We start from the raw sequence: 67,019 nt of genomic DNA on the forward strand, positions 1-67,019 counted from the left end.
AAATGAGCATATTTCCTTCAGATGCCCCTCACTTCTCCTAGGATTTCTAAAATCCAGATGATATATATATTTGTTGTATTTGTTTCCGTTTTTGGTCTTTTTTTTCTCATGCTAAACCAAAAAAGCTGCATCTTACAATTTTTGATAACTTGAATCCAGGAAATATATTCCTGTTCCTCCTCCATGTAGATACAAGATTCTGGTACAGTTTGGTGTTCTTTTTATCTCATTTTGCCACTAGATGACAAGCCCATTCTGTTATTCCTGCACCCCCGCCCTGCCCCAATCCCATCAGTGGGAATGACTAATTAAATTTTGTAATAAAATTACAGCTAAAATTTTGAAATGGAAAAATAAGGTAATCTCAAATGTACAGATATCAAAATGCAAAGTTTCAAAAACAAAGACTATCAGAAATTTACACTATAACATTCTGCTGCCATCATTTCTTTAAACCTCTGCTTTACACCATGAGAACATAAGCTCCTTGCAGGCAAGGCCGTGTTATAACTCTTTCTTTGTTCTGGACTTAGAAAGTGCAATCCTGTTGCCAGGCCCAGTGGATTTAAAAATTGAACCTGGAGAAGAGAAAGGTCTTTATGAATTTATTACACACATCAAGCAAGACTAAGATAATTTCTAAGAAAGACTGAGGCCTCAGCTTGAAATAATAGCAAAAGGGACTCCAGTGACACATAAGAAAGAACTTCCTGACACATATACTGTGAACCCTGGGAGTGGATAACCAGGAATGATAAGATATTGGCCCCATTCCCTCCTTTCAGGGGTTGGCAGGTATCTCCCAGTGGGAGGATTGGACTAGTTGACCTCTCTCAAGCTTCTTTTAATTCTCTGTGTGATTGTAAATGTGTTTTCCTCTTTTACTGCAAATTATTGCCATTATTTTCCCCACTGGTGAAAAGCTATTGTACAGTCAGTTTTTTTGTAGAGACTTCAAAGCGTTTTCATTAACCTATCTTCATTAACCTGGGCTGGTGTGGATTTTTGTAGAGGCAGAAAAACCGAGAAGCTCTACTGAGCAAGCTGGGGACCCTCCCCACAGTCCAGGATCTGTTCTCTTGCAAAGATCATATGAGTTTTATAAACCAAATAAACAAAGAAAATTTGTTTCGCTCTGGGGAAAAAAAAAAACCACAAAACAAACAAAACCAAACCAAAACCAACAGCAACTTTGTCTGACCTTTTCTGTCTCCTGTAAGCCTCAGAGATATTGACTGTTCCTTGTAATAAGTGATCTTTTGACTAAAAAAGAATGCTAATCAGCTCGGCTTTGCCAACCTTTATTTGTTACCCAGTTGCTAAGTGATATAGCTAAAGATTAGCCAGTCATAGGCGAATGGAAAATTCTACCCTGTGCTTTCTTTTAGAGATGAAAAATAGTTTAGGGCATTTAAAGAAAAAAAAAAAAAACACACTTCCAAATCTTTGGGTCTTGAATTGTTTTTGAACAGCCTTTCTCTGTCCCAACAAATCCAAAAATTGAAGAGGTAACAAATGGTTTTCTGGTGTTCTGAAGCGCCCCTATCCTTGACTTTTTTTCTTGTTCCCATCATCCTTTCTTTAGCTGGGGTGAACTGTCTGATGACGCAAAATCCTTAAGACAAACCACCGGCTTTATATACTGAATATCTTTTCCAGTTCTTACTCACCCATCAAATGGGGGCAAAATAATAGTACTGATCACTAGGAACTGGTATGAGGACAAAATCAGACAACAGTATGAGAAATGCTCAGCATAGGGCCTGTCAGAGAAGGTACCCCGTGCAGCCTGGATTCTTTATTAGTGGTGTGATGACCGTCACCACTAAGGTACCCCGTGCAGCCTGGATTCTTTATTAGTGGTGTGATGACCGTCACCACTAAGGTACCCCGTACAGCCTGGATTCTTTATTAGTGGTGTGATCGCCGTCACCAGTGTCATGTACCAGGTTCTCTCTGTGCTCCAGAGTATTATTCCAAAGGGAAATGCATATTGAATTTTCTCTCTTAAAGACTGCTTGTAGTACAATACCTTTTGACCTGGGTAAGAATCCTTGAGTAACAGAGGCCATTGTGTCTGAAAGCTTTACCTGTGTACAGGTGTGCTACAGTTGCATGAACTTCACCTTTGGCTTGCTCATCTAAAAAGTGAAGCAATAGACCTTGTAAGTGACATACAAGTTTAGAAAGGTCAGATAGTGTGGTAGGTAGATCCATTCCAGGTTCTCTTGCAATTACCAAAAGGAGTTTGGGAGGATCTCTGTCTTGTAACTGTCAAACGCCTCATTAATCCACATATAGCACTGCACAGAGCTGATTTTTTTGTTGTTGTTGTTGAGATGGAGTCTCACTCTGTCACCCAGGCTGGAGTGTAGTGGTGTGATCTCGGTTCACTGCAACCTCTGCCTCTCAGATTCAAACATATACACACACACACACACACACACACACACACATATATATATATATATATATACACTGATGTGTTCAGTATACTGATGTATACTTATGGCTATAATTTAATTTGAAATTCACCAAGAGAAATAAGATGGATTGATGAATGGACAGAGACATGGATAGATATATAATAAACCAAGAACAGTAAAATGTTAATGGTGAAATCTTGGTGATGGAAATCCAAGTATACACTGAAAATTCTTTCAGTTTGCTATGTGTGTGAAAAGTTTCCCAATAGAATGTTGGGGAAAATGTCTACTGATGTATGGTATGCTATTCAATTAACAACAAATAGTCATGCGCCTGTCGTATAGAAAGCATTATGATATGTACCAAAGATATAAGAATGCAGAAAGAAAGCTTTTGGCTCAGAGGTTTCACAGTTTCATAAAGGAGACCAAAGTACCAAATTGTGAGGGAAACAAACATGTCAACAATTTTCTGGAATAGCCTAATTTCAAGTACTTTGCTTTTATTTATTTTATATTTAGAAGAAATGCATTTTATTATTGTTTAAGTTTCTGTTTTTGTTTTTGTATATTTCAGGGGTACAAGTGCACGATTTTTAAATTTTAATTTTTTTAAAACAGAGTCTCCTATCATCCAGGCTGGAGTATAGTGACACAGTCATGGCTCACAGCAGCCTTGAAATTCCTGGGCTCTAGTGATCTTCCTTCCCACGTCACCCTCCCAAGTAGCTGGGAACACACGTGTACACCACCATAGCCAGCTAATTTCTAATTTTTTTTTTTTTGTAAAGACGAGGTCTCACTATGTTGCTCAGGCTGGCCTAGAACTCCTGGGCTCAAGCAATCATCCTGCCTTGGCCTTCCAAAGTGCTGGGATTACAGGCATGAACCACCAAGCCTGGCCACGGATTTTTTACACATGTAGATTGCATAGCGGTTACATCTAGGCTTTTTAGTGCGCCCATCACCGGAATAGTAAACATTGTACCCAGTAGGAAATTTTCAATCCTTACTTTCTCCTACCTTCCCACCTTTTGGGGTCCCCGGTGTCTATTATTCCACTCTATGCCCAAGTGTACCCACTGTTTAGCTTCCACTTATAAGTGAGAACATACAGTATTCGACTTTCTGTTTTTGAGTTATTTCACGTAGGTTAATGGCCTCCGGATCCATCCATGTGGCTGCAGAAGACGTGATTTCATTCTTTTTTATGGCTGAATAGTATCCCATGGTATATATGGACCACATTTTTTAAATCCAATTCTCTGCTGATGGACACTTAGGTTGATTCTATATTCACATACTTTACTTTTAAACGTAAGAAATTCCTTAAGTAAATTACTCCATATTATTTTGATTGACTATTTTTGAAAGAATTTTTATGTCAACAAACTCACAAGTTATAAAAAAACCTTTCATCAAATGCTGTCTTCTAATTTTGTTTAGGGAAATATTTTCATCATAACCATATCTTGCTTGTCTGTTGCTTCTGTGACCTATTGACATAATATTTAAAATTTACTTTACAGCAAGGAAAAGGGCACTAAAAATGCATGGGAAAGTCAATGAAAGAAGAAAAAAAGGGTAATATTTAAGGTTCACATTGGTTGGAGTTATCTTCAATTTCTCTCCACCCTCTTCCTACAGAATCTCCTCCTTCCAACTGAGGATTCTTTCTAAAATCTGGCTACAAAGTGTCCTGCTCATGATTGTCTGTGACTCTCTACTGCGTAAAGAGTCTGGTCTCACAGCCTTAGCTGCTGTTCCAAGTCCTTCACAGGGTGGCCTGTACCTGCCTCTTCACCCACACCTGCTGCTGCACTTACTGCCCCTAACCCCTTACCCCTAGCCACCCTCACCTGTGTGAGGTGAGCTTTGGATCTAGGTCTTCCCTTTGCTTGTTTACTTGCTCTGGATTAGTTCGTTTTTGCATTACTATAAAGAAATACCTGAGGCTGATAATTTATAAAGAAAAGAGGTTTAATTGGCTCATGGTTCTGCAGGTGAACCAGAGGTGTGGTGCTGGCATCTGCTTCTGGTGAGGGTGTCCGGAAGCTTCCAATTGTTGGCAGAAGGTGAAGGAGGAGCCAGTGTATCACATGATGAGAGAAGGATCAAGAAAGAGGGGAGAGAGGTGCTACACTCTTTTAAACAACCAGATCTCGCGTGAACTGCCTGAGCGAGAACTGACTCATCACCAGGGGGATGGCACAAATCCATTCATGAGGGATCCATTCCCATCAGCCAATACCTCCCACTAAGCTCCACATCCATCACTGGAGGTCACATTTCAACTGAGATTTAGAGGGGACCCATATCCAAACTATATCAACTTCCAATTTTCATCAAAAGCCCACCTCTCTAACAAGAGCTCCTAGACATTCCCTTTCCCCTAAACTTGGAGGAATTGGGAATGACAAAGAAATTAATCAAAAGAAGAACTAATCTCTCCAATCAGCCTTGGCATTTTCTATCTTTGATTTTTTTTTTTCAGAATGTCTTGGTTTTCAGAATAAGCTATTTGTAACTACTTCCTCCACTATATTGTGAGCCTCTGGAGGGCAAGGGCTGGGTCTTACACATCTTTGAACAATTTTAAAGCCGCTAAACGAGGCTCTGCACATAGTGAGAATTCAACATAGGCTTAGTTGAATCTAATTTTTTCAGAAAAAGCCAACATCTATTCTTAAGATAGCCTACACCAGGCTGAGTGTGTTTTCTGTAAATCCATTGGCCAGCGTCATTTCCTCCAAAGTGCAGCATTCTTGATAGAACCAGAGGCTCATAGCTGACCTTCAGAAAGACATTTTGTATTTCACCATCAAAGAGTGGTACAGGTTTTATTAGACTTCTGTAATCCAGGCCTCGTTTCTCAGGCAGCTCTGAAGGATATCACACTTTATCTAAGAGGGTCACAGTTAGTGAAGGGAGGTATTGGCCTTTGCAAGTTTGCCTCGCTGACGAACTTATGAAATTGCTTAATTTTTTTTTCCTTCTGACTTTGATAGATTGACTTTGCCTCTTTTACTGCATGCATAGTGCCATCTTGTGGCCACGAAGCATATAACACTCATAGTTATGCCACAGCCCTTTTGCGGTTCCATTTGATTTCTGTAGTCCAGAGGATCTCCAAATGTAGAAACTTGGGGATTATTACTAGGTGAGCGCACACGCAATTTACTGCTAAGCCAACTCAACCTGGTTCCATCTAGGTGGGGTATATCTAGAAGCATTTAAGATGCTTGTATTTTGTGTATTTTCCAACTTCTTTCATTGAAGTACCCCAACCCAGTGTTTTTCTTTGAAAAAGAACGCATGTAAACTAGGGAAATAATAGATGGGGTCCTTGGAGAGGCTGAGAACGACAAACTCAAGATTACTTTAGAAAGGTACAACTCAAGAGGGGTTTGCAAAACCAAAATTCCCGCTAGAAGAAGGTGAAAGCAGTTGATAAGGGGCAGGGGAACATCTAGGGTACGTCTTAAGGTATAGCCTCGGGTAAAAAGAAAAAAGAATAAAACAAATTTTTAATACAGTGAGTAAAATCTACAACAATCCAAGTAGCCAGAATATATGAACTGAAAGAGATTTTGAACCATCGCAAATGGATCATTTCCTGCACTAAAACCTCTGTAGTTTTCCTCAGAATCCCTCAAGCCCACTGAGAATCCATTGATTCAGACTTAACAATGACAACTCACTTGGACTTGGGATGCAGCAGATTAAATACTGCCCATTAAATGAATCATGCACAGGTTTAGAAAACCAGTCTGAAAATTTTGTTTGGATTTTTGCAATTGTCCTGCCTTAAGGTACCAAAAACCCTTCTTCTCTGAGGCAGGTAAATTCCTCCCACCTCGGTTCCCCATTCTTCCTATGACTGGCCATCTATTCATTCAATCACCAACTATTTCTTTTATTGATTGATACTGGAGTAAGTATGAGATGACAAACATCAAAAAGGCACATTCCTGCCTTCGATGATCTCAATACCTACTGACAGTATGAACTATGGGGGATGCAAATGAATTCCGCAACCGTCTTAGGACGCTAATTTCAGAGATCCGATCTACAGGAACAACGGGAAGGCAAATGGTCAGTACCTGGTGCTACCTGACTTTTAGCAACAAAGAAGTGGGCCAAAGTGTAGCCTGATTAATGCTTAATTACAAATATATTTCTGTCCAGAACTCAGCATGCAATCCTTGTCAACCCTTGGGGATAGTTTCAAGGAGAGAGAGCGGGTCCGGGAACTCAGAGACGGAGCTGCTCTATCAGAGGGATGCATGGCAGAGGGAGGCAGGGGAAGAGATGCCCGGACCTCATTTTTCTCTTTCTCACCAATCTCTAGCCAAGGTCGTCACTGGCCAAGCCCATTTAGAAGCCAGAGGCAGCAAGCAGTGCCCGTTGAAACATCCGCAAAAGGTAAGCTCCTGGGTCTCAGAGCAGGGTAAAGAAGGGCAGAGAGTGAGTATGAAGAGGCAAATGGAAAATATCTGGCCTAGGGCACATCTGGAGTTTTAGCAGAGACACACGTTCCTCATCACATTTTTTCAAACTGGATGGGTGTGTTTTTGTAATCTGTGGAGCAATGTGAGTCCATTCCCATCCAAGGATGGACTTGACGCTGTATGTTTTATATCATGCCAATAATGCATTATAGCAAGTGGGGCGGGGGTATGATGGAAGGTGTGGGGGACAGAGACAGTGCTGATAGCTTCTTGATTAGCAGGTGGGTAGAAAGAAAGTCAGAGACTGAATGGCGTAGCCAGATCCATCAAGTGAAAGCTCAAGGTTCATGTATATCATTTGTGAAGCAGTAGAACATTTGAAGGTTGACTGTGATAAATTAAAGATGCATGTTGTAATTTCCAGAACCATTGTAATCACCCAATGGGGTTTTCCTGCCACTGCACAGACAAAGTCAATTTACTGAGACCATGACATTACAATAAAGAAAGAGTTTAATTGACATGGACCAGTCATACCACATGGGAGATTGTTATCAAATCAATATCCCTGAACATTTGGAGGCTAGAGTTTTTCAAGGATAGTTGGGAATGGGTGCTGCTGATTGGTTGGAGACACGATCATAGGGGTGTGGAAAATGGTCCTAGTGCACCAAGTCTGCTACAGGATTGGGGCCACAGGAGCAGTTGGGCCAAGAGTCATGGGTATCCAGTCATCAAAAATGCAAAAGCCTGAAAGGACATGTCAAAAGGCCAATCTTATGTTTTATAATAATAATGTTATCTGCTGGAGTAATTGGGGAAGTTGCCAATCTTGTGACTTTTGGAATAATGGATGGGAATTGTTTATACCTACACCTTAGCAGACTACAAACCCCTTTCATCCTCCTAACCTGGTGGCCTTTCATTAGGTTTATAAGGTGATTTAGTTTTAGGGAAAGGCTCTTATCATCTAAACTATAACCTAATTTTCTCCCAGAGTTAGCTTAGCCCAAGCCCAGGAATGACCAAAGGCAGTTTGGAGGTCCTCTGCCATGCATCCCTCTGATAGAGCAGCTCCGTCTCTGAGTTCCCGGACCCGCTCTCTCTCCTTGAAACTATCCCCAAGGGTTGACAAGGATTGCATGCTGAGTTCTGGACAGAAATATATTTGTAATTAAGCACTAATCAGGCTACACTTCGGCCCACTTCTTTGTTGCTAAAAGTCAGGTTAAAGGCAAGATAGGGGTTGGTTAGATCAGATCTCTTTCATTCTTGTAATTTTCTCGTTATCATCATTTTCGCAAAGCTGGTTTCACTTTAAAGTCCCCCCTAAATCTTTACACAATGATAGAAATGTTCTAGATTTGTGCTATCCAGTTGGTAGCTGCTTGCCACATAGAGCATAGCCCTAGAGTGTAAGGACAAATCTAAACGGGAAAAAATTCAATTTTCCCTGGTGTAAAAATAGGAAAACTTTCCCTCCCTGTCTCTCATCTCTTTTCTTAGAGCATTTAGTTTAAAAAACTTGTGGTTGCTAATTATTTCTCTTTCTCCTTTGCCAGCTTCGTAAGGAGGGATGTCTTTCTGAAGGACCTGGGGCTGTCTCTTTGAAATGTTGACATCAAAGAAGCTAGCACCCCTATCTTCCCATCTCCATGGGTGCTGGCTCCAAATCCTAACTAGCTACCTGTCAGAGTGCTCTAAGAAGTTTTATTATTTCTTTGAATAAAGGCAATTAGCAAACACAATAGCCACCTCAATTACCAGGTGAATTTAAGACAAGCTATGTATGACAAACGGTGATGTCAAATCCTCTCACTTGAGGACAAGCTATAGTTTATCTTGTGAACAGGTATGTTCTAAATGGCTATATAAAAAGCAAGAACTTTTAGTCTTTGCAATTTCTTTAGGAGCTACCTATGATGTGCCTCGCCTTCCGGGTTTAATGCTTATTCAATAATAAAACTACTTTCTTTCTCTTTTACTTTGTGGATAGGTTTCTTAGGTTGACAGGAAATCTTGTTATATTTCCTCAACAAGAGCAACCAATTAAAAAGTAAACACAAGGTGGTATAGGGGAAAGGTCAGTAGAGGCGCTACAGTGGAATCCTAAAACATGCGGTACACAAAAGAAGTCAGGAAACAACAGTGGAGAAAAACAAAAAACCAACGAAAACCCGGATGGACAAGGAGAAAACAAATATCAAGATGGAAGCTTAAACTTATCCATATAAATAATTGCTGCAAAACCTTCCATTAAAAGTCAGATATGTCAAAATGGGAAAAGGCAAGACCTACTTGTATATTGTTTACAAAATGTACTATAAAGGCACAGACAGGTGGCAAGCCAAAGGATCAAAAAGATATACCACAGAAGCACTAACCATAAGAAGATTGGATTAATGCTAGGTAAAGTGGATTTCAGGACAAAGACTTTATTAAAAGAAAAACTTCAGACAAATTAAATTTTACAAAGTTGGCTGGGTGTGGTGGCTCATACCTGTAATCCCAGGAATTTGGGAGGCTGAGGCAGGTGGATCACTTGAGGCCAGGAGTTTGAGACCAGCCTGGGCAACATGAGGAAACCTTATCTCTACTAAAAAAAAAATAATACAAAAATTAGCCTGGTGTGGTGGCGTGTGCCTGTAATCCCAGCTACTCAGGAGGCTGGGGCAGGAGAATCACTTGAGCCCGGGAGGCAGAGGTTGCAGTGAGCCAAGATCCCACCACTGCACTCCAGCCTGGGTGACAGAGTGAGACTCTATCTTCAAAATAAAAATAAATAAATAGGTAAATAAACAAATATATTTTACAAACTTTAATTGAGCAAAAAGCAATTCACAGATTGGGCAGCCCCTAAACCAGAGTAGATGCAGAACCACGCTGGCGCTGCTGCGTGGCCACAGAGGATTTATGGATGGAGAAAGGAAGTGAGGTACAGAAATAGTGGGACTGGTTACAGCTCAGGTTTTGCCTTATTTGAATGCAATTTGAACAGTTGGCCGCCTGTGAGTGGTTGACGTATTGTGGCTGTGATTGCCTGAGACAAGAGTAGTTTATAATATGTTTACACATCCAGTTAGGTTTACAGTTCACTAAGTATGGAGAAACCTTCAGGTCAAACTTAAAATTCGTAAGGGGGGCTGGGTGTGGTGGCACGTGCCTGTAATTCCAGTGCTTTGGGAGGCTGAGGTGGACGATTACCTGAGGTAGGGAGTTCGAGACCAGTTTGGCCAACATAGAGAAACCCCCATCTCGACTAAAAATACAAAATTAGCTGGGCATAGTGGCACATGTCTGTAATCCCAGCTACTCGGGAGGCTGAGGCAGTTTACTTGCTTGAACCCAGGAGGCAAAAGTTGTGGCGAGCTGAGATTGCACCATTGCACTCCAGCCTGGGCAACAAGAGCAAAATTCCGTCTCAAAAAAAAAAAAAGAATGTAAGCAGGCAGCTTTAGGCTATAAGTAATTAGCAGTTGTAAAGAGATGAAGAGGCATTTCATAATGATAAAAATATCAGTTCTTCAGGAACACAGTAATCTTAAATGTGTTTGTACCTAATAACACAGGCAAAAAGTTTCAAAACACAGGAAGCAAAAACAGAAAAAATTAAAGGGGGAAATAGACAAAGCCACACTTGGGAGACTTCAACACTGTTCTCTTAGCCATTAATAGAAAAAGTAGACAAAGTAATTGGGAACGATATAGAAGATTAAAATGAAACATATAATGAAACTAAGAAATTTTTGTCCGTTAAGAAAGTCAGATTTAATGATCTGAAATGTCTCATTTTTAGGTGATGCTTGGTTAGCAATGTACTATTGTAGACTTTTTGATGTGGTGGTGATTGGAATATGGTCTGTAGAGATCAGCCAGAATCAGCTGATTGGAGCGGGAACTGAAGTCACAGGAATAAAACAGTCTGCATGCTTTAGGACGTCCTGATGCACCAGTGTTGTGAAATCTTCATTCATGAGACATTCCAGTTTACCAGCAGTGTAGACTAGAATATGCTACACCTCCCAAAATATTTTTTTAGTATAAGGATTATTTTGAGAAACAACAGATGAAGGAAAAGCTCTGAAGACAGAAGGTAAGTTTATTGTTTGTTAAGGAATTTACATTTATAAAGGAAATGTCCATTTATAAGGTTGTCTCCCTCTGTACCAGACACAGGGATGATGATAAATGACAAGGACATTGACTTAAATCTGTATAACAAATCTTACCCAAGCTGACCAGACTTTTCCTGGTCACCTTCCATTCATTTGTTTCCACTGCCCAAAAGCCCCCAATCCCTTTTCCTTTGTTTTAGACCAAGTTGGTATATTGTTAAATTAAACTAAATTTTGGCTTGAGGCTGCCTCCATACCTCGAGTCCCCACATGACAAACTGCAACCTAGCCTGGTACATAAATGAACTGACAGCCTAACTTAGGAGTGTACTTTTGTAACACATAGCTGAGTGTCAATCAGTCACAGCAACTGAGTTCAGCCAGTCACTGGCTGCCAACTGTCAGCCCACCTCCGAATAAGGCGAAGGCTCAGCTGTAACCAATCAAGCGGCTTCCCGACCTCACTTCCATTTTCTGTCTATAAATACTGCCTGCCCACCTTGCAGAACGGAGTTCTCTGAACGTTTCTACTTCCAGGGCAGCCCAATTTTGTGAATCATTCTTTGCCTAATTAAACTGTTAGATTTAATTTGTTTAAAGCTCTTCTTTTAACATTTTACACCCAAGTTCTAACCACCCCTTTAAGCTACTCATCCCAGTTACTCCAAAGCATGCATGAGACACATGTTAATAGACTAATGTCTGTTTTTCTCTTATTAATCTGTTTGTTACAGAGCCCCGGCCGGGGACTAGAAGAAAAAGATTTTTTTTCTTCTCTGACAGCAGCAACTCTGATCTTTTCCCTTATAAAATATGACAAGCAATTAAGTCTCTCAAACATCGGTAGATTGATTCCCTTTGGGTTAGATACACTAGCCTCCAGCCAAACCCAACAGATTTCTCCAGTGTTACTCTGGGCAGAATGCAATCTTTAATTCCTTAGGAACAAGGTTGCCAGAGTTGGCAAACAAAAATGCCAAGTACCCAGATAAATTTGAATTTTAGATAATTGATAACTTTTTTTATTTCAAGCAGATATAATTAAATACCAAAGTCCAAGAAATACCTGCCTTTAGGGCACTCTCCCTAACAACTGAGCTTTATTCCTTGTAAAATATAATAGAGAAATAAAAACACATAGGGAAAGGGTCACTCTAAAGGTAGTTTTTTTATTTAAATATTTTATGACACACATACACATATAATCTCTCCCCAAAAAACAAATGTAAAACTAATACAAATCACTTTTTCAGGAACAAAGAAAATCATTTAGAAAATGTGATTATGCTACAAAGGGCAGGTTAGGTTTCTGAGGCTGTTCAAGGAGGAAGCTTAAGACCAACTTTTGTTTGTTTTGAGTACGTGGGTGATATTTACATTTTCACATACTAGTGATATTCCTGTTGCATATCTGGCAAAATCAAACTGTTAGTAAGTCTACAATAATACTAATAAAAGAAACAACAATTACTAGAAAGAGAGTAAACAATTCTAGATCATGGAAGCGTAACTTCCATTTAAGCTATAGACGTAGATCTCTAAAAATATGTGCCCTGATCTATGCACAGTTAGTGGGAGCACACTGTATAAATACTTTGCATAACACCATTCAACAATTTTTTTAAAGTCTGCAAAATTTTAAAGTCACTTCCCTAGCAAAATATCTTCAGTCAAGAAATTAGTCTTTGAAAATTATGAAAATTATTGTGTTGTGGGAAATATTTATATAAATTATTACGGATAATGCACATATATATTGAAATATTATTATTTCTAGGAGCAATAATAACCTATTTAGGAGCGAGGCAGCCCACATAATTTGTAAAAAAATTAACTTGTAGAAAAGAAAGGCAAGGATGTTGTGCAAAATCAAGTCAATTATCTGAGGTTTTTATAATATAATATTGAGTACTTACGTACTAAGTCACACCCGGCCAGTCAACAACTGAGAGATCAAAATAAAATCATAATTTCAAAGACAGAATTACAGAAATATAGGACCTTTTGAGATTTTTGGCAATTGTAAACAAAAAAGAATGGTTTGCACAATTCAGTGTAATTCTACAGTTATTTGGCACCCACGTTAGGCACTGAGGATACACAGCAGTGAATGGTTCCTACCACAACTAGAAAACATGGCTGGTTAATGCAGCTGCACTAAATTGCAGCTGTTTAGAAGATAATCTATCCTGAGGTTGTTTTTTAAAAGTATACGATTACTATAAAAAGTAAAATTATTTTATATTTAAAAATTTTGCTTTGGATTATTCAACTGAATTTGGAGTATTCAACATTTTCATGGCAGTTGAGACAAGAGGTATAATGCTATTTTTAAGACTATACAGTATGTATGTGCACACACACACACAGAGTCATGTACACAGAAACATAACAATGTGTATTCTTATCATCAGTGTTCTAAAATTTAATGAATCACACACAGATGAAAAGGGTTCAAGTCTTAAGGAAAACCAAAACTGGTGCCCAGACTGTGCATATATCTTTGGATCAATGAGGTGTTGAAAATCTGCTACATGCAATAAAGTACAGAATACGGAACATCAATGTTAAATGTTAATATGGTAGGCAAAGAGACCCAATCAGTTTCCTGGGTTGCTTTACTGGACGGAGGATGAACTGTACACTCTGTTAATTTGCTAAGTTCTCAGAAGCCAGATTGACTGTATCTTGCTTTGTCAGGATTCCCTGCATAGCTCACTAAAGGCACCTAAGAAGCAGCATCATCTCTATGTCCTCAGTAAATCATGGAGCATTTCTAAAATACACTCCTGGAAGCAGAGGCAGTGTGGTCTTTTGTATCTCAGCGACTAAGAAAAATCTAAAGCTCAATGTGTATGTGTATCTGTGTCTGTAAGCTCATGAAAAATCAGGTATACTGGAAACATGAAATTAGTCACTGCTAATTAAACTCTGGGTCAGTTTGTGGCTGACTACTGGTTAGGAGTAAGAATGCTGTACAGTGCTATGTTTGGTGACTCTGGTGGAAGATGTGGTTATGGTAGAATTAGAGTGACCAGATTCCTTTAAACCAAAATCTGGCAGGAGGCCAGGGACTCCAGCTCCAGACACCATGGTGTTCCTAACCCTCATAGAGTTTTCAGTGGGAATCAGATAACTGGATTGCAGAGTGGAAGCAGGTGCTAGAACTCTTTCTGTCATTGTCACATTCTGCCCCACTGCTAAATTAGGCATGGCCAGAGTCGGCTGCACACCTGAGCTGGGGGCAAGGAAGCTCTCTCTTTCCCTCACCATGACATAATGTGCATCTTGCAGATGCTGGGTGCCTTCCAGAGGATTCGATCCACCCCCATGAGGCTGTATTACTCTTTCAGTAACCACAACTGTACCTTCATTAGCATAAGGCTGATCTACCAAAGTAGAAGCTGGAGCATATACCCTCTCTGTCACAATAAGGCTCTGTGGCTGTCTAGGACCCAGGATCACAGTGCTTGGTGGCATAGTGGAACCTGTGGCATAGGAAGCTTCTGTTGCCATCATATTACCAGAAGCCACTGGGTCAGGAAGAGGTGTAGCTACCTTTTGAGCCTGCCTAGAAGACACGGATCTTTCAGTGACTATTCCCTGAGTTACTTTCTCTGCATTTGTTTCTTGCAAAGATTTTGGAACCGGGAAGCTACTGCCAGAGGAGGTATTCTCTGAATTAACCATAGTTTGCTCATAGAGTGAACGTGAAGCTGTGTTCATACCTGCTTCTGTGGCAGGTTTTTGCCTCTGCTCAATTTCCATATCTATTTTTTGACCCAGGCAAACTTCAGCTAGCGTCTTGAATTTAAGTCCCAAGTCATCTAAGAAGTGGTCATCTAGCTCTCCTTCAATAAAACTGCAACAGCCAATAGAAGCATTCAGAGATTCAGTTTCTTCCTGAGAATAAACCAGAAGGCAATCTTTGGCTATGTGATTTTCATCTTCCTCAGTGTAAGAGGCCGCTTTCTAAAATGAAAACAAAATGAAACAAACACAAAACAAATATTAGCAATACAAATTCATTTAAAAACAAGATGATATTCCTGTTGAAAAGGCACTAATGTGAAGTGGATTACAAAGATCTATCAGGGAAACACAAATTGAGAGAGATCCTGTGACACAACTAGCCTGTATTCTTAAAAAATATCAATATCAGGGAAAAAACAGAAAGGCAGAGAGGACTGTTTCAGTTTAAAGAAGACTAAAGTGTCAGGACAACTTAATGGAATGCAAGACTCTGAAAAAACAAAATTGCTATAAAAGTGTGATAGTTGGCTACACTGAAATGTGGACTGTGTCAATGGTAAAGTTCTACATTTGTTAACTGTACTACAGTGATGTAAGAGAATGAGTGTGAATGTGTGTCAGTGAGAGAGAGAGAGAGAATGGAAAAGCAAATAGCAAATGTGGCAAAATGTTAATAATTGGGTTCAGAATTTCTACCATTCTTGCAAATTTTCTAATAACTTTGAAATTACTTCTAAATCAAAAGTTAGTACATACATACATAACCAAAAATGACTGGAGCAGGCTTCGAGTGGAGAGGGAAAACCTATCAAAATAAAACAAATAGGACGCTAGAATTGAGCTTAGCAGTGAGACAGGAAAGGCCAAGATGTGGTTTTCCTTGACACCAACCACATCCCCATTAAGCTATACTTGGAGGTGGGTGAAGGATGGTATGAAAGAAGGGAGGGTGGAAAGGAGCAGAAAGTGGGAAAGCACACTAATAATTTGCAAATTTAGAAGACAGGGGACAGAAGCAACTTGCTTTCCTCAGTGGAAGCCCCTCCCCTTACTACTCTCTAGGGCCCTTCAGATGCTGTATATTCCAACTCTGCCCATTCTCATGGGAGCACAAGGCCTTGTTCTCAAGAAAACCACCCAGTCCTGCTTTTTTTAAAAATTATTCTGACTATGTCTGTAGGATCTGTAGTAATGTTTTTTATTTCATTTCTGATATCCATAGTTTGTGTTTATTCTTTTAATATCCTAGTCTGGTAAAAGGTTTATCAATTTTATTGACCTCTTTAAATAATCACTTTGTGGCTTCAATGTTTTTTTTTTTTTTTTTTCTATTACTTTTTGCTAAGTATTTCATTGATTTCTGCTCTAAAATTCATTATTACCTTATTTCTGCTTGTTTTGAGTTTAATTTGCTCTTCCAACTTTTGAGGGTAGAAGCTTAGGTCACTGATATGAGACCATCTTCTAATATAACCATTTTTGCTACAATTTCCCTTCAAGCACCACTTCAGTAGTGCCCCACAAATTTTCATAAAGTGTAATTTAATTTGCAGTCATGTGTATTTATAAATATTTGAGTATATTTTATATATTTACTTTATTACTGATCTCTGGTTTTATTTTTGTCATCGAAGTACATTGTATAACTGCAATTCTTTAAAGTTATTTACAATTATTTTATGTTCTAGAATATAGTCTGTATCAAAAAGCATGTGTATTCTGCTTCTGTTGCATAGAGTGTTCTGTCAATGTCAACGAGATCCATTTGGTTGATAATACTAAGTTTTCTATATGCTTACTGATTCTGTCTACTTGTTCTTTCATTTACTAATAGAACATGTTGAACTCTCCAACTATAATTACGAATTTGTCTGCTTCTCTATCAGTTCTGTTTTTGCTTTAAGTTTTAATAATTTATTATTAGGTTCTGATATATTTAGGAGTTTCAGACCTCCTGATGAATTGGCCCATTTTTCATTATGAACTACCCCTCATTATTCCTGGTAATAATCCTTGTTCTGAAGTATAGTTATCTCTATGTTATTATTATTATTATTATTTTTAGACAGAGTTTCTGTTGCCTAGGCTGGAGTGCAGTGGTATGATCACAGCTCACAGCATCCTTGGCTTCCCAGGCTCAAGTGATCCTCCTGCCTCAGCCTCCTGAGTAGCTGTGACTATAGGTGTGTGCCAGGATGCCCGGCTAATTTTTTGTGTTTTTGGAGAGTGAGGGTTTCACCATATTACCCAAACTGGGCTTGAACTTCTGGGCTCAAGTGATCAGCCTGCCTTGGCCTCCCGTGGTGCTGGAATCATAGGCATGAGCCACTGTGCCTGACCTCTACATCATATTTTTATTTTCAGTCCTGCTTCTAATTCCTAATTCTAGCATGAGCTTCCTTACTGCATCTAATCATCTTCCTGCAACTTTTCTCATCATTTTTTGGTAGACTCTCAGAATAGCAAAGCCAAGTACTCTCATACAGAAGGTAAAATTTAAATGGACTTAATAGATTGTATTTTTTGGGTTATATATTCTCTGTCTCTCCTGCAGGGCTCATCCCTACCAAGTCTGCTACTTCAGGGATAGAACTTTCTGACCCACTGGCATCTGTCTTGGTCATGTAACTTGTTTTGGTCAATGAAATGTGAGTGTAAAAAGCCAGAGGCTTTAAGAGCCATTGCCTGGTTCTGCCTTGCTCTTTTCTCTGGGCCACAAGGACGGCAGCTTCCCAGGTCTGATCTGCTCTCTCAGAGCATCTTGGAATGAAGACATCATGAAGCAGAGCAGAGCTGAGCTGACTGGCAAAAACACAACTGTAAGTGAGAAACATGCCTATGTGAGAACTAAGATTGTGGGCTCACTTGTTACTGCAGCATAATTTAGCTAACACCAACTGATTTAGTGGGTCCCATTTCTCTTTCCTTATTGCCTATAAGTATTCCCTGGAGAAAGAAAAAAACCCCAAAGTCTCATTTGGATCCAAGGCAATGATTACCCTAATAATATTACATTCACATATAAATGTCCCCCCATCCCAATACATAAAACCAATCCTTACATCAGTGAAATAATTTCTTAAGAATTCTTCGTTCAGTGCAACAGCAGCTGTCTGAGCTCCAGCCACGTCTCTGGAAGCCCCTGTGGCTCTTGTGTTCTTCATGGTTTCCTTGCTTATGATAGCCCCTGTGGTCCCTGTAGCCTGGGTAGCTCTAACAGAAAGCAGGCTTCTGTGTTCTTCCCACCTTCCATCCAGCTCAGACATCTCACGCTGCTCTTTGGCAAAGGAACCAGAGCTACTTTCTTTCACGGCAGCTTCCTTGGCCATACCTCCTACTCCATTTCTTCCTGCTAGACCATCCCTTTGATCCACCGGAAGAAATGATGGCACCACCTGTGAGAGGAAACACAGCTGAGAACTGAGTCAGGAAGATGGAGGGGGACTCCTTCATCCTTGGTAGAAGGATCTGAGCCAAGTAGGCATAGGAAGATATAAGCTATTTCCACTGAGGCCAATTAGAAAAAACCTTTTGGGTTGAATAACTTATATAAGTCTTATGAAGATTTTCTTTCTTCTTGTTTTATAGCTGGATATAACCCAAAGAGGAAACAAGGCCCAAACAGTCATATAGTCTCAGCTCCTTTACTCTATGTGCACCAATGGCATTCCAACCTTCCTCTGCAGTTTGATACCTTCTTCTATAGTTATAGAATTTTTAATTTTGTTTTTAACTGGATCCATGGCCACGCAAAATAAAGAGTATTTCCAAGCCTCTGATACCACTAGGTATAGCCACCTGACTAAGCTGTGGTCAATGTGAATTAAGCAGAAATGTACGCGAGTTCTGGGAAGTGTGCTTAAAGAGCATTCTTCACTTTTCTCCCATTTGCTGGTTAGAATGTGGGGACGGCAGCTACGTAGCTAGCACTGACACATGAGGACAGTGTGGGAATGGAACTCAACCATGGAGGAAAAACAAGGAAGAGGGGGCCAGGGACCACACTGTGGAGGAATCATCAATATGTTGACTTTGGACTGCCCATTTTACGTTTAAGCCACTGTTATTCTGAGTTCTCTGCCACTTGATGCTAAATTCTATCCTATTAGAAATGATGCTCATAACAGACGGTGATGAGAGGTACAGGGTGAAGATGCAACAGACAAAGGGATATGGCTATGAAGTCATTAGGAAAGTGGGCTTTGCAACATTTTACAACTGTCATGGGGGTTGTGGGTTACCTCTGCAAACCCTGTGCATTGAGGGGAATGGAAATGAAGCAGTTCCTGGTTGTGAAAACTGCCCATTTAATGCTGGGACAAAAGACTTAGATCCCTACACACACTTGCTCTTCCTGAACCTTGCTCTACATTCTCTACAGCATGGGAAGTGTCACAACAGAGTACAACCATCTCAATTCTGCCCCAGCAACAAACACAAAATATGCTTTCATTTGAACCCTTTGCTTAACAAAGGCATGTGAGTGAAATCCATAGTGATCACTTTACTCACTCTACCAAAAATGTAAGAAACACTTCCCTAGAGCCTTTAAAACCCAAAAAGAAGACCAGTCATATTGACATCTGATCCACTGACCTTGTCTTCAGGTGGTGCTCCTTCATTATTCCAAGGATGCAGCATCTCTATGGTGCCAGGTATGGTGGTAAAGCCTTTGGCACCCTTTCCGCAATGGCACATCAGCAGTAAAAGTGGTACCACTGTACAGACACAAAATGGAACACAGATAAGGTTAATCCTGACAATTTCTAAATCGGAATTTGCATGCCTTTCCTGGAGTTGTCTTCACTTATCTGCAGCCCTATTTTTCTTTTGTTAACCCTGATCCAACCGTACCAAGCTGTTTGGGGTGAGTTACTCCAAAGCTCGAAGGCAGAATGAGGGAGTCGTACAGATTCTAGGCCTTGTTCATCAAAAAGAGGCTGTCTGTGGTTGCTGAGTGGAACACCAAGACTAGGTCAGATGGAATCCAAATCATCCAAACCAGCTTAAAGATTAAATTTTTTAAAACCATGGTCCAATTAAAAAAAAAATCACTGTCCCCAAAATATATGTGCTAATAATAATAGTGATTAGAAATAATAAAGTGAAATGTGTAACAATTTCAGAGCTCTCTCCTTAGATTTTATTTCACCCCTAGGAGAAAGCAAAGACCAAGGTTGACCCCTTGATCAATGCAGCAAAGAATTAAACACATCTGCACGCCCATCTGCCACTCCAGCTTGGCAGCTTCCAATGATGAACTGACTAGTGCCTAGATTTCGTTTTTATGTAAAACAGTCAACAGCACATCAACTATAGCTACTATGATTAAGAAGAAGATTGAAATCAGCCAGTGGCAATTCAACAATTTTAACAAACATTCATCAAGTGTCCATTATGTGCCAAGTGCATTAGGCTCCAGGGAATCTGAGATGAGAAAGCAGTGCAAGGAATCCATGAGCAAAAGATACAGTCCCTGCTTCAGTACCTACCTACACACTTGGTAAGCTGAGACAAGTCATTTACCATTATGTATCTGTATATGTATCTGTAACATGGAGATAATTGCATAAAAGTACATGGCAAACTGTTGAGTGCTGTGCATTCAACTGAACATCTACCAATGGCTCTAACACAGCAGTCCCCAGCCATTTTCGCACCAGGGACTGGTTTCATGAAAGACAGCTTTTCCACAGGGAGGTTGGGGGTATGGTGGGGTGGTTTTGGGATGATTCAAGTGCATTACATTTATTGTACACTTTATTTCTATTATTATTACATTGTAATATATAATGAAATAATTATACAAATCATCATAATGTAGAATTGGTGGGAGCCCTGACCTTATTTTCCTGCAACTAGATGGTCCCATCTCCGGGTAATGGGAGACAGTGACAGAATCAGGCATTAGATTCGCATAAGGAGCACGCAACCTAGATCCCTTGCATGTGTAGTTCCCAGTAGAGTTTGGGTTCCTGTAAGAATTGAATGCCACCACTGATCTGACAGGGAGCAGAGCTCAAGTGGTAACACAAGCAATGGGGAGCGGCTGTAAATACAGATGAAGCTTCACTCACTCATCCACCGCTCACCTCCTGCTGTGTGTCCTGGTTCCTAACAGGACATGATCTGGTGTTGGTCTGTGGCCTGGGGGTTGGGGACTCCTTGTCTAACAGGCCCTTCCTCTGTCACTGCACCAGCGTCAGCTGCCTTGGAGGTGGCCCTCTGCCCATGCTCAGTGGTCAGGTAGAGTGGTATTTCATATGACCCCAGGATGCAGTCCCTTGTTCTTTTATAAAAGGAAACCTGAGGTCTTTGGAGGTTGGGTAGGGCAAGCAGGACTGGCTGAGAACATCTTGGGGTCAGGAATCACAGGATGTGCTCAGAGGGTCTGCCTACTTTTGGTGCTGGTGAAGAAACAAGCCAAGTGGGGGATTTCAGGGAGGTGGAGCTCTGAAATACAAAGCAGGATCGACTGGAATAAGCTGGGTTTGCAAAAAACCTTATATCCATAACTCCAAGTCATGCAACAAATCTTTTCTAATGCTTACTATATGCAAGGCTGTGTTCCAGGCACTGGGAATACAGCAGTGAAGAGAACAGACAGCATGCTGCCCTCACAGAGCTCACTGAAATGGGAATACCTGCGAAGTTTATGCCAAAAAGTAGTTCCTAAGTTACTGAAATCAGAAAATGATATACATTTATAAAACAAAATTCTGAAGAGTCCTATATTATGCTTTGGTGATCTGTCAATCATAAGTTGTTTCCCTGTTCACCCTCAAAGCATTCTAGTGTGGTTGAAGAATAACTGTGAAGAAATCAATGACTACCATAGTAACACATCTCTAGTAGTGCACTCAAATTCCTAAAAGCACTACAGAATGGCTTGTAAAGACTTACACAGCAGAAGCAGAAAGGCCAAAATCATGAGCGCAATTGCTGCAGGTCCCAGGCCCACATAGGAGTCACGGTGCGCTCCCACACAGCCACTGCCATGCAGACACTCACAAACCGTGAGTGTAAGGATCTGCTTTTCAGGGCAACTGAAACCCTGATTGTCTGAAATCAGGAACTGAATTTCACTTCTCCCAAGCTTTTTCTCGCTTTGCTGCAGCAGCACACTGGTACCTACAAGGTTGGGAGGCAGAAGGAAATAAAAAGGAATGATTACCAAGGATGAGACAACATTAAATTCCAGAAATGTTCCTTCATTGCTGATTATATTTAGCTCCAATCAGATACTTTCTTCTTCCTTCACTTCTCATTGAAGTGTGCTCCTTAAAATTTGTCCATAGGCCCTGAACATGCAGTTTAAATAGCAAAGGGTCAGACTTGGATGCCTTACTTTCATGATGATTAATTGTAACCAATGTATGTAGGTCTAGGAGATGCTAGGAACTGTTCTATATACTGGGAATACAGTGACAAACAAGTGGTGAGTTAAATAACATTTCTACTCAATGAACTTTATTTTACCATTTCTTTTTTGTTTGTTTGTTGGTTTTAGACAAAGTTTCGCTCTCGTTGCCTAGGCTGGAGTGCAATGGCGTGATCTCGGCTCACCGCAAACTCCGCTTCCCAGGTTCAAGTGATTCTCCTGCCTCAGCCTCCCGAGTAGCTGGGATTACAGGCATGTGCCATCACACTGGGCTAATTTTTGTATTTTTAGTAGAGATGGGGTGTCTCCATATTGGTCAAGCTGCTCTCGAACTCCTGACCTCAGGTGATCTGCCCATCTCGGCCTCCCAAAGCATTGGGATTACAGGCGTGAGCCCACTGTGCCTGGCCTATTTTACCATTTCTTAACAAAAAAAATTTTATTAAGGCAATTTTTCAAACATAGTAATAGAAGAGCATAACCCCCACTATCCATCCTCAGCTTTAATCGTTTTCAACAATGGGCTGATCTTGTTTTCTCTAGTCCCTTCTTTTTTTTGTTCTCAACACTATATATATCCAAAATAGAAAAAAATTCAAACCTACAGAAAAGTTGAAAGAATATTTTAGTGAATATTAACAAACCCTTCACTAATTGTTCACATTTTTGCAACAATACTTTCTTGCCCTCTATATACTCACTTTTTCTCTTTTTATTTTTTAAAGTTTTTAAACTATTTCAAGGTAAGTTAGAGATAGCAGCATGACATTCTTCAGCATACAGCTTCTAAGATCAAAGAACATTAACACTCTTAAACATTATTACTACTTTCTGAGATGGAGTCTCATTCTGTTGCCCAGGCTGGAATGCAGTGGTGCCATCTTGGCTCACTGCAACCTCTGCCTCCTAGGTTCAAGTGATTATAGGCACCCCTCACCATGCTAGCTAATTTTAAACTTTTGTATTTTTAGTAGAGATGGGGTTTCATCATGTTGGCCAGGCTGGTCTTGAACTCCTGACATCAAGTGATCCACCTGCTTCAGCATCCTAAAGTGCTGGGATTACAGACGTGGACCACCACACCCGACTTCAACTTATTATTGATAATACTCTCTAATACATAACTCGATATACTTATAAGTTAAATTTATTAGAATTTTAGAGTATAAGGATCATAGGGAGGCTTTGTTAATTCAGATCATTGAAATACGTAAGAAAGGAAACAAAATGTATTAAATCTGTAAATACAGTTTAAAATATTGATGGTGTTTAATTTGTTAATTGGACTAAACATTATTCAAAGCCTCTTAAAATGATTTCAAACATTTGCTAGACTTAATAAAGCTGTAGATTAAAAAAAAAACCTGATCATTGTCTTTGAAATTTTTCTGAAATGAACCCTAATTGTTTAAAACAAAATAGTTTTCTGGACAGACTTTTCTGCATTCAAAACCACCCTGAAGGACATCTGAAAACTCATATCAACACTTCATATGGTCCAAGTGCCTCGATGTCCTGGATATGGACATACAGACATGTCCACTGGCATGGAGAAGTAGGGGGAATCAGACAACCCCGATGTCATGTTGTTTCTTTCTATCATGTTCTAGCTTTGAGCTTTACTTACCTCCAGTGAAATTAAGGTATCCTCAACTTTAATCAGGGAATAATGTTAGAAGTAAGGATTAAATATGGTAATATATAGGATGAGCTAGCAGATTTACCTGACACATAGCAAGTGTTCAATAAATGCTGCTTTAAATGGAATTATTGTTACTACACTTCAAGAGTTTTAGAAGACACCTACTACGATTGTGGTACTGAGAAAGGCTTGGTACTCCTCACCTCACCAGACAAAACTACTTCAAGAGCTATTTAGAGAATACCAGTTACCTTTAAGACATTTTACATTATTTTTCTTCTCTCTATAAGCATATGAAAGATACTATAAGCCTATAGGTTCAGGACCTTATTTCAAAACTCCTTTAAAAAACTATACTGGAAACATAATTTATGAGAAGAAATACAACTTACAAATATTTTAGATATCTAGCACGCTTAATATTTGGATTTCAGGGTAGTCCAGTGATTTAGCTTACTTTCTTGGCGTACTATTTTCCATTTTTCTGCCATTCCAGGTGGTTTGTCAATGACAGAGAACCTGAAAGGGCCACTGTTTGGGTATCCATCCAGGTCCTCTGCAGTGACGTTCACATACTGCGCGCTGTTACAGACTGTCTGCGTGGGTTCTGTCAGTGTGGGACAGTTGTCGTTGGTGTCTTCAACGGCGATATGGATGGTGCCAGTGATGGTTTTTCTAAGATCATCTTAAAAATAAGAGAGAAAAATATGTACATTCTGTTCCTATTGATGACAACAGACATAGTTTGAATTCCCCTGCCAATTTCGAGTGGAGAAGGTACTAACCACTTAGGACATTTTCTAACCTAGATACGTTTCAAACTTGGATCAAGTCATATCTTCCAACCCACTTACCAAGTAGAAATGTCAGGTTTATCTACTGGATAATTTAGGTGCTTTTTTCATCTTATTAAAAATTTTTTTTAAACATCTATTTTTAAATTTTACCTACCCCTCCTTTTTTAAATTTAAGATGGTGTCTTGCTGTGTTGTCCAGGCTGGTCTCAAACTCCTGGGCCCAAGAGATCCTACCACCTCAGATGCCTGAGTAGCTGGGATTATAGATACAAGCCACTGTGCTTGCTTGACTGAGACTAGATTTTTATATATAATCAAAACAAAGGTTTCTGATGTTGGAAAATAAAAATCTAAATATATATAACCAAGAAAAACATCTATTAATAACTTACCTTCTGATATAGCCAAAATTTTTATAGTGTATGTGCCATTTTGGACATATCTAGATTCAAAATCGGGAATTTTTGCAAGTTTAATTTCAGATGTTACAGAATCCAGAGAAATCCAATTATCTCTATCTTCCAATTTTACATATCTGTCATAAAACAAACATAAAATTAATTTTGAATTCTGCATGAATTGGCAATCTCTAACATCTACAGCTCTTTCAGGCTTACTTTTCTTCTCATTAAATATGTTCTTATTACAGGTATTTGTTTTGAATATTTTTAATTTCATAAAACCATCCTAAAAGCCCCTCTCTTTCCTGCATGCCACACCTAAATTGGACCTTCCTTATTCTTGTAACATACGCAAGACATAAAACTAAGGGTTATTCTCCTGGGCCCACTAACCCAAGTTTTTAAGTTGCTCTGCAGTCTGTCCTATGGCATTCCATTTAGTCTCCCTTAAATTTGGGTTAAACTTTTGGGGAATAACTTAGTCACACAATTAGGACTGGTAGAGAAGAGCAGTCTTATGTTCTATTGTTTATTGGGGGTGCTAGCAACATTTATAAACATCAGCTTTAAAAATAAATGATCACAGGGGCTTGGCATGGTGGCTCACACCTGTAATCCCAGCACTTTGGGAGGCTGAGGAGGGTGGATCACCTGAGGTCAGGAGTTAAGACAAGCCTGACCAACATGATGAAACCCTATCTCTACTAAAAATACAAAAATTATCTGGGCATGGTGGTAGGCACCTGTAATCACGGCTACTTGGGAGGCTGAAGCAGGAGAATCGCTTGAACCTGGGAGGCGGAGGTTGCAGTGAGCTGAGATTGCGCCGCTGCATTCCAGCCTGGGTGACAGAGCAAGACTCTGTCTCAAAAAAGCAAACAACCCCCCCCCAAAAAAAAAAACAAAACTAGACATCATTCAAGTAGCATAGCTGCTTACATGCTATGTCAAAGATCAATAAACAGGTGATACACATGAATAATCAATAAAACAGTAAATTATGACAAAGAGGCTGGAATGCAATGGTGTGATTGCAACTCACCAGAACCTTGAACTCCTCAGCTTAAGCAATTCCCCTGCCTCAGCCTCCCCAGTAGCAGGGACTACAAGCATGTGCCATCACGCCTGGCTAATTAAAAAAAATATATATATATATTTGTACAGGTCTTGTTGTATTGTCCAGGTTGGTTTCGAACTCTTGGCCTCAAGTGATCCTTCTGCCTTGGATTCTTGAGTGCTGAGATTCCAGGCATGAGCCTACCATTCTCAGTCACTTATTAATGTTTCAAAATAACAGCCACTAATTAGTTGGGTGAACATTTGGAAAATCATTTAACTTGGCTGTGCGTCTATTCCTTATCTGTAAAATAATAGGTTCAAACTGGTCTTTAAGATCTTTTCTTTCTAAAATTCTGTAATTGTGTGCTAAAGAATACAATAAAACACTAAGAAATAAAAGAGGCATGGTTCATTATTCTTCCAGGCAGAACACATAACCTTTTGATATATTCACAGCTCCTGGAAAAAAAACAGCAGCCAAAAGTAAATAATTTGGTGGGAAACAGAAGCTTCAATAGGTGGCCACATATTATCAGTATATAATTAGTTTGAACATATAAGCTTCTCTGTAGACAGCAATGAGAAATGATCATATAGAAAATTCATCCTCAATTTTGGGAATTCAGTTAGGGCATACAGTCTTGTGAGATATAGGGCTGAGAAAATTAAAACTAGACCATATAACTCAAGAGAAGCAGGGCGGGCCAAAGAATGTCACCAAGGCATTGCAGAAAACACAGTGGAAGCTGTTTGTTAACATTGTTTTGGGGGGAAAAAAAAACAACAACATTATTTAAGGAATTGAATTAAAAGGAGATTCACTAAAAGGAAAAGGGTTGTTGAAGAGTTTCTTCCACATTTTCATTCTTGCTACACTTGGCAATGCACTTAAATACAATGTTTCATGAAGTACTGGCACACAGGGACTGCTACGGTTTTAATGTTTGTAACCCTCTGAAATTCTTATGTTGGAGCCTAACACCCAATGTGATAATATTAAGAGGGACCTTTGGTAAGCGATTAAGTCATGAGGGTTACACCCTTATGAATGGAATTAGTGCTCTTAAAAAAGACACTCCATCAAAAAGTGGGTGAAGGATATGAACAGACACTTCTCAAAAGAAGACATCTATGCAGCCAACAAACATACGAAAAAAAGCTCTTTATCACTGGTCATTAGAGAAATGCAAATCAAAACCACATTGAGATACCATCTCATGCCAGTTAGAATGGTGATCATTAAAAAGCCAGGAGACAACAGATGCTGGAGAGGATGTGGAGAAATAGGAATGCTTTTACATTGCTGGTGATAGTGCGAAGTAGTTCAACCATTGTGGGAGATAATGTGGCGATTCCTCAAGGATCTAGAACTAGAAATACTGTTTGACCCAGCAATCCCATTACTAGGTATATACCCAAAGGATTATAAATCATTCTGCTATAAAAACACATGCACACGTATGTTTATTGCGGCACTGTTCGCAATAGCGAAGACTGGGAACCAACCCAAATGCCCATCAATGATAGACTGGATAAAGAAGATGTGGTGCATGTACACTGTGGAATACTATGCAGCTGTGAAAAAGGATGAGTTCGTGTCTTTTGCAGGGACATGGATGAAGCTGGAAACCATCATTCTCAGCAAACTAACACAGGAAAAGAAAAGCAAACACCGCATGTTCTCACTCACAAGTGGGAGCTGAACGAGAACACACTGACACAGGGAGGGGAACATCACACACTGGGGCCTGTAGGGGGCTGGAGGGCTAGGGAAGAGATAGCATTGGGTGAAATACCTAATGCAGATGATGGGCTGATGGGTGCAGCAAACCACTATGGCATGTATATACCTATGTAACAAATCTGCATGTTCTTCACATGTATCCCAGAACTTAAAGTATAATTTAAAAAATCAAAAAAACAAAAAGAGACTCTAATGAGTTTTCTTGCTCCTTTAGCCATGTGAGGATGCAGCAAGATGGTACCATCTTGGAAGCAGACAGCCAGGCTCAGCAGACACCAAATCTGTTGGCTGGTGCCTTAATGGACTTCCCAGCCTTCAGAACTGTGGGTAACAAATCTGTTGTTTATAAATGACTCAGTCTAATGTATTTTTGCTATGGCAGCTCAAATGGACTAAGACAGGGACATAGGTGTGTAAGGACACTCAAGTAACCAGGTAGCTCTGGCACTGAGTAGGAGGTCACCAAAGTTGTGTCTAGGATATCAGGTGGGGATTCTTTAAATTCCACTGCAGTATGAATTTAATGTATGATTCAGTAACTCTAGTTGCTGAATTCCATAATTCCATAAATGACAGCTCTGTAGAGAATGATCTTTCCACAGCACGGCACTGAGATTTAAGATGTAAATTTACTTTGAAAATTTAAAAGTATCACACAATAAGGTGCCACTACAGAGTGGACACAAGCAGCCTCTTCCAATACAGTGAGCATCTTGTAGGTTCTCAGTAAATGTATTCTGAGTAAAGGTCACTATGATCAAGACAAACACAGTGTAAAAAGCACATTAATCTCTGAAATATGTAGGTTTAAATGAAGATTCATCCTCAAGATTTATGCATAAGTAGAGCTGGCTTCCCTATATTAAAATGCATTACCTAACTTGTGTAAAGTAAATCTTGTGGATGTTAGCTGCTATGTTCTTGCCCTCCACTAATAATCTTCAAGGAAATAAGACAGATTTTAAAAAGTTTTTTTCTTGAACTTTTCCTTTGTTGCCTTCAGCTGTCTCTAGCCAGGACTGTTTCAGAGGTGTGTAAAGCAGCTTCCTCCTCACACACAGGTGGTTGAGGAAAGTGGATTCTGGTGAAAATTCCCCCTCATCTCTCAGGTATGGACACATCTTTGGAAAATTTAATTTATAGACCTTTGGGGGAACTATAATGCTGGATTTGAAGGAATGAATTATTCATATTTCATTATGATTTTTGAAAACAGGCACTGAAAATAATTTAAAAGAAAGAAATACACGTGTCTCTCTCTTACCTTGCACGGGCTAGTAGTCCAGTGTCCTCATCAAAAGCTTGAAATTTTCCAATTACTTGGCCTTTGCTTGACCTTTCCATGCTCTCACTAGCATAAATTGTGATGACGTTGCTTTTAAAATGAATGCCTTCTTTCACATTTTTCACTTTGACCTTGATGGGAATGGATGTAGGCTTGTATTTACTCCTAATTGACTTGTGAAAAGCAGCTTTATTAGTGACAATAATACTGAAGTCAAGATTCTTCATTTCTTCATAATCTACTTCCTAAAAGGGAAAACCAAAGGGAATTCTTTTCAAAGAGAAAACAGAAGACACACACACACACACACACACACACACACACACACACGTGTGGTTTTAATGTTAGATATAATAATTCAACACATGAGAAATAGAGCAGCACTGAATAGTCCAACTCTGATATTGACACCAAGAAAATAAAAATTCTCTGTCAATCTGGATATTCACAAATATTTAGGAAGTATTACTAATTTATTTTTCTAAATGTTGAAGTCATTGTAAAAATAGACATATTTTGTTCAGGCATGGTGATTCATGCCTGTAATCCCAGCACTTTGGGAAGCCAAGGCAGGTGGATCACTTGAGCCCAGAAGTTTGAGACCAGCCTGGGCAACATAGGGAGTTCCCACCTCTACAAAAAATACAATCATCACTATGGCCCAGTTTTAGAACACTCCCATCACCCCCAAAAGTTCCTTTACATGTGTTTGTAGTCAGTCCCCACTCACACTCCTTACTCCAAGCAATCCCAATCTGCTTTCTATTCCCATTGTTTTGCCTTTTTTAAAATTTCAAGTAAATGGAATTATACAATATGTATTTTGTGTCTGGCTCCTTATACATAGCATAATGAACAAAAATTTTTTTTTTTTTTTTTTGATGGAGTCTTGCTCTGTCACCCAGGCTGGGATGCAGTGATGTGATTGATGTTGGCTCACAGCAACCTCCGCATCCCAGGTTCAAGCAATTCTCCTGCTTTAGCCTCCCAAGCAGCTAGAATTACAGGCAAGTACCACCCCACCTGGCTAATTTTTATAATTTTAGTAGAGATAGGGTTTTACCATGTTGCCCACGCTGGTCTCAAGCTCCTGAGGTCAGCTGATCCACCCACCTTGGCCTCCCAAAGTGCTGGGATTACAGGTGTGAACCACCATTCCCTGCTCATAGCATAATGTTTTTGAGGTTCATCCATGTTGTAACTTGTATCAGTACTTCATTCCTTTTTACTGCTCATTAGTATTCCATCAGGTGAATATACCACATTCTATTTATCCAGCTGATGGACATTTGGACTGCTATTAGTTTTTTTTTTATTATTATGAATAGTGCTGCTATGAACATTTGCAGACACGTCTTTGTACAGACATGTTTTTATTTCTCTTGGGTGGAAACCTAGGAATCAAATCACTGGATCATAGAGTAACTACTCCTGTGTAACTTGTAAAAGAAAGTGCCAAATTGCCTGTATCATTTTACAATTCCACCAGCAATCCAGTTTCTCTAAATTTTTGCCAATATATAGAAAAACAATGGTGTTGTCAATCTTTTTGATTGCTATTGTCTGAATGTTTGTGTCCCCCTAAAATTCATATGCTGAAATCTTGACTCTCAAAGTGATGATATTAAGAGTGGGGATTTTGGGATACCTGGTGGAGCTTGTTGGATGTTACACTACATGACGATACAAGAAGGCGCTGTGTGTCAGCCAGAAAGTGGGACCCGCCCAGATACTCAATCTGCTTTGATCTTGGGCTTTCCAGCCTCCAGAACTGTGAGAAATAAATTTCTGTTGCTAATAGGCTACCCACATTATGGCATTTTGTTATAGCAGCCCAAACAGACTAAGACATCGATTTCTGGCATGCTAGAAGGTATAGTGGTATCTCTTATAGTTTTAACTTGATTTTCCCTTTTGACTAATGATGTTGGGCACCTCTTCATGTGGGTATTTGCTACTTGTATATCTTTTTTGTCTAAATTCCTTTCAGTGGAATCTGATTACTGCCCTTATAATTTGCAAGCAATTCATTATGTAATTGAGACAGTGACTTTGTAATTTTTTCACTCGGTTGCTTTCATTGTAATACTCATTTTACTATTTTTTGAATCCACATCCCTCTTGATAGAAGTAACTATATCACCTTTTTTGTGCTATCATGGTACACTAAAAATAGAGTCATGCATCGCTTAACGATTTGAGAAATGAGAAATGCATTGTCAGGCAATTTTGTTGAGGTGCAAACATCACAGAGTGCTTACACAGGCCTCGATGGTAAAGCCTACTACACACCTACACTAGATGGTAGAGCCTATTGCTCCTATGCTACAAACCTGTATCACATCTTACTGTCCTGAATATTGTAGGTAATTGTAACACAATAGAAAGTATTTGTATATTTAAACATGCTTAAACTTAGAACAGGTATAGCAAAAATATGATAGTAAAGATTTAAAGAATGGTACAGCTGTACAGGCACTCACCACAAGTGGTGCTTGCAAGACTAAAAGTTACTCTGAGTGCGTGAGTGGGGAACGGATACGAAGGCCCAGCACATTACCGTACACTACTGTAGACTGTAATACTGCACCTAGGCTACACTAAATTACAAAAAAAATTTCTTTCCCTAATAATAAATTTGCCTTAGCTTACTGTAATTTCTTTACATAACTTATTAATATTTTTAAACTTTTTGACTCGTTTGTAATGATTCTTAGCCTAAAACACAAACACACCGCACAGCTATAGAAAAATATTTTCTTTCTTTACAACCTTACTCTGTGTATTTTTCAGCTCCATTATAATTTTACGGGGCCATTGTCATGTATGTAGTCTGTCACTGACTGTTCTTATGTGACACACGACAATTCTATGCTAGCACCTCTGTCATTCATTAATATCTGACTGTTTCTCCTTATGTGTGCAATTAATTGGCTTTCCTATCTCAGGTATCTGGCATGGCTGTACCTGTAACTGATGACTAAAAATTATATTTCTACACAAGCAGATAAACTGATTTTGCCTCGACTGACATGATCCATTTCTTCAATAATCACAAGACGTCTTCCCTTTAAACATGAAGGAACATTATTCAGTTTTCCTCTGCTTTGAAAAAGGTAGCTGAAATGCATATGCTAGCTCTCAATAAATGGCGCTCATAATTATTATCATGAAACTTCAAGTTAATTCTTCTGTATTCTGTTGTACATTTATATCTATATTATTCCTCTTTCCACTGTCAGAGTTTTACCCAGTCTGCTATATATCATGTTTTTAAGAATTTTGAAACTTCTGGAATCAATTTTTGCCTGTGTGTGATTTAATGAAATAGTATTTTGAAAGCTATAGCTTTGCATTTTATTTTAAAACCTCCTAAGGCAATTCTAACATAAGACACTTAAAATACATTGATATTATTCCTTACCAATTTTGTTACATACAAATCCATCCTGTAATTTTTGTTTAAAAAGTTCCGTGAGAGTTACGAGCTCCAAATGTGTATGATATAACTGCTTAATATCCCTGTTTAGTTCAATTTTTCCTTCACTGATTCAATTAAGCACAAGAACTTAGTATATTTCTAAATGTGAGCCTCAAATGACTTATATTAGAATCACAAGTGGATTTTTGTTAAAAAGACAAGTTCCTGAGACCTGCCCAGTGAAACTTTTTGAAGGTGAGACTAGGAACCCCCATTTTTGGCATACAGTTTTATGAGGTGATTCTTAGGCATACTTAACTATCAAGTTATCATAGCTTTTACTTTTAGATGTTATTAGTGAGGTCTGGATTTACTGGTTTTGTTTCAGTCTTCGTTTTTTTTTTTTTTTTGTTTGTTTGTTTTGAGACAGGGTCTCATTCTGTTGCTCAGGCTGGAGTGCAGCGGTGTGATCATGGCTCACTGCAGCCTCCGCCTCCTGCGGTCAAGCTATCCTCCCACTTAATAAGCCTCCTGAGTAGTTGGGACTACAGGCATGTGCCACCACACCCAGCTAATTTTTGTATTTTTTTTTTTTTTTTTTTTGGTAGAAGTGGGGATTTTCCATGTTGCCCAGGCTGGTGTTGAACTCCTGGACTCAAGCGATCTGCCTGCCTTGGCTTCTCAAAGTTTGGGCCTGGCTTTACTGTTAAGTAGATAAAATAAGAGGTAGTAATTGAGGGGACACTCAATAGAGGCACGAGGTCATAATATGAGAGTGTGATTGCCAGGCATGAGGTTCAACAAAGTCTGGAAATGTGCTGAGCAGTAATGATGCTAGTACCATGCTGTCTGGCTAGGATTAGAGTCCCCTGATCTGAATTTGAACCATAGTGTGACCACATCCTAACTGCAGAACTTGGGCAAATAGGGATGGCCCCTTTCTCAAACAACTGTAGTGCTAGTTAATTGAGCATGTAAAGCACTTGTAAATGTTCAGGGCTCAAATATATTAGATTCCTCTCCAGCACCAGCTTGGCCCATGCCAGTTTTGAATACTTAGTACTTACCTTAATAAGGGTCACAATTCCTTCATTAGTTTGAGCATCTGTTTCTATGTGGAAATAACCTCCTTCATTTCCTGATGCAAATGTAAAATTTGCTAACCAATTATCAGAACCTATTTCATCTGCATCAAACACTTTTATGCGTATAACTTCTACATTGACTTGATTTTCTTCAACTATCCCTTCAAGCTGCAAAACACGAACACATGATTTTTATTTCAATAAAATACAAATATAAGTGAAATATTTTTACTTAGGACTAAAATATGAATAGGTAGAGTTACTGTAAGAATAATAGTTACCATTTTATTTTCCACTACAGGTATATTATCATTGACATCCAAAATACGAATCTGAACTTGAGCTTGTTTCACAGGTTTGTCTGTGACTTCTCCATTGCCATCTCTTGCTTCCACCGTCAAGGTGTAGCTGCTGTGTTCCTGCAGAGCAATGAAAAATGTCCAGCTGGGGTAAAAAGAGTCACTCTCAAATCTGGCTTTCTGGTTTTAGTCCAGTTTATCACGGGACCACAGTATATTTTATTTACAAATCGGGTTTACGATCTGTTATTATTTGTGTGAAGATACTGTTTACTTGCAGTCAGAGCTTTTGTAGAAGAACAGAAAAGTCTCAGGAATTGTAGATAGTCAAATTCTTAAATATATCATTGGTGATATTATGAGGAGATAGTGTGCACAAAAGAGCCATTGTTCAAAATGTAGTTTATTCTCTGCTGAGAGTGAGGTGGAACTGTCGGAATTGGGTTGTTCTGCCCTGCACTTCATCCTCAGCTAGGAAAACCCGCTCCTAAATAAACTTAGCTAGTGAAGACAAAATTGAATGAACTTTGTCCAGAATTCCCCAGAAATTTGATTCTATTTATTTATTTATTTATTTTTTGAGGCAGAGTCTGGCTCTGTTGCCCAGGCTGGAGTGCAGTGGCTCGATCTCAGCTCACTGCAACCTCTGTCTACTGGGTTCAAGTAATTCTCATGCCTCAGCCTCCTGAGTAGCTGGGATTATACGTGCGCACCATCACGCCCAGCTAATTTTTATATTTTTCGTAGAGATTGGGTTTCCCACGTTGGTCAGGCTGGACTCAAACTTCTGACCTCGTGATCCTCCTGCCTTGGTCTCCCAAAGTGCTGGGATCACAGGTGTGAGCCATTGTGCCTGGCCAAGACTTGGTTCTTATAGTATGTGTCCTAGGGAACAGCTTCTGAGACGTCGCTTCTTCTCTTCCATGAGGTCCCCTTACTATGGTTCTGTTCAGCGTGGCTGGGGCTTAAGGAGGGCAGGTAGTGTCAGTGCTTGGGGTCCTGCATAGGGCAGAAACACTCAGCGCACAGGACACCGGGACCCTGGAGTCAGCTGCCTGGTTTCCAATTCTGGCCTCGTCACTTACTGGCTGTGTTGGGCATGCACTTAATCCCTTGGACCTTTGGGTTCTTTCTGAGTAAGACAGGGTAACAAGTGAATATGCCTCATAGGGTTTCTATGTGGATTAAATGGGTTAATCCATAAAAAGGCTCAGAACAGCACCTGGTAGAGGGTAAATGCCCAGTAAGTTAACAGCCATTATTATTGGAGAAAGTTTCTATCCTTTAGAAACAGCAGTTTGTTAAATATCACACTACTGATGCAAAGTAGCACCTTTCCATTCTAATTCTATGTGAAAAGGTGTAGAGTAGAATTTTGGTGTAATCATATTCTTTAATTTTGTAAACATCCCATTAAGCATGTTGGGCACAATCCTTCCAATTTGGGCAGAATTCAATCATTTTTTCTAAGAAATACTGAACATAGTGCACCTGGATGATTTCTATTTGATGACAAAGAGTGTACTTCAGGATCAGTACCACTTTACTCTTGTATACTGTTAAAACCTTTATGTATATAGCATTGAAAAAATCTTCTATCACCCCTTTTTATTTAAAAATTTCCCTTTGAGGCTGGGCACAGTGGCTCACGCCTGTAATCCCAGCACTTTGGGAGGCTGAGGAGGGTGGATCATGAGGTGAGGAGTTCAAGACCAGCCTGGCCATGATGGTGAAACCCCGTTTCTATGAAAAATACAAAAATTAGCTAGGCGTGGTGGCATGCGCCTTGTAATCCTAGATACTTAGGAGGCTGAGGTAGAGAATTTTTTGAACCCCGGAGGTGGAGGTTGCAGTGAGCCAAGATCATGCCCCTGCATTCCAGCCTGGGTGACAGAGACTCTGTCTCAAAAAAAAAATAATAATAAATTCCCTTTGAGTTAGAAATAATAAAGTGAAATGTTCAAAAAATGCCTTCCTAGAAAACCTACTCAAATTTTCCTTTAATTTGGGATTTAGAGTAATTCTCTCCATTACAAATACTTTTATTCTCTACCTGGGATTCCTGTTTTCACCCCTTCCCTCACTGCCTCTTGTGTAGAGCAGTGGAGGAGACTCCTAATGTTTCACTAGAGAACTGCAAACTGAGAAATGCTGTTTTAGGAATCTTTAGTAAAGAGTATTCTGATAGGATAGGTCCTAGAATGGTGCTGTCCTTATGTAATTTTAAATCTTCTAGTAGCCACATTTTAAAAAGAAATGTGATAATTTTAAACAAGTATATTTTATTTAATCCATGATATCCACACATTATTTTAACATGCAATGATCACAAAAAAGGTCATATTTTGCATTTTTTTTAATACTAAGTTTTTCAAATCTGGTGCATATATTATTACAAACTCAATATGCATGTGGCACATTACAATTTGGGCCAGTCACATTTTAAGCATGCAATAGTCACATATGGTTAATGGCCCATATTGGACAGCACATCCCTAAAAGAGAGTAATTCCAAGAGTTATCCTATGGATAAGGAATATAGAACAAAATAAGAAAATTGGAAAAGAAAAAGAGAGGAGAAACTGGAAAGGAAAGGGTGTTTAAAGATGGGCAACATAAGATATTAATTTACCTCTCTGTCCAAGGTAACACTGGTCGTATAAATCTCTCCTGTATCTTTATTTAGGTAGAACACTGGAGGATAAGCAGGCTCCAGAGATACAATTCTATAGGAAATTTTAGAATTCAGGGTATTGGGCTCATCTGCATCTGTTGCGTTGATTTTCATCACAAGTGTGTCTGGCATTAGAAATAAAGATGTCCAAGATGAAACTCAACTTTAAGCACACTTACCTGTTGTTATTTTATTTATAATTTTACCTTGTTCCAAAAAAGATTTCAGGTGCTTATTAAAAATCGCATATAGATGACCACAATATAACATTCCACTGGATGAGGACATAAGCATGAATGGAATACAACAGTAGGAAAAACAGGATGAAGGCAAGGCTGAGAGTGGAGTCCTGAAAAATTGCTATGTAAGATGACAGATTTGTTTATAATAGTATTAGTAGCCAACACAAAGAAAGTAACACGAGCAGGTACATGATCCTGATATTTAATAAGACACAAACAAATCAGAAGCGTAACTATTCTTTTTTTTTTCTTTTTTTGAGGGGGAGTCTTGCTCTGTCACCCAGGCTGGAGTGCAATGGTGTGATCTCAGCTCACGGTAACCTCTGCTTCCTGGGTTCTAGAGATTCTTCTGCCTCAGCCTCCTGAGTAGCTGGGATTACAGGCACCTGCCACCCCATCTGGCTAATTTCTGTATTTTTAGTAGAGATGGGGTTTCACCATGTTGGTCAGGATGGTCTTGAACTCCTGACCTCCCAAAGTGCTGGGATTACAGATGTGAGCCACCGCACCTGGCCAACTAGTCTTGATACCATAATCAAAAAGAAATCTCTCATTCGAGTCCTCATGAAGAGCACTGTGTCAACAATGTTGCGAATAAACCTTAGAGTTAAAATAACATGTTTACAGGTCAGCAAACTATAGCCAAAACTGTAGGGCCAAAGCTCACCAGCCACCTGTTTTTGTAAATAAAGTTTTATTGGAATACAGCTAGGCTCTTTTGTTTACATATTGTTTATGGTGCTTTCCTGCAGAGAGCAGAATTGAGTAGTTGATACAGAGACCTTATCTGTCACATTAATATACCATATCTGTACTGAGGGTAAAAACAATGGCATGTAAAGTCCATTAAACTTATAAGGAAAGCAGTTCTGAATCTAGAGTGAAAGGTTTCTTACAATTTGTTCTGTAGGTAATACTCAACTTTCATTAAGATATGAAATTTCGTGTTTATTTACAGTGGGGATAAAGTAGTGGGGATAAAGTAATCTTAGGTATTTATTCATTTAAAAAAAAACAAAACCACTTACTTGCCACACTTAGCTCTTCAACAGACCCAAAGAAGACATCCTGTGTGAACACTGGTTCGTTGTCATTGATATCAAGAACCTTAATGCGTAGGTCTAAGGGTTTCTCTATATCGACTCCTCTTTCATTTAAAGCATAACCTGTTAGCTGAAATCATGACACAAATAATAAATAAGATTAGATTCAAGCTAAGAAAACGGAATTACCATACTATGAAAAAAATAAAACATATGCTACTTATTGCAAAAGAAAAGCTACAAACTAATAAATGTAAAATTATTCTTCTTACCAGAAAAAATGGAGTTTCTTCTCGATCAAGAATGCTGGTAACATTCAGTTCTCCAGTGTCTTTATTAAAGACAAATATACCAAACGGTGGCTCTGTAATCCCTTTTCCAGTGTATTTGTAAGTAATTTTTAGTCCTCCTTCTTCTGCAAGATCAGAGTGTATCTAACAGAAAAATAACAGGAATGTTTCAGGTTGAACTCTCTGTAATTTACTAGATTTGATCTTAGCCAAAAGCCTGATAAGTGATTCTCTATAATTTACAGGTAAATATTTTTATGGACAATTTCCTTCTGAAGTTCTTTGGTAATACAGGCCAGAGATGCCATGACTTGGACTAGGGGAATGGCAGTGGAGTTGAAGAGAAGATTTGAAATACATTTCTGGAATTGCACTGATAGAATGTGCTACATTTTTGGCTTGAAAAATTGGATAGAATTATAGCATCACTTACCAAAATGGGTAGAATTTATAAAGGAAAGCTTTAGGGGTAAAAAAAAAATGAAGGGTTCATGTTTGTGCATGTCATTGAAATACAGAGTAGCAACATTTTCACATAATTTATCAAAAAAATTCAACCCTTTGAGAGTGAAAACATAGATATCATAAGCCAGGACAACAGGCATAAAGCATGACTGTCTCAGGCAAATGAGGATGGTCACCCTACCTCATAGAGACACCAGTTCATCTTGAAAATGACATTTTATGACATCTTTTGAGCACTGAACACTCCATGTTACCAGTGCCAGATCCTTTTACTCTTGGTTAAATCAAAACTCAAAGTTATCTATATTTTTGCCAATGCAAGATTTTGCATATTCCGGAATGGGAAAGAGAATCTTAACGTTGATACCTTATGCTGTAAAGTAAGCTCTGCTAATTTTCAGATGTATCCTGAATATTTAAAAATTCAGTAAGCACATTATGTAATTTTCCTTAAAGCAGGCATAAAAGTCCTCTCATACCGCATTTTAGTCATATGTATGTATTTCGTGCTCCTCTTTAGGAGGTACCTTGGCAATTGGATTCTTTTTGGACAGGTCCTCTCCCTCCCGAAGAGCCACGGGGGCGGTGATCCAGGCGCGCTTTTGTCGCACTAAATGAGGATGTTTAGGAAGCAGATTATTTCCATTTCTTGTGTTTAAGACCTACAACAATAGAATATTGCCAACAATGTATTATGTGTCATAAACTTAGAACAGTAGTATGGTGTCTTATAACATATTAAACTTTTAAATACTGCAAATTTTAAGGTTTGCTTCATATTTCCCATGAGGGTTCATTTTCTAAAAGGAAATATATATATATTCCAGCAAATTGCATAGGCCCCCAAGAGATTGTCTCCAAGCGGGTAAAGCAGTAGGGTTTTTTTTAATTTTTATTTTTTGTTTTGAGACAGGGTCTCGCTTTGTTACCTAGGCTAGAGTGCAGTGGCACGATCTTGGCTCATGATAGCCTTGACTTCCATAGCTTAAGCCATCCTCCTGCCTCAGCCTCCCAAGAAGCTGGTATCACAGGTGTACACCACCACACCTGGCTAATTTTTGTATTTTTAGTAGAGACGAGGTTTCAGCATGTTGCCTAGGCTGGTCTCGAACTTAGACTCAAGCCTCAACCGATCTACCTGCCTCTGTCTCCCAAAGTGTTGGGATTACAAGTCTCAGCCACTGTTCCTAGCCAGTAGAATTTTGTTTTTAGCAGTAAGAAATTATTTCCCAGGGTGAGAGTTTGAAAAGTTTAAAGAATCATTTGGTAGCCTTACAAATTGGCAAAGTAAGAAAAAACAGATCATGTCAAAAACGTTTTTTCTTATTAACTGAAAATAAAGTCTCATTTTTCTGTGGTGGTTTGTGGTTTAAAAATAAATTACTAAATTTTTAAAAGACTAAATCTTAGTAATCTATTGATATAAATTTGACTAAAACTAGGGAAACTGCCATTTAATAAATTTATTGTTTTCAGGATTGAGTGAAGAATTAAATTTCCCATTTCATTTTCAGAACCTTAGGCAGAAAACTGTTCTGTAAATTTTCAGTTGGGTTTATAGGCAAATATATATTTTATTCAGGAAAAATTTCAATATAGCTGACCTGAAATCTTAAGATCAGAAATAATCCTTATATTAGGTTTGTTTTGTCATTTTACTCATTTTGCTGTCTATATAATAGGTATTTTACTTCAAAATATTTACACTGCTTATTACTAGGTCATTTTTTTTTTCTTGAACAAAATTTTCTATAACAAAAAATTGAAATGACTTTTTCACTTATATTTCAAAAGGTATTCATTGTTAACAGCTTGATTAATATCTTTTATGATTTTTCATAACTATACAGTTATGCATATATACATAGATGTATAAAGGTCTTTTTGCTATAAAATGGACTTATACTATATATCTTATTTTGCCCACTGATTTTCATTCAGCACCTCATCATGAACATTCTTCCATGTACCACAAATGGTTTTAACATTCACCTATTGGTGGATATTTACATTGTCAAAAGCTGCTGCACTGATCACCCCTGGATAAGCTCCTCTGCACTTGTTTGAATGGAAATGGCTGGGTCTAATACAATGTGTGTTTTTAATCTAGTAAAGCCCAGCCAACCTGTTTGCCATGGAATTAAGTCTCCTGAGTCAAAAGGCAGAAAACAATCCCTTTGTTTCCTCACCTGTAAGTGAAGTCCACTTCCAACGTTAAAGCAGATCTGTAAAATAAAATTATTTAATTGATATTTAGCCAATTTACTGCTCAATTCAGCGTGAAAACATTGTTCATGAATAACCTACCACACTGAATATTATAGACATTAAAAAAAAATTTAACCACTACTACTATCCTTTGTCAAGGGGAAACAAATTTAATTTTTCCCTTTGCCTTCCCTAATGACCAATCCCAGAAGATAAATCTATATTCTCCTTGATCCATACTGACTGCTCCAGAAAACAGTATCTTAAACAAACAAAATAATCTGCTTTATGAAATCTTAGTCATTCTCTCAACTTTTCTCCTCATCCTATTTTTTTTTTTTTTGAGATGGAGTCTTGCTCTGTTGCCCAAGCTGGAATGCAGTGGCACGATCTCGGCTCACTGCAACCTCTGCCTCCTGGGTTCAAGCATTTCTCCTCCCTCAGCTTCGTAAGCAGCTGGATTACAGGTGGCCGCCACCATGCCCTGCTCATTTTTGTATTTTTAGTAGAGATGGGGTTTCACCGTGTTGGCCAGGCTGGTCTTGAACTCCTGACCTCAGGTGATCCTCCTGCCCCAGCCTCCCAAAGTGCTGCGATTACAGGCCTGAGCCACTATGCCCGGCCCATCCTATGGTTTCTATCTTGTGTTCTCCAGGACCTGCTTACCTTTCCTCAAGGCCACCAGTATGTAATGTACCCCACACCCAGCTAACTCCCTGTGGGTGTGTGAGCATATATACACACACACACACACACACACACACACACGGACAGCTCATTTCCTGACTTCTTGGTTCCTCAGTATCCTCAGTCCCATCAGCTCTTTTCTTTGGTTCTTCACTGGCACTGTCATACTTGGGACTTCATCATGACATAGTACTGTTCTAAATGCAGTTATGCTTATGCTTAAATTTGCCCAATAAACTCCCATCTAGCTTTTTCAGTATTTCGCACTTAAAAATTATTTTAAAAATTGATGCATGAAAGAAGTGCATAATTTTGGAATACATGTGATAATACACTCATGTAATTTGTAAAGATCAAATTAGTATACTTGGGATGTCAATCAGCTTAAATACTTGTCTTTTCATCATGCTAGAAACATTCAAATAATTCTCTTCTAGCTGCTTGGAAATGTATAATAGGTTATTGTAAACTATAGTCACCCTGCTGATGTATCAAACGCTAGGTCTTATTTCTTCTATCAAACCATATATTTGTACCCATTAATCAGTTTCTTTTCTTCCCCCACCTCCCCACTACCTTTCCCAGTTTCTGGCTTCTATCATTCTATTCTCTATGCCCATAAGATCAAAATTTTTAGCTCCCAGATATGACTGAGAACATGTTGTATTTGTCTTTCTGTGCCTGGCTTATTTCAGTTAACATAATGACCTCCAGTTCTAGTCATGCTGTTGTGCTTACAGTCCATTAATCTCCCTGCTGGCTTCGCTCTTTGCTTGGCTCAGTCTGAACCAGCACTTTCTAATATGGTAGCTACCTGTGACTATTTGAATTTTAACTGAAATTATTTGAAATGAATAATTCAGTTGCTCAACAGCCACGTGTGCTAAGGGCTACCATTTGGACAGGGCAGACAGAAAACATTTCCATCCCTGCACACAGTTCTATTGGAGAGTGTAGCAGACTGCTGCCTGCCACTCCAAAGATGTCAGTGATCACCAGGGAGCCTTCATTTCATGATTTTTATGACTCTGCTATTTCTGCCTCACTTTTCCTCTCAACTCTAGAAACCAGCATTCTCTTTAATTCTGACCATGTACTGGGAACATCACTAGAGGAGGCCACAGTGGCTGAATGGATCCCTTACACATTCATGGTCTCAAATAGCTGCCCCTTCCATGGAGTGGTGGTTCCTTTCTAGTGTGACCATATGTTTGCATTTGCCCAGACGAGTCCAGGTTGACAACTGCTGTGAGGCATTCCATCTGTTAGCCACCCTTTCATCCTTAAAAGTGTGCTCACACTATAAATTATATTGCCGCCTTGTCATTGCCTTACCCTTATTGCATTTCTACAATAGGTATTCCAAACTTCAGGAGATGACTAGTCACACTTCTGTACCTACTCAGTCTTACGAGATGACCCCACATATTTGACTGAGGCTATCTTCAGTCATCCTCTCTTTCCCTTCTTTCCCAGGGAAGAGGTGTCCTGACTCCTTTATAAGACGAATCACCATTTGTGTCCTTTATTTGCAATTCTATTGTTCTCTCACAATTATCTTCAAAGAACCTGATCCTTCCACTAACCTTTTATCTTCCTTCTCTATTGGCTAATCAACACATTAATTTTCTTCTGATTGGCAAACCAAATATATTTAGGTTTTCCTTATCCTGAAAAAACGAGACCCTACTCTTGTTCCTGTTAACAATCTATTGCTCTATATCCCACTCTTACTTATAATTCCAAACTGAAATTATTGTCTATATGCATTGCCCCCAGGACCCCACCTTCCACTGATGCATTAATTCACCGGACTCTGTCTTTGGTGTAGATTGTCTCAGTTGTTTGCCTTTTCCCATCTGCATGGTCAAATAGATCCATGAAGCCCTAGTTGGTACATCATGGGAAACAGAGAGTTCCCTAAAATTTCAGTCTTTTTCACATCCTTTGCATCTATTTGAAAGTTTCCTGTAGAGTCCATTCCACATGTGAATCCTTCAGCCTCTTTCTTTCTTTTCCATTGTCATTTCAGGTTCTTTGCTCTCCATTCCAAAGAGAAACTCAAGGAGAGCAGATGTTCAGCTTCTAGTGTGCACTTCTCTGAGGGAGATGAACAACTACGGCCAATTCTCTATTTTATGATCAGATATATGATCTCTTCTTTATTCTGTTTACTATTAACTTGCCCAGCTAGCATGACCAGAGATGTCTCTAACCAAAGTGGTGCTCCCCAAATTTACATATTTTCAAAGGTGGCATGGTATGAAAAGAAAGGGAAAACAATGCTGAGATAGATCACTTTTCTCTGCATGTTGCTGGGGCAGGAATTTTTGAAGGGAAAAATCAGTGCCTGGATCCGAGAGGTCTCAGTGTCCACATCATCAGGGAACAGTCTTAAAATTTAATATAAGAATCTTGTCCATTCTTTTAACCATCAGACTCTTCTCTTTGATACAGGCCATATTAAGGAGTTGGCTGAACTAAATATTTGCTACTTTTACTCTTCCCTACAATCTTACTGGCCTTAGTAAGGGGGTATAATATTATCTGTTATTTTAAGTCGATATTATTATTCTGACCAAATGTCATGTGTTTTATTAGGATATGAGAAAATGGAAGTAATTTATAGTCCTCTAGTCAAAAGTAAAATCATCATATGAGCATCTTCATTGATTTTTATTGGAATTTACTTTCTAGATGTGATCTGCTCAGAAATGCAGAAAATCACATGGTAACAAACAGTGCTTCTTAAACTTTAATGTGTATTTTGTTCGCTGGGGACCTTGTTAAAATGAAGATTCCAATTCAGTAGGTCTAGAGGTCAGCCTTACACTTTGCATTTCTAACAAGGTCTCAGATGATAGCAGTGCGGTTTCTTGCACCAAATTTTGAGTAGCAAGATTGTAGAATATAACATGAAATATCATGTGTTTTTTTAGGCACAAACAAGTCAACAAAATCTGCCTTATTCATTATTGTTTCAGTAGTCAGCACAAGAATTTCTGTCACTCTTGACTGCTAATATCTTGAAGGCAGAAACTCATAAAATATATTTCATTAATGCATGCATTTTTAATATTAAAATAATTTTAAATTACAAACATGTATAAAAGCAGAGTAAATAATACAATGAATACCCATAGAGCTAACATCCAGTTTCAACAATTACCTAGCACACATTTTTTTAAAAACATATTTTTACTTAGGAATAATTTTAGATTTACACAAATGTTATAAAATAGTACTAGGAGTTTCTGTCTCCATTTTCCCCATATGTTAACGTCGTAAATATCTACTGTACATTTGTCAAAATTTAGAGATTAACATTGGTGCATTTAGCTAATGAACTGTTAACTAAATTCCACACTTTACTATGATTTTACCATTTCCTCCACTAATGTTCTTTTTCTGTCCCAGGATCCAATCTAGGTTCCACATTTGGTTATCACATCTCCTTTGTTTCCTCTGGTTTTTGACAGTTTCCCAATCTTTGTTTCTCATGACCTTGATAGTTTTGAGGAATACTCTCTGAGTATCCTGCGCAGTGTCCTCCAATTTGGGTTTAGGTTTATCTGTTGTTTTTCTCCTGATTAGATCAGTATTATGCGTTTTGGAAAGAACATCACAGAGCTGAAGTGCCCTTTTTAGTGATAAAAAAGTATGTGACCATACTGTCTGGTATGCAACATCCACATGACACCATGGACTAAGGTAGTGATTGCAGTTTCTCCACTGTAAAGTTACTATTTTTCCCTACTCCATTCTTTGGACGTGAGTCATTAAGTCTAGGCCATCCTCAGGTCAGAGGAAACTGGGGAGGAGATTCTGCCAGACAAGTTGCTTTAGTCTGAATTTCCTTATCTGTAACAGGAGAGTAATACATACTGTGACAGACATTTTCAATTGTCTGGCTTCTTGCTATTTTCTGTCATCTTCAATGTTCATGAGACTCTATTTTATACTCTCGGGTAGATCCTGCCCAGCTCATGGAGCTGAATGACTGGTATGACAAAGCATGGTACATATGCCTGTTTACGTTGATAGTGGCTGGTTTAGGCATATATGTGTAAGAGAATTTTGGCCAATGGGATATCAGGAGACACTACAAAAGATTGTCCTCACTGATTAGAAGAGAAGCGCATACATAACCTCCCTTTTTAGGTGCCTCTGGGGACTGCTGAGTGAGGACGTGACATTTGGAATAGTTACAGCCATGTTGTGAGCATGAGGGGAAAGCTAACAAAATGCTAGCGAAGCCAAACTGAAACCATCAAGTCTTGAAGTTACAGAATTGTTCAAATACGGAGCCGCTCTCTCTAGACCTCTTCTCATATTAAATATTCTTTACTTTAACCTAGCTTTAGTTGGATTTTGTCACTTGCATCTGAAAGCCACCTCGCTAGGATACATCCATTTTCCAGGGCTATAAAATGTAACTATTGCAGTGATTGGCATTCAATAAATAGAATTTATGATGACATTTCCTCAGTTCTAAGGCTTGCGTGGTCCTCGTCTTAACATTTCTGCAAGTTTGAATTAATTCATACCCTCAGTTTTCTGAGCTTGTAGGATATGATAAATAAAGTGTTCTTACCCTGTTGGATTCTTACATACTGGGGAGACAAAGACAGATCAGCTTTTGATAAAAGCTATAAAAAAAAAATTAAACCAGGGTCAGGATAGTATAGAGCGACTTAGAAGCATGGGAAAACTCTCAGAAGGGGCTGCATCTGCAGAGAAACCTGAATGGTATGAGGAGGCCAGTCAGGCAGAGCCCTGCAGAAAGAACACCCAGGCCATGCAGTGGTGAATCAGTGATGATGATGTCAGAGGCACAGGCCAGTACCCAGGCACGGAGAGGATTTGAGTTTTATCCTGAGTGTGAGAGGAAGCCACTGGAAGCTTATATGTTTGGAAATGATACAAACCAGTTTATGTTTGAAAAAGCTCGTTGGTGCTACTGTATGGAGAACGGGCCATAAAGGGGCAAGAACAAACGTATAGAGACCACATGGTAGTCACTGCATCACTGCAGTAGTGCACACAGTAGATGACACCAGCTTGCACCTCGGGGGTTGTAGCAAAGATGAAAGAAAGTAGATACCTTTAGTGTCTGTTTTGAAGGCAGAGGCAACAGAGACCTGTGAATGGAATGAATGAGGGCGAGAGTAGTCAAGATGACCCTTAGAATTTTGACCTGAACACCTGGGTGAGTGCAGGCACCATTTCCAGAGATGAGACAGAATGGGGAGATGGAGGGGATAAGTTGGAGGTGGGGCAGGAGAGGGGGTGGTGTTGAGGGAGGGGTGAAATGGGAGGTAAGAGCTGTTTTTATGTGTTCTGTGTGAATGGCTGGTTGGATATAAGAGTTAGTAGCTCAGAAAAGAAGTTAAACTTGGAGATAAAAATTTGGGAGGCATCAGTTGGTTTTAGTTAAGGAACTGGGATGCATTATTAGAGGTTTTGTACATCTTTAATGTAATGTTTCTTTTCTTCTCTCAAAAGGCTATTATTAAATTGATGTGCATCTAAGGAGCCAGTGTAACACAGGCAAGGCTAATCCGTGCTGTGAATTGGGACAATGGCTATCTAGGGGGCTCGTAGGGACAGAAGGGAGCCCAAGGGGCCTTCTGGGATGCTGGCAATCTGTTTCTTCACCTGGTTACTGGTGACATGGTGTTTTCAGTTTGTGAAGATTCAGTGAACTTGTGATATATGCACTTTTCTGAATGTTACACTAAAACGTTTAAAAATGGATGTGCATCCTAAAGTCAAGGTTGTCTTGGAATTTAGGTAATAGGGTTCCACTATTTGCATTTTTATAGCACCTATTGCAGTAGCCTGTTTTTAGTAAGGTGTGAGGGACTGAAATATTTGCTTCATCCGTTGCACAAAAAAGAAAAAAGAACTGCACCAACATTTTGTCAATGGTGGAACTGTTTATTGGACTGAGCAAACAGTTAAGATCTCAGCCACTGCTTTCTAAATAATTTGGATCTGGTTCCTTCAGACCCTGTATCTCACAGAACACATCCTTAATTCAGACCAGTGGCTCTCCACTAGGGGCGGTTTTGCCCTGCCCTGCTCCTCCCGCCGCTGGGTATATTTGGTAATATCTGGAGACAGTTCTGGTTGTCAAACCAGGATTGGGCTCGAGGTGGAGGAGATGAGTGCCAGCGGCATCTAGTGGGTAGAAACCAGAGATGCTGTCAAATATCCTACGATGCACAGCATAGCCCTTACAACTAAGTGTACTCTGGCTCCAAATGGCAAAGTGCCCAGGTTAAGAAACCATGACCATGATTCTCTGATTGGAAGCTACTGTAATAACTAGGGTCAGGACAATCATAGAAGTAGCAGAGGCCTGTGGAGATTCTGTACATCTCCAGTTGGTAATATAGGGCAAAGTAACATGAATGGAATAAGCAGACACTCTCTGCCTTAGTCCTCCATTCCCACTCCCTGGCACTTTTTAAAAAAAACCTGTCCACTTTGTAAGTTCGAGTGACCTCCTGTGGGGATGCTGTAAAGGGGTTTCGAGCATTAGATGCGTGACTGGACATGGTGGCCGACACGGCTTCCTACAAACACTCAATTTGTGACTTTTTTTCTCACCAGGAACTTGGTGACAGAAAAATGTCACCTGCAACATGCCTTTAAGACTGACGAGGAAAAGCTGCTAGTTCCTGTATCCAAAGCAGTGTTTTCAGATGAACAAAATATCCTACAAAAGCTTTTCTAATTTGCTAAACTCTAAAAAAATTATTTTAACTAGTTTTGCTGCTTTGAAAAACCTTAAAAAAATTTTTTCTACCATTGGATCCTGCACATCTTATAAAAACTGAACTTCCTGGTAACTGGCAAAATATTATTATTTTTTTTGTAGAGGCATGAGGGAATGCCAAACACGATCAATCAATGTACTCTTTGTTTTCAAGGTCAGCACTTTTAGAAAAGACTTCCTGTTCTGAAGTCACCTTGATGAGTCTAAACAAGAATCCAGGAGGACTCGTGAGTCACTGGATGACAGCTCCTCCTGGCTGATAGGTTCTCCATCAGAAGTCTTTCCTTTCAAGCAGAGGATCTTGAAGTATTCAGTGGTTTTATGGTGAGGTGATCCCTTAAGCTTTAACAGCTCAGACTAAGAGATCTTATTAAAAATGGATGTAGATATCCAAAGGATTATAAATCGTTCTACTTTAAGGATACATGTACACGAATGTTCATTGCAGTACTGTTTACAATAGCAAAGACCTGGAACCAACCCAAATGCCCATCGATGATAGACTGGACAGGGAAAATGTGGCACATATACACCATGAAATACTATGCAGCCATAAAAAACGATGAGTTTGTGTCCTTTGTAGGGACATGGATGAATCTGGAAACCATCATTCTCAGCAAACTGACACAAGAACAGGAAATCAAACACCGCATGTTCTCACTCACAGGCGGGTGTTGAACAATAAGAACACATGGACACAGGGAGAGGAGCATCATACACTGGGGTCTGTCGGGGGGAATTAGGGGAGGGACAGTGGGGGGTGGGGAGTTGAGGAGAGATAGCATGGGGAGAAATGCCAGATATAGGTGATGGGGAGGAAGGCAGCAAATCACACTGCTATGTGTGTACCTATGCAACAATCTTGCATGTTCTTCACATGTACCCCAAAACCTAAAATGCAATAAAAAAATTAAAAGATACACCTATTATTTGACTCAATCATTATCCTCCCACATACCTATGTCAGAGGATAAAATCAAATGTTCATACAAAAAAAAATGGATGTAGAGAAATACAAAGTAGTTTAAAATATTATTTCAACTTTGAGTCACCATAATGGCTTCTTATGTCCATTCAGCGAGACATTACTACAAGGTAAGCAGTGTGCTCAGTGGACCATCTTTACAACTCAAACACAGAGGACATAGCATTTGCCAGTGGTTCTTTAAACTCATGCCCATCTGAGACCCATCATCTAACACCTGTGTTATTTTCTCTCCTTGTGTTAACCTTCTAATCAGGCAGAATGTTTTATTTATTTATTTATTTATTTAATTGCATTTTAGGTTTTGGGGTATATGTGAAGAACATGCAAGACTGTTACATAGGTACACACATGGCAGTGTGATTTGCTGCCTTCCTCCCCATCACCTATATCTGGCATTTCTCCCCATGTTATCTCTCCCCAACTCCCCACCCCCTGCTCTCTCTCCCCTATTCCCCCCCACCGGAGAATGTTTTGTAATTCTTTTGTTTCTCCCTTTTATTGTACAGAAGGTTAAATCAAAAACTGCCCTGACGATCCTTGGTTTATCCCCAATCCATTTTTAAAGGGTTTTCAACTTTGGCTAAAATAATCTGAAGGAAATAAAATGAGATAAAATAAAGCCAGTGGATGCCACTTGTTTATTTTCTCTGGTCACACATCCTGATTTTTCTATTTGTTTTGGCAGAGCTGGAGGTCTGGTCTGTAGTAGTCTCTGCAGCCACAAAGAAAGTTCTGTAGTCTGTAGTCGTAGAAATGTACACATTCAGAAGAGTTCAAGTGACTCAGTGCAGTCAGGGCGAACAAATGATTTTGGTGATCTGCTCTGATAAATCTGATTTATATTAGAATTTATGTTAGATTTATGTTAGAATTTATGTTAAAAATCACCTATTGCACTTTTTTCTTCGTAATTTTATTTTAAGGATGGGAGGAAGAAGAGGCAGTTTTTATAAAATTTATTTTAAGGCCAACTGGCACAACTTATTTAGAAAATTCCAATGTAAAAGTCCAAGTTATAGATGATCTAGACATTTATATACTCCTACAGCAGTCTCACTCAACAACTGATTATATTTTTCACAATTGTTAATTTAAAAAAAAAGAGCAATATTTTGAACTTTTAATTTTTGAACTCTGAATTTGAATTTTAGATAATAATAAATATTTTAAGTCTGACAGTAATAAAGTATATGACTTATTAAAATCTTTCACCTGTTCTTCAGATGTTTGGGCTAATCTGAATGTAACAAATATGATTTTAGGTGAGTCATACTGAAGTTAGCTACCAAGAGGAAGACAGTTTCTTTGTAAACTTTTTATTAACTCACAGAATTTTAAAATATGCATTTAGCAATGCTTTGCTACATTTGACTTGTTCATACTGTGAATTCTTATTTCAAGTAAAATTTTGTGTATTCAGGGACAGTTCCTATTTTTTTCCCTTGGTATAGGGCTTTTTAATATTTAATCTTTTTTTTTACTCTAGTTATTTTTGTTTTCTAGTTGGGTTGTTAATAGTGGTTTTCAAGCTCGAGTAGCATCAGAATCACCTTGATAAAACACAGATTACTGAGCCCCACCTTAGAGTGTCTGACTCAGTAGGTCTGGATGGGGTCCAAGAATTTGTATTTCTAACAAGTTTCCTGGTGATGCTGATACTGCTTGGTCCCAGAAGTGGGAGAGAAAACCACTGTGTAAAACCACATGGTAGCAAGAGAAAGGGAAGAAAATGAGAGCCTGGATAATTCATAAACTGCATAAGGAGCCCCTAGTTATGGAGAAATGTGTGAAAAGATGTATTCTAATCAGGCAGTTCAGGCTGAGCTTTGTGGCTCATGCCTATAATCCCAGCACTTTGGGAGGCCAAGCTGGGTGGATCACTTGTGGTCAGGAGTTCAAGACCAACCTAGTCAACACGGTGAAACCCCATCTCTAACTAAAAATACAAAAATTAGCCAGGTGTAGTGGTGCACGTCTGTAATCCCAGCTACTCGGGAGGCCGAGGCACAAGAATCACTTGAACCCAGGAGGCAGAGGTTGCAGTGAGCCAAGATGACGCCACTGCACTCTGGCCTGGACAACAGAGTGAGACTCTGCCTCAAGAGTAAATAGATAAAATAAAATAATAAAATAAAATAAATCTGGCGGTTCAGTAACTGAGTTCTCCCCACCACAAAAAGATTTCTCACTTTACAAATATTCACCAGCTACAACTAGAATACTTTAGGTAGTGTTTTCCCTGGTTTATACCTCTTCTTCTAGTTTAACTTTTACTGGTCCTAAGCATTGGTCACTTACAACATGTTTTACCATTTTATTGGTAGGTATTTACTATAATGGTCACAAATGCTTTTGGAATTAGGTGAAATATAAATAAATCTGTACGACAGACCTCACATAATTTGACAGACAAAAATGGTAGGTTGTTTCCAGATTTTTGCTGCAATATATTCCTGAACACTACACTAAAAAATAAAATGAAGAAAATGATTTTTTTTCACTGTGAAGTTTAAGAAAACCAAGAGCTTCAGACTGTCCTTTTTTACTATTAGATGGCACTGGCCTGTGAGTAAGGCAAACTGCAGGAACTACCAGAAACTGACCCACAAGCAACGCCAAGGTCCAAAGTGGGAAACAGGCATTTCACTGGTCTCAAATAAGTGGATCGGCAAAATTGAAAAGAGTGAAAATCAAGGGCTTTAGAAAGTTGTATATATACACTTTTGCAGGACTATATCTCTGAAATGAGGTAAATCTTAATTCGCATTTCTTATTTTCCTGTCTAAAATAATTCTAATTTGCGGTGAAATTATCTAGTTCCAGAAGTTTGGACCTTGTTGATGACTCACTGTAGCAAACTGCTGTACAGGCATTTGGTGCCAGGTGAACCTGGGTTTGATTCAGTTTCACCCATTATTAACTTTCACTAAATCCATTGACTGGCACACAGCGGATATAAAAAATATGTCAGCTTCTTGCCCTTACATTCCTCTTTCTCCACTGTAAGCTCCAAGATTGCAGGGGCAGTTCACATTGCCCTTAGAAGACAGTTGGTCATAAAGGAGAAGCCCAACTTGTGATTGCTAAATGCATAAAAGTTAAATAAAAATTTACTACTTGGCCAGGTGGTGGCTCACACCCTTAATCCCAGCATTTTGGGAGGCCAAGGCAGGCATATCACGAGGTCAAGAGATCGAAACCATCCTGGCCAACATGGTAAACCCTGTCTCTACTAAAAATATAAAAATTAGCTGGGCATGGTAGCGCATGCCTGTAGTCCCAGCTACTCAGGAGGCTGAGGGAGGAGAATCACTTGAACTCAGGAGGCAGAGGTTGCAGTGAGCCGAGATTGTACCACTGCACTCCAGCCTGGAGACAGAACGAGACTCCATCTCAAAAAAAAAAAAAAAAAATTACTACTTAACCTACCTAGGCATTAAATAATTCTCTTATGCACATGAAATTCATGTCATTATTCCAGCTTTTCTAAATATAGAAAGATACTTTAGGTCACATTTTTAAAAGAATATGGCTGTGTCCAAGGCATTTAGCTAGTTTACAGATAAAAGACACAAAAATCTTGCTCTGAAGAAACTTATAGTTTAGTAGGAGGATCAAACTACCATGAGATAGGAAATCTTAATTGTGTAACTGATGGCTATAAAAATAGTTCTGGGGAACTCAGAAAAGGCAAGATTACTTCCTTCTGAAGACAAGATTACTTCTGGGGAAACCAGGAGATCTTTAGCAGGGAGATAGCAATGGGCTTGGCCTTGGAAATGGAGGATAATCTGCTTCTGTGCCCATAGGAGAAAGGGAAAACGCACAGATGAGTGACTGCATGTGCCAGAACATGGAGATGTGAGGACAAAAAATGAGAAGTAGTGCAGCTTAGCACCTAGAACTATACGATGGTGGCAAGTAGAAAATAAGGACAAGGCGCTGAGCTGAGGCTCTTCACTGATCTTATAAGGAGTGGAGAGTCGTTGCCAGCTTATGATTAGGGAGACTATGTCACTAGTGCTTCCAAAAGATTTTCTGGCAGCACTGAGCAAGATGAAAGGCAGGAGACAGTACAGAGATTAAAGTACTAAGCCAGGGAGATGGAATGAGGAACAGCATCAGGGGAATGGCAATGCGATAGACAGGTAGAGGTAGGAGTCTTTATGGGGACAAAAATCCTTAGCAATGCCCTATGTGAGGATAATAGGGAAGGAGTCAGAGGGTGCCAACGTTTTCAGGCTGAGTGGCTAGAAAGATGCAATTCCCAGAGGACAGATTGTAGCCATGTTAAGCTTAGGTCCTGGGGAAAGTATCTGATTAGGGAGGAGAGAGGCTGGACAACAGGAAGCAGGGCAGTGCGGCTCAATGACGGGCAGGGGTTGCCTGACCACTGGAGATGTTCTCAACATCCACACACACACTGTCTTAAGGGCAGCACCCTCTTAGCCACTGCTGTGTCTCCCACCGCTATTTGATGTCTCCTAGTGATGTATGTACTGTGTACCCTCCTCCGCCCCATTGTGCTTGGCCAGAAATAAAGGGGATGAGAAGCACTGCAGGTTCCTATAACTGAAACGAACCCTAGAATACTGAGGAAGCAAAGGAAGGAGAGATCTGAAGGGAGAGGTGATAGGATTAATGGTGTTAAAAGAAGATGATGACTGAGCTAGGACTCTTGCCCCGTTTCTCATTAGCACTTTTAGGGTCTAAGGAGACCATAAAAATGAGGCAGTGGGTATGAAACATTTCGTTGAATGTTTTTGTTTGCATTGTAGAGGACTTGAAAGAGTGGTGGGATGGCAGTGTGTTAGAACAAGGGAAATCTGAACAGTCTCATCTCCTCTCATCTCCATCCAAAACATTCCCCAGTCAGCCAGCTGGCAACTCCTTGACTGATGAAAATAATTCAGTCAGGTGATTTCGCGGAGAGACCTGGAACAGTGCTTGGCACAGAGAGTAGGTGCCCAGTATTTGTTGAGTGGACGAATGTATCAAGGCGTAGTCAACCTAAGAGATATTTGCCTTTTAAAAAGAGGATCCAGACAAGTAAAATAAATCCCTACTTAGAACCTCTTACTATTTGCCTATCACTGTTTCTCAGTGTGGGTGCTATAAGAATTTTGGATAGGAAAATTCCTCACACGTGGCCAATTCTTGAGGGTTACGCAGAATGCAGGAATCTTAGTATCCCTGGACTTTGGGAGCTAAATACCAGGGGCATCCTCAGGTACCATGACAACAAAAATGCCTTCCCATTCCTTTGTCTCCCAAACCAATCTCCCTATGGCAGCCAGGCTGCTTCTCCCTCCCAGGTACCCCGTAGCTCTGGGCTTTTCTGCCTGGCTTTGATCTCAGCGTACCAAGTTCTCAATAGCTCTTGCCTCTCTTTATAACTGGGCAAAACTGTACTCAATCACTCAAATCCTATTTCTTCTTTCTTGATGCTTTCCCGACCATCTCAACCAAAACCTATGTTTTCATTTACTTAGCAACATGAATACCTCCCTAAAAACACTTCCTTGGCAAGTAGCTTTCTTGGGCTTCTTGAAGACCAATCTTCCTATACATTCTTTTGCCTCACGTTCTATGTTCAAGCAACAATGAACTTTTAAGATCCTCCGCAGAACCATGAACTGTTGTTTTCAGGCCTTTGTAGATGCTCTTCTCTCTACCTAGAATCTATTTCTCTTCATATCATCTCACTAATGTATAATTGTTCTCAGATACCAGCTGGGACACCCAGTGCCGAGACAGTTGCTCCTTCTGGAGGCTCCATGGTACTATGCTTCTCTATTATTACTGTTCTTATCATTACCCATTTGGAAGTTAGCCATTTACGTGTTGCACCATCCATTAGATTGTAAGCACCATGAGGGCAGAATATGTCTGGCTTTTTCTTAGTTCCCCATTGTTTAGCATATTGCCTAGCATCAAGCAGGGATTCACTGAATAGGGGTCATTTGTGTTTGGTTTCTTTTCTTATGGACACTTCTCATCTCACTACAGACAGTGGTATGAATTCTGTTGTTCCAGCCTAATCACCAAGCTTTGCATATGATGAAAACTTAATAAAAAACAAAACTGAGAAGATAGCTTTTCATCATATACAGACTATATGTTTATAAATTGTATCAAAGCTATTGAAATCTGTGGCATAGTGGAAGACAGGGGAAAAAAGGCTACGATTAAAAACTGCTCAACCAGCCTGACCCACATGGAGAAGCCTCATCTCTGCTAAAAATACAAAATTAGCCAGGTGTGATGGTGCATGCCTGTAATCCCAGCTACTCAGGAGGTTGAGGCAGGAGAATCACTTGAACCCAGGAGCCGGAGGTTGCAGTGAGCCAAGATTGAGCCATTGCACTCCAGCCTGGGCAACAGAGCAAAACTCCATGTCAAAAACAAAACAAAACAAAAAACAAAACAAATAAAAACTGCTCAAATAGGTCTAAAAGTCCTTTATGCTTTCAATTAACCTACACGTCTTCCTTCCTTCCCCTCTTCCTCTTCCCTCTTACATTTTTTTTTTTTTTTTTTTTTTGACAGTTTCCCTCTGTGACTCAGGCTGGAGTACAGTGGTATGACCTCAGCTCACTGCAACCTCCGCCTCCCAGCTTCATGTGATTCTCATGCCTCAGCCTCCTGAGTACCTTGGACTACAGGCATGCATAGGCATGCACACGGCTGACTAATTTTTGTATTTTTAGTAGAGACTTTTAGTAGAGACCAGCCTGGCCAACCTTACCATGTTGGCCAGGCTGGTCTCAAACTCCTGTCTTCAGGTGATCTGGCCTCCCAAAGTGCTGGGATTATAGGCGTGAGCCACTGCGCCCAGCCTAAAGTTTCTAATTTTTATTACAATTTGGCAGTTTCTAAAAATACCAATATTCAACATGTAATTTTTCCCATGTAAATTTTTCTATGTCATAAACTATTTTGCAAAATTTAGATCAGTAATTCTCATGCTTACACTTCTGACAATTAGATCAATTAGGAAGTTTCTATAAATACAGATTTATATTGTAGTGAGCCCCACCCAGGGCTTACTACACCCACACACCACAGAATATTAGCTTTGGAAATTCTAATTTAGCTCATCAGGGATTTCTAATAATCAGGGAGAATTTAGACCAATGAATGCTTGTGTCTTTTTGTAATGTACTTGCCTTAAGTTATAATTAAAGAAAATTTCTGTTAAGAGCTGCCATTTTCCCATTACCTACTAACTTTTAGAAACGAAAAACAGTAAGAAATCCCTATGTTTCTAAAATCCTTGAATATAATTGATTATTCTTATGGCTTCAACATTCACCTTCTAATTTATACTTAAATGTATTCTTTCATATGTGTTATTCAGTTGTATATTAGAACATTAAGCATAACTCTGATATTGGTAATTTACAGATAGTCGAATCCACTTGTTATAGATCAAATTATGTCCTCTACAAGATAATATATTGAAGTGCTAACCACCAGTGCCTCAGAATGTGACCTTATTTGGAAATAGGGTCTTTGCAGATTTAACCAAGTTGAGGTCATTATTTTGGGCCATAATCCATACAACCGATATTCTTATAAAATGGGGAAATTTGGCCAAGGGCACAGACACGCACAGAAGGAAGAGGATATGAAGAGACAAAAGAGACAATACCATGTGCAGATGGAGGACTGGAGTAATGAATGCACCTGCAAGAGAAGGAATGACAAAGATTGCTGACAAACCACCAAGCACTTGGGAGAGCAAAGGAGGGAAACTGGTTTCAGAGGAAGCATGGCCCTGCCCACACCTTAATTTTGGATTTCTAGCCTCCAGAACTGTGAGATCATACATTTTTGTTGTTTTAAGCCATCCAGTTTTTAGCACTTTGTTACAGTGGCCCTAGCAAACTAATACCTACTAAATATATCCGCCCACAGTATGATTTGCTGTGACTGAATCCTTAAAATGTAGTTTGATTTTAAAGCACTAGCTTCATTAGTCGAACCCAAAATTGAAGCAACCATCATGAAATCTCTCATTCATGAGTCCTCCTTGGCAATGTGGTGAGGACTATGAACTCCTTCTCAGATTAATGATTTCAAATTTATAAAATAAAATACAGGGGATTATCAATGAACCCAATTATATTGAAATAGTTACTAGCATTTTAAAAATACCAATTTGTGATGCAGCAATATCATGTATTTTGTTATTAACATATTAAGCAAAAGATCTAGTAGAAAGTCTATTAGTGATGTTCAGAATAAATGGTATTTTGAGATCACTATAATATGATGTAAAGGGATTTGTGAATTCTATTGTGATAGTCACAGGTACTGCTCACACTACTGTGGCAGTGTCTTCCCTACACTCATAATTTAAAGAAATACTAAATTTCAGTCAGAAGTCAGTTAAAATATGTATGTAATTAATTCCTTGCCATCTCTAGGAACCCCCTGAATTCTACCTGTGAACCATTTGGGAGTGGATGGATTGCAGACGAAGAAACCTTGAAGAGGAAACATTCTCTAAATTTGTTCAGAAAATTATTTCTTTTCCCCATTTTGATACAGTTGCCCTAAACGTGTCATAGCTGTGTGGGTGACCCAGGTACCTTCTGGTGTGTCTCCCTGTACTGTTGAGGAAAGTGAAAGGCTATGTGTCATAGATGCCATTGCAGGCTTTGTTCTGAATGTGGTTTGGCTTCAATCAGTATTTACATGAAATTTGAAAGGAAGTGAAGCAGAAGCTCTGTGCCTGCTGTGTTTGCTGGAGAGCAGATGTGGATGTATGGAAAGCAGCTGGTAGCGAAAGTGGCACCCTGATCACAGCAGTTTCTAGACTGTGGGAGTGGCAGTGCAGTTCCTGGTCACAGGTGAGGCAGCAGCTCCCTAAGTGGTGTGGTTCTGCTGTGTGGCTTTGAAGTCATTATTGAGACCTCAAATGGGAGTCTTCTCAATCCTTCTTACACTTAGGTAGTCAGTTTAGTGCCCTGAAATAAACCTATTCTTGCTTTAAACAGCTACAGAAAATTCTGTTATCTGCAACTGAACTCTGATCCAATAGACTACAATTTATATTCCAGTAAAGAACCTGTTTCCTTGGCAATTACTTCTGACAGATGAGTTGTTTTCCTTTTTTTTTTTTTTTTTTTTTTTATTTATTAACCAAAAGACTACAACTGCAAACACACTGGGGGCAAAACGCTTAATTGCCCACTATCGTCTGAACAAAAAATAGACATACTCAAATTTATACTGCAGAAAGTTTTATAGAAAATACATAGAACAGTCCAAGAATTTTGCTCCTGTTCCATTGGCTATAGTCGCTTTCTAAAGGAGCTGTTTATTACTGCCCAATAAGGTAAAAGTATCAAATTGCTAAAGTGAAGGATATACCTAACGTGTTTACCTGCTACTCTGTGAGTGTACAAATTGGCCTGATTGCTATATTCTTTGAAGAGTAAAGGTCATTGTTTTTCATACATGGAAGGAATATGTAACTCTCAAAGTGAGCTAGGTGCTATATTAGCTTGGAATTCTCCTTAACCAAGAAAACACCAAGGTGAGGGGATTACTTGCTTTGCCATTCCTGAGGCTAAAAACAAAGCCCCAAATCATGTCTTAGAAAAGTTTTATTGACCAAATGAACTTGCGCTGAAAGTTACTTCAAAGATATGGGCAAAATGAAATGGATAAGTAGAGCACAAACATGAACTGTGTGGTAGGACTGGAGGTCCTAATTATCATGCTCTTCCACCTGAGAGTTCATGGAAATCTCTACATTGGATTTAGTAAGCCTTTTTCCCTTTTGAGACACACACACACACACACACACACACACACACACACACACACACACGATTTTCTTCCATATCCCACCACAATTCTGGGATAGAAGGGTTCATCTTTTGGAAGTGAGAACTTTGAAGACAGTGAATGTATTTGCATTTTCAATTTCATTTTCATCATCACATAAGAAAACTGAGTATGATTTTGCATCTAATCTCTGTGAACATATATTTGTGAACTCTCTGGAAGGTGAACCCACACCTATATTTGCAGCATAACTGTCACTTTATTAAAACCCATTTAACAAACCCCTATAACTGAGATACATACGTGCAACCCCTTAGACAAACAGACAACCAACAGTTTAAAATCCAGTTTAAGCATAAGAACTCTAGATCGAAGGAATGAACGTCGTCTCCAGGGGGGTCGGGGAGGGGGCTCTACACTTCTATTTTCTATAACCTTTTAAATGAATAAGCCTTCAAACTATTACACATGTTTATTATCTTTAATACTGGAAAACTTTTGAAACATCGACTTTATAAGCTTTAAAACTATCTTTATGTGGTTGATCCACTTAAAAGTTAAACTTTGTAAATTACACCTTTTTAAAAAAAGAAACTATTTTTAGCCTACTTTTTGCACTCTAAGAATACAGGTATGTTCCTGGTTTCCCGTTTCACTGGCGTGTGTCGGCGGCTAGAGGAACTGGGGAATCCTAGGGAAACTTAAGGAACGTGGAAGAGGCGCGAGGTGGCTCCCTACTGCCCCCACGTTTCCCGTCCCAGGGACGCCAAACAAAGCCCCCGACCCCTAGGTGTTCCCCGCCCCAGGGCTCACTACACCCACACACCACAGAAAAGGGCGCGGAGGCCTCGGTGTCGCGGGAAGAAAAACGCAGCTTCGACAGGGCCCAACCTACCCTCCTGGCCCCAGCCGAGAGTTTTTTCCGAAGCCCCAGGTCGGGTCTCGCAGCAGCCTGCCCGGCCCTTTCCCACCTCGGGGCAGCAGGAGCCAGCGCCGGGCGGGCGGGCAGGTCTGGGCGCGAGCTCTAGACCTCGCCTGCCGACGCCCTCCCCGGCGGTGGCTCCCTCGCCCCGCTCGCGGCACTCACCAGGAGAAGCAGCAGGACACACCGGCCTCCCGGGCTCTGCGCCATCGCGCCCTCGCCTCCGCCTCCCGCCGCCGCCGGCCCCGAGCGCGCACTCGGCTCCTCCCGGCCTCGGCCCAGCCCACCCCGGCGGCCCGGCTTCCCGCCGCGGCCGCGCAGCCAGGCCCTGCCCAACCCAAAGGCGCGGCTTCAGGTGTGGCCGCCGCGAGAAAATGGAGCCGGGGGCGGCCCGCGCGGGTCTTACAGAGGTGGGGAGCTCGGCAGAGGAAGGAGGCGCGGGGTGGACTCCCGCCCCCTCGCTCTCGCACCTGGGGCCGTGACGTCCTTGGGTTGGGGACTGTGGGTGGCAGGCCCCGCCCCCCGTTCTCTCCTTCCCGATCCCCTCCTCCCTGGAGAATGACCTGGAGGAGGGAGCCCCCCGGCGGGGCTCGGCCTGGGCAGCGCGGGCCGCAGAGCTCCGGCCCAAGGACAAACGCTCCACGGAGCAGAGTCCTTGCGGGGTCCTGCGATCCGGCCCGGTGGCTGCGGGGGCCAGGTCGCCCCGCGCCGCCCAAAGGTCCCGCGCTTTGTGATTGTGCTTTGGGGCCGGAGCGCAGGTGGCGCTGGTGACTCGGGGACCCGCGTCCTCAGGGAAGCCGCGATCGCTAAGCGTTGGGCCCGCTCTCCAGAAGCCGAAGTTGTGGAGCAGGATTTCAGGTGGCTGTCTCTGCAAAGGCTGCTCTTCCCTATGGCCGTTCACTGCTTCCAACAGGGTTGCGGCTTATCTGGCTCAGGGAGGAACAATCACCAGAGGTCAAAAAGGACAATTCTTGGGCTAGGCGAAAACTCTAGGGTGTTACGGAATATATATATATACTGTTTGATATGATTTACAAATTCTGTTACCACCACTAGCGATCAGAGTCTCCGCTCTAAGAGTAACTAGCTGGGTGGCCTCGACTAGCCTCTCTGGGCCTCAGTTTCCAGATCTGTCAAATGGGATTAATAGCGACCAACACATAGGGATGTTTTGAGTACGAAATGGGAAAATCTTATGTAAAGCGTTCTGCAATTTCTAGAGCTTAAAGGCTCAATAAATGATAATTGTTAAAATTAGAACAATGTGATTGTAAGATAAGATGTTAAACTGAAATCTTCTTGAAAAGCAGAAGCGAAGTACGGGCATCCAAACACTAGAATCAGCACCAGATTATGAAACTTCCAAGAAATGTACCTACTAGAGATAGTGGAGGAGCCTACTCTATGCGGGAAACCCACCAGGGGAGAAGAAAAGACACACACACAATACCTTTAAGGGGTAAACAACCTTTATCCCAATTAAATGGCAATGCAGATATAATAAGCAAATTATTATAATCACATTGCAATGGGAAGGTGAGAAGGGAAAAGATACCTTTATATTTACACTCATCAGACGAAGCTTCTGTCTGGGACCCTAGCTGTTTTTGTAACAAGTTGTTTGGTATGAGGAGTTGTGAAGGTCTTTTGCGACTGGGCAAGGAACACAAAAAGGTCAACTTGTTTTTGCCATTGTCTGTTGTTTTTCAATACCTAACGAATAGGAATAGATTAAATAGAGATTTTTTCGAAATAGTGCTGGATGAATTCCTTAAGGGGCTCACACGACCTGTTTCATAACTTGGTGACCATTGTTTGTGTTCATGTTCAATTGAGTTCAAATTTAACGTTTAACTTTTCCTCTACATTCGGCTTCAATTTGACTCTACATTCGGCTTCAATTTGATATTCAATTGCAGGAAAATACCTTTACAGATACATGGAGAAGGCATAGTTGATATAGATTACAGATACAGGGTAAGCACAGGAGAATTAAAAGCACAGCGAATAAAAACAACACCCATCATGGCTTTGCGAGGAGAGTAATACTGTGAGAATTGTCAGGGATATATATATATATATATATATAACATTCAGTATGCGGCAAGGTGCGAACCCCTCCTTGAGCTGTGATAAGCATATCTAATGCCGTTCCATTTGCAACACAACAGTACGAAGCTGAGCAAATTCATTTGATACCAACATAAGTCCAGGGCTACTATCATTAAGAACTTTTCTACCTGTAAGCTTAATATTTTAATTTGTTGCTGAAGCAGGACCCTACCAGCCGCAGGGAAGAATACTGTGATAGGGTACCACCCCCAGGGAGTCGGGTGCATTTGTAACCAGCGATGTTTGCAAGCATCTAGATTACTGGGGAGGGGAATATTATCCGGATGGTGAATGGAATTAATGGCCAACCCCAAGTGCATCTCCCTGTTCAGTGTGGGAACAGGTATCACCACCCATAGGATCCACATACCCAGAGGGCCCCACAGGGGACAGCAACAGAGTTACTGTAATCGTAGTGTACCAATGTGTTATTAAAGTAGGAAAGAGATTGTGTTTCACTGGGGCTAATGTTGTTGATTTGGAGTACATGTTGACAAGTGTCTGGCAGGAGAAACCCCAGAGTACCAAGACTAGGTTTGGTCAAAGGAAGTCTAAGTGGGATTGCAAGTGTTGTTGTGGTCCCACTGGTAGCGACATAGCCATTCAGAAATGTTAGCAAGGATGATTCTCCAAGGTAGCCCATTCCTGGTGGCCTCTGGCAATTCAATGCATAGCCAACATTGACTACGGTTGGTTTCTTCTGCAGCGGTGGCTACCCAGTTGATGAATTTAATCTTGGCCTCAGAAAAAAAGACACAGGTGTTGACCATTAGTCGATAGATTATTCCCTGTGATATCATTTTCTGTTCCCATAGCTACAAGGTCACCAGCCTTAGGGGCGGGATCCGGATCTGATGGATGCCGTATCCGTGTTTTGGCTCCAGGATTTAAGCTATCTGTACCAGTGGATCTGAATCCCCCAGTTCTGTGTGTAGCCTCTGCTGGGGCAGAGATTTCCTCAGGGGTTAATTGTTGACAAGGTACCACTAACAATTGAGCTACCCGTATCTGCGGTTTTATAGCAAAAGAATCCAGAGTGGTATTGTATAACATGACCTTTAACTCTCCCTGGTAATCACTATTAATTATACCACCATACATTATAATGCCTCTCATTGCAAGGCTTGAACATGTTGTAATACATTCATCCACATTCAAGCTTGCAGTTACAGTGGAAATTTTGGCCGGTTGATCTGCCTACTGATTAAATAGTCTGTGAAGAGAAAGCAGAGATGCATGAGCATCAACATGGAAAAGAGTGATAATGGTGGTGTGTGCCAGGATTCAGATATCTTCCCAGTATTGTTTTCCCCAAAACTCTTTATTCCCAATTAACTACTTGTTTTGCTGCCAGTGGGGCATCCAGGTATTTGCTACTGACCAAGAGTCGGTATTCAAGTGACAAATCCCTCCTCCTGAATAGCTCAGAGGACAGCTACTAGTTCAGCCAGCTGGCTGCTCCCACCCCTGCCTTCATCAGAAATGCTTTTTAATAGGGTTATAAGCCACGGCCTCTAGCATTGGGTCCCACCAACGTATTTGGCGGATCCACCAGTAAACCAAGCATGTTTCTGATCTGCTGGGCTTAGTTCTTTAAAGGATTTGCCCCATTGGGTGGAGGAGGTTTCCTTCCCTATCTGCAGAACTTGCTTGGTGGTTTCCTGGGCGGGCAGGTTTTGTACATCCTCATGTAAAAGTGATACCCCCTTTGGTTTTGGCTTAACCTGGTCTTGTATGTACCATTTCCATTTGATGATGCTACTTTCTTGGGCATGCCCTATCCAGTGAGCTTTGGGGGAACTCATGACCCAAGTCATAATAGGAATTTCAGGCCTTATAAAGACATCATGGTTAAAGCAGAGGTGCTCCAAAAAGCCCCAAAGCAAGCTAACAATTGCTTCTCGAAAGATGTATAAGCTTTGCCAGCCTCTGGCAGTTTCTGGGTTGAAAACCCCAAAGGTACCCTGTTTCCATCTTGTTCCTGGCTAAGGCTCCAATTGGCATGTTGATCTAGGACAGTTACTTGCAGTTCTACGTGCCCATCCCACACGGCCATAGATCCAGGACCAGTTGCACCGCTTGTTAGCTTGTTCAAAAGCCACGCTCTTCCTTTCTGCAGTGAAAGCCATAGCGTTTTCTAATGACTGCATGCAGACGTCGTAAAATGTTGTCCAAGTGGGGAATATGATGTCTCCAAAATTCAAACGAGCCAATACATTTCTGGGCCCCCTTTTTAGTGGTAGGGTTTGCAAATTCTAGTATTTTAGCCTTAGCCTTTGGTAAAATGGACTATTTCCCTGCATTCCATAGGATGCCAAGGAATTTTACAGTTTGTGCAGGTCCTTGAATTTTACTAGGGTTAATTTCTCATCCTTGAGATAGGAGCTGGGTTTTTACCTGCTTCAATCCCTGGCTGATAAGTTCTTCAGTTTTACCCTGAGTGGGCCACTTGGTCAGCTGCTTTTGACTGATAGCTTTGAGCCTTATCAGTCAAGACATAGGCCTGACATTGGGCCCAGGCGAGTCTGGAAGTCAGATGATCATTTTCGTTTTCCAGCTCACATCTCTCTTGTAGCAAGCAGTCCCTATCTTGATACATTAACTTATAAGCAGTAAGCAAGCACTATCCACGCCAGGTTCAAAATGCACTAATTTAGATTACGAATTTTCACAAAGGCCAGTTCCCTTGGACCACTCAGTGACCAAGGGTAGAACTGGGGAAGTTTCCATCCTGGGATATAGGAAGTCCTGGAGCTCCCAGCGAGGTCCTGTGGACAAAAAATGGCGTGCTTTCACTTTCGGATCCTGTTCGTGATGCCAAAAATCTTCTGTGTGGGAGACCCGCGAGGGGAGAAGGCACGCACAATACTTTTAAGAGTAAACAACCTTTATCCCACATAAATGGCAATGCAGATATAATAAGCAAATAATATAATAAGCAAATTGATATAATAAGCAAATTGCAATGGGAAGGGAAGAAGGGAAAAGATAAACATATGTATATATATATTTACAGTCACCAGACTACGGAGGATTCACCACCAGACTGAGAAGCCACAGCCTGCGCTCCAGAGTCGGCCACTCATTCATGCACAGACGAGGAGAGGTCTCATGAAGCTTAGGTGCCGTCTGGGACCCTAGTTCCTTTTGAAGAAAGTTGTTAGGCATGAGGCCGTCACAAGGGCCCTTCGTGACTGGGCTCAAGTAACACAAAAGGTCAATTTGTTTTGGGGATTGTCTGTTGTTTTGCAATAACTGATGCATAGGAACAGATTGAAATAGAGGTTTCTTCAAAACAGTGCTGGATGAATTCCTCAAGGGGCTCAGACAACCTGTTCGGGATTTGGTGACCATTGTTTGTATCCATGTTCAATTGAGTCCAAATTTAATATTTAACTTTTTTTTCCACAACTATATAAGTATAAAGGGCTGGCTTAAATAGTAGAGTTCCTTCTGTGGTCCAAAGCGCCCCTTCTCCCTCTGGCAGGATCTCCCGCCTTTCTCTCCAAAGTGCCAATCTTCAAGATCTGGTATAGTCACCACCTCCTTCCTCATTGCACTTGTTCTTCCCAGGTCCTCAAGGAACACTGTCTATTTGAGCTGAAACAAGCAGATTCTCCATATGTTTGCGGCTTCGCTGCTGAGTGGATTTTTTCATGCAGTTACTTAAGTAATGGTGGTTGAATTAGTTGAGGACGTAGCTCATCATTCTGCTCAGAAGTGTCCCAAACTGTGCTCTGTACTACGGAAGACTCTTAGCAAACTTTTTTACATAATTGAATCTGGAGGAAATATGTCTTAATTTCCACTGCTTTCTCTTGAGCTAGATTGGGTAGCACATCTTGGTGGTACTTCTCATTTGCCATCATGCTGGGAGTACTCCTGATTTAAGAAGTGAGGCTTTACCAAATCACTTGCACAGATCATTGCAGGAAACTATATGTCAGTCCTGCCTTAAATTTGTACCCTTGCAATTGAGTCCTATAAAGAAATATTTATACCTCATTAAGACTTTGGTTTCTATTCAGTAATGAAGATCATCATAGCTTCCAGAATGAAAAATAGCCAATGTAAACTTTATTTCTGTCGTATTATTTAACCTCCCCTGAAGGCTGTCAAAGTTAGTTTCAAGGCAGTATTCCTTCTGTAAGACATTTTTCCCAGGGCTTTGAGAGAAGGTGCCAATAAATCATCCAATGCCGTAGAATGTCACTCCTGAATCAGTTCTACTTTAAAAATTCTAAAACTTATGACTCAAAGAGGTGAAGAGACTTCTTGAAAAGCATAGAATTCACAGCTAACTCTCTGGCTCCTAACTTCTTTATGCTGGGATTAGAGTAAATCTGTTTCATACATTTCTGTGCACAAAAATAAATGTAGCCATTACCAACAAAGGACTGAAGATTTGTTTAAAATAAATTGAAGTGTTAAAGGGTGTGAAAATTTTAACTTTCAGGTTTTCCCCCTGCAAATTAGTTGAACATTATGGTAAATGTGCTTTTCTTAAGACATTTAGAATGGATTAGTTCAAAACATATTTTGTGAAAATAATAATTACCTTTAACACCTAGATACATTCAAAATATCTACCTGAATTTATGTTTTCCAGAATACTTTGCTTCACACACATACACAGGTGAGAGTAATCTTCAAGTAATTAGCTCATTAAAATCACCTCTTTAATATGATCTAAAACAAAAAAAAATCTTAAAGGTTTTCAGAAAGACCAAAAAAAATTAATATATCTCTTTTCTCCTAACACCGCCTCCTTACTCCCAACACATCCTAGCATTAAATATTACTTCTTAAAATGAACAGTTCTTGGCTAAAGGTATGATAAGTGGCTGACCACTTAATTCCAGTGAAAATCCCAGTGAGTATATGTATTAGAATTAGTGTTTCAGTGGTGAGAGTTAATCTGGTTGCTATCCTTTTAAAATGCCT

At 40.0% G+C, this 67,019-nt stretch overlaps 1 protein-coding gene across 1 annotated transcript; it reads right to left on the bottom strand.

Moving 5' to 3' along the window:
- Nucleotides 1-11,985: 11,985 nt before the first annotated feature.
- On the bottom strand, nt 11,986-60,235 carry DSG2 (desmoglein 2). The gene is made up of 15 exons (XM_032293115.1): nt 60,129-60,235; nt 40,763-40,798; nt 39,101-39,235; nt 38,091-38,252; nt 37,804-37,948; nt 36,492-36,658; nt 33,842-33,979; nt 33,543-33,728; nt 29,034-29,299; nt 24,958-25,100; nt 24,226-24,453; nt 21,649-21,876; nt 19,342-19,463; nt 17,808-18,140; nt 11,986-14,964 (listed from the first exon to the last, which is right to left on the bottom strand). Exons 1-15 carry the CDS (start codon nt 60,171-60,173, stop codon nt 13,951-13,953), a joined length of 3,348 nt encoding a protein of 1,115 aa, XP_032149006.1. The 5' UTR covers nt 60,174-60,235; the 3' UTR covers nt 11,986-13,950.
- Nucleotides 60,236-67,019: the final 6,784 nt, after the last annotated feature.

This window comes from Sapajus apella, unplaced genomic scaffold (assembly GCF_009761245.1).
Source record: "Sapajus apella isolate SASKATOON/1434 unplaced genomic scaffold, GSC_monkey_1.0 scaffold29, whole genome shotgun sequence".
In the NCBI taxonomy this organism is placed as follows: Eukaryota; Metazoa; Chordata; class Mammalia; order Primates; family Cebidae; genus Sapajus; species Sapajus apella.

Coding starts and splice junctions, on each gene's coding strand:
- DSG2 (XM_032293115.1), bottom strand. CDS start 60,173: ATGGCGCAGAGCCCGGGAGGCCGGTGTGTCCTGCTGCTTCTCCTG. Junction 29,300..33,542: donor GAATTGTGACCCTTATTAAG/GTAAGTACTAAG, acceptor TTTCCCTTTTAG/GAAGTAGATTATGAAGAAAT. Junction 14,965..17,807: donor TAAGAAATTATTTCACTGAT/GTAAGGATTGGT, acceptor TTTTCATTTTAG/AAAGCGGCCTCTTACACTGA.